General features: G+C 44.3%; 1 long non-coding RNA gene across 3 annotated transcripts; it reads right to left on the bottom strand.

The window, feature by feature from the left end:
• Window positions 1–21,296: 21,296 nt before the first annotated feature.
• On the bottom strand, window positions 21,297–55,874 carry LOC132209303 (uncharacterized). 3 transcript variants are annotated; one of them, XR_009445407.1, is made up of 5 exons: window positions 55,516–55,874; window positions 40,463–40,614; window positions 30,721–30,806; window positions 28,574–28,873; window positions 21,297–21,393 (listed from the first exon to the last, which is right to left on the bottom strand). It is a non-coding gene; the product is annotated as an uncharacterized LOC132209303 (long non-coding RNA). The 3 variants fall into 3 exon arrangements; XR_009445405.1 differs by having other exon boundaries at window positions 40,463–40,521; window positions 55,516–55,869; XR_009445406.1 differs by lacking the exons at window positions 40,463–40,614; window positions 55,516–55,874 and adding an exon at window positions 34,628–34,874.
• Window positions 55,875–72,089: the final 16,215 nt, after the last annotated feature.

Genomic DNA, 72,089 nt, shown 5'->3' with positions numbered 1-72,089 from the left:
ATTGAAAGTTGGGTGTTTTGGTGAAGTTTAGATTTTGGTCTTCTGAAGTGCTTATCTCACTGAAATAAGCATTTGGGTAAATCCAGTATCGAAAGTTGGCTGATTTTGTGAAGTTGAGATTTTGGCCTTCTGAATTGCTTATCTGACTGAAAGAAGCATTTCAGTGAAACCAGTATCAAAAGTTGAGTCGTTTGGTGAGGTTGGGATTTTGGCATTCTGAAGTGCTTATCTCACTGAAATAAGCACTGCAGTGAGCCCAGCATCGAAAGTTGAGTGGTTTTGTGAAGTTGAGTTTTTGCTCTTCTGAAGTGCTTATCTCACTGAAATAAGCACTTCAGTGAACCCAGCATTGAAAGTTGGGTGGTTTGGTGAAGTTTAGATTTTTGTCTTCTGAAGTGCTTATCTCACTGAAATTAGCCTTTGGGTATATCCTGGATCGAAAGTTGGGTGGTTTGGTGAAGTTGAGATTTTGGCCTACTGATGTGAATATCTGACTGAAAGAAGCATTTCAGTGAAATCAGCATCAAAAGTTGAGTCGTTTAGTGAAGTTTAGATTTTGGCCTTCTGAAGTGCTTATCTCACTGAAATAAGCAATTCAGTGGAACCAGCATCAAAAGTTGGGTCGCTTGGTGAGTTTGGGATTTTGGCGTATTGAAGTACTTATCTCACTGAAATAAGCACTTCAGTGAACCCAGCATCGAAATTTGAGTGGTTTTGTGATGTTGAGATTTTGGTCTTCTGAAGTGCTTATCTGACTGAAATAAGCACTTCAGTGAACCCAGCATCGAAAGTTGAGTGGTTTTGAGATGTTGAGATTTTGTTCTTCTGAAGTGCTTATCTCACTGAAATAAGCACTTCAGTGATCCCAGCATCGAAAGTTGAGTGGTTTGGTGAAGTTAAGATTTTAGTCTTCTGAAGTGCTTATCTCACTGAAATAAGCATTTGTGTAAATCCTGGTTCGAAAGTTGGGTGGTTTGGTGAAGTTGAGATTTTGGCCTTCTGATGTGCTTATCTGACTCGAAGAAGCATTTCAGTGAAATCAGCATCAAAAGTTGAGTCGATGAGTGATGTTTAGATTTTGGCCTCCTGAAGTGCTTATCTCACTGAAATAAGCACTTCAGTGGAACCAGCATCAAAAGTTGAGTCGCTTGGTGAGGTTGGGATTTTGGCGTATTGAAGTACTTATCTCACTGAAATAAGCACTTCAGTGAACCCAGCATTGAAAGTTGGGTGGTTTGGTGAAGTTGAGATTTTGGTCTTCTGAAGTGCTTATCTCACTGAAATAAGCACTTCAGTGAACCCAGCTTCGAAATTTGAGTGGTTTGGTGATGTTGAGATTTTGGTCTTCTGAAGTGCTTATCTCACTGAAATAAGCACTTCAGTGAACCCAGCATCGAAAGTTGAGTGGTTTTGAGATGTTGAGATTTTGTTCTTCTGAAGTGCTTATCTGACTGAAAGAAGCATTTCAGTGAACCCAGCATTGAAAGTTGGGTGGTTTGGTGAAGTTTAGATTTTGGTCTTCTGAAGTGCTTATCTCACTGAAATAAGCACTTCAGTGATCCCAGCATCGAAAGTTGGGTGGTTTGGTGAAGTTGAGATTTTGGCCTTCTGATGTGCTTATCTGACTGAAAGAAGCATTTCAGTGAAATCAGTATCAAAAGTTGAGTCGTTTAGTGATGTTTAGATTTTGGCCTTCTGAAGTGCTTATCTCACTGAAATAAGCAATTCAGTGGAACCAGCATCAAAAGTTGAGTCGTTTGGTGAGGTTGGGATTTTGGCGAAGTGAATTGCTTATCTGACTGAAAGAAGCATTTCAGTGAAACCAGTATCGAAATTTGAGTGGTTTTGTGATGTTGAGATTTTGGTCTTCTGAAGTGCTTATCTCACTGAAATAAGCACTTCAGTGAACACAGCATCGAAAGTTGAATGGTTTTGAGATGTTTAGATTTTGATCTTCTGAAGTGCTTATCTCACTGAAATAAGCACTTCAGTGAACCCAGCATTGAAAGTTGGGTGTTTTGGTGAAGTTTAGATTTTGGTCTTCTGAAGTGCTTATCTCACTGAAATAAGCATTTGGGTAAATCCAGTATCGAAAGTTGGCTGGTTTTGTGAAGTTGAGATTTTGGCCTTCTGAATTGCTTATCTGACTGAAATAAGCAATTCAGTGCAACCAGCATCAAAAGTTGAGTCGTTTGGTGAGGTTGGGATTTTGGCCTCCTGAAGTGCTTATCTCAATGAAATAAGCACTTCAGTGAACCCAGCATCGAAATTTGAGTGGTTTTGAGATGTTTAGATTTTGATCTTCTGAAGTGCTTATCTCACTGAAATTAGCACTTCAGTGAACCCAGCATTGAAAGTTGGGTGTTTTGGTGAAGTTTAGATTTTGGTCTTCTGAAGTGCTTATCTCACTGCAATAAGCACTTCAGTGAACCCAGCATTGAAAGTTGGGTGGTTTGGTGAAGTTTAGATTTTGGTCTTCTGAAGTGCTTATCTCACTGAAATAAGCATTTGGGTAAATCCAGTATCGAAAGTAGGCTGGTTTTGTGAAGTTGAGATTTTGGCCTTCTGAAGTGCTTATCTGACTGAAAGAAGCATTTCAGTGAAACCAGTATCAAAAGTTCAGTCGTTTGGTGAGGTTGGGATTTTGGCCTTCTGAAGTGCTTATCTCACTGAAATAAGCAATTCAGTGGAACCAACATCAAAAGTTGAGTCGCTTGGTGAGGTAGGGATTTTGGCGTAGTGAAGTGCTTATCTGACTGAAATAAGCACTTCAGTGAACCCAGCATTGAAAGTTGGGTGGTTTGCTGAAGTTTAGATTTTGGCCTTCTGAAGTGCTTATCTCACTGAAATAAGCAATTCAGTGGAACCAGCATCAAAAGTTGAGTCGCTTGGTGATGTTGGGATTTTGGCGTAGTGAAGTGCTTATCTCACTGAAATAAGCACTTCAGTGAACCCAGCATCGAAATTTGAGTGGTTTTGTGATGTTGAGATTTTGGTCTTCTGAAGTGCTTATCTCACTGAAATAAGCACTTCAGTGAACACAGCATCGAAAGTTGAATGGTTTTGAGATGTTTAGATTTTGATCTTCTGAAGTGCTTATCTCACTGAAATAAGCACTTCAGTGAACCCAGCATTGAAAGTTGGGTGTTTTGGTGAAGTTTAGATTTTGGTCTTCTGAAGTGCTTATCTCACTGAAATAAGCATTTGGGTAAATCCAGTATCGAAAGTTGGCTGGTTTTGTGAAGTTGAGATTTTGGCCTTCTGAATTGCTTATCTGACTGAAAGAAGCATTTCAGTGAAACCAGTATCAAAAGTTGAGTCGTTTGGTGATGTTGGGATTTTGGCAGTCTGAAGTGCTTATCTCACTGAAATAAGCACTGCAGTGAGCCCAGCATCGAAAGTTGAGTGGTTTTGTGAAGTTGAGTTTTTGCTCTTCTGAAGTGCTTATCTCACTGAAATAAGCACTTCAGTGATCCCAGCATCGAAAGTTGAGTGGTTTGGTGAAGTTTAGATTTTTGTCTTCTGAAGTGCTTATCTCACTGAAATTAGCCTTTGGGTATATCCTGGATCGAAAGTTGGGTGGTTTGGTGAAGTTGAGATTTTGGCCTTCTGATGTGCTTATTTGACTGAAAGAAGCATTTCAGTGAAATCAATATCAAAAGTTGAGTCGTTTAGTGATGTTTAGATTTTGGCCTTCTGAAGTGCTTATCTCACTGAAATAAGCAATTCAGTGGAACCAGCATCAAAAGTTGAGTCGTTTGGTGAGGTTGGGATTTTGGCGAAGTGAAGTGCTTATCTCAATGAAATAAGCACTTCAGTGAACCCAGCATCGAAATTTGAGTGGTTTTGTGATGTTGAGATTTTGGTCTTCTGAAGTGCTTAACTCACTGAAATAAGCACTTCAGTGAACCCAGCATTGAAAGTTGGGTGGTTTGGTGAAGTTTAGATTTTTGTCTTCTGAAGTGCTTATCTCACTGAAATTAGCCTTTGGGTATATCCTGGATCGAAAGTTGGGTGGTTTGGTGAAGTTGAGATTTTGGCCTTCTGATGTGAATATCTGACTGAAAGAAGCATTTCAGTGAAATCAGCATCAAAAGTTGAGTCGTTTAGTGAAGTTTAGATTTTGGCCTTCTGAAGTGCTTATCTCACTGAAATAAGCAATTCAGTGGAACCAGCATCAAAAGTTGAGTCGCTTGGTGAGTTTGGGATTTTGGCGTATTGAAGTACTTATCTCACTGAAATAAGCACTTCAGTGAACCCAGCATTGAAAGTTGGGTGGTTTGGTGAAGTTGAGATTTTGGTCTTCTGAAGTGCTTATCTCACTGAAATAAGCACTTCAGTGAACCCAGCATCGAAATTTGAGTGGTTTGGTGATGTTGAGATTTTGGTCTTCTGAAGTGCTTATCTCACTGAAAGAAGCACTTCAGTGAACCCAGCATCGAAAGTTGAGTGGTTTTGAGATGTTGAGATTTTGTTCTTCTGAAGTGCTTATCTGACTGAAAGAAGCATTTCAGTGAACCCAGCATTGAAAGTTGGGTGGTTTGGTGAAGTTTAGATTTTGGTCTTCTGAAGTGCTTATCTCACTGAAATAAGCATTTGTGTAAATCCTGGATCGAAAGTTGGGTGGTTTGGTGAAGTTGAGATTTTGGCCTTCTGATGTGCTTATCTGACTGAAAGAAGCATTTCAGTGAAATCAGTATCAAAAGTTGAGTCGTTTAGTGATGTTTAGATTTTGGCCTTCTGAAGTGCTTATCTCACTGAAATAAGCAATTCAGTGGAACCAGCATCAAAAGTTGAGTCGTTTGGTGAGGTTGGGATTTTGGCGAAGTGAAGTGCTTATCTCAATGAAATAAGCACTTCAGTGAACCCAGCATCGAAATTTGAGTGGTTTTGTGATGTTGAGATTTTGGTCTTCTGAAGTGCTTATCTCACTGAAATAAGCACTTCAGTGAACACAGCATCGAAAGTTGAATGGTTTTGAGATGTTTAGATTTTGATCTTCTGAAGTGCTTATCTCACTGAAATAAGCACTTCAGTGAACCCAGCATTGAAAGTTGGGTGTTTTGGTGAAGTTTAGATTTTGGTCTTCTGAAGTGCTTATCTCACTGAAATAAGCATTTGGGTAAATCCAGTATCGAAAGTTGGCTGGTTTTGTGAAGTTGAGATTTTGGCCTTCTGAATTGCTTATCTGACTGAAAGAAGCATTTCAGTGAAACCAGTATCAAAAGTTGAGTCGTTTGGTGAGGTTGGGATTTTGGCATTCTGAAGTGCTTATCTCACTGAAATAAGCACTGCAGTGAGCCCAGCATCGAAAGTTGAGTGGTTTTGTGAAGTTGAGTTTTTGCTCTTCTGAAGTGCTTATCTCACTGAAATAAGCACTTCAGTGAACCCAGCATTGAAAGTTGGGTGGTTTGGTGAAGTTTAGATTTTTGTCTTCTGAAGTGCTTATCTCACTGAAATTAGCCTTTGGGTATATCCTGGATCGAAAGTTGGGTGGTTTGGTGAAGTTGAGATTTTGGCCTACTGATGTGAATATCTGACTCGAAGAAGCATTTCAGTGAAATCAGCATCAAAAGTTGAGTCGATGAGTGATGTTTAGATTTTGGCCTCCTGAAGTGCTTATCTCACTGAAATAAGCAATTCAGTGGAACCAGCATCAAAAGTTGAGTCGCTTGGTGAGGTTGGGATTTTGGCGTATTGAAGTACTTATCTCACTGAAATAAGCACTTCAGTGAACCCAGCATCGAAATTTGAGTGGTTTGGTGATGTTGAGATTTTGGTCTTCTGAAGTGCTTATCTCACTGAAATAAGCACTTCAGTGAACCCAGCATCGAAAGTTGAGTGGTTTTGAGATGTTGAGATTTTGTTCTTCTGAAGTGCTTATCTGACTGAAAGAAGCATTTCAGTGAACCCAGCATTGAAAGTTGGGTGGTTTGGTGAAGTTTAGATTTTGGTCTTCTGAAGTGCTTATCTCACTGAAATAAGCACTTCAGTGATCCCAGCATCGAAAGTTGGGTGGTTTGGTGAAGTTGAGATTTTGGCCTTCTGATGTGCTTATCTGACTGAAAGAAGCATTTCAGTGAAATCAGTATCAAAAGTTGAGTCGTTTAGTGATGTTTAGATTTTGGCCTTCTGAAGTGCTTATCTCACTGAAATAAGCAATTCAGTGGAACCAGCATCAAAAGTTGAGTCGTTTGGTGAGGTTGGGATTTTGGCGAAGTGAAGTGCTTATCTCAATGAAATAAGCACTTCAGTGAACCCAGCATCGAAATTTGAGTGGTTTTGTGATGTTGAGATTTTGGTCTTCTGAAGTGCTTATCTCACTGAAATAAGCACTTCAGTGAACACAGCATCGAAAGTTGAATGGTTTTGAGATGTTTAGATTTTGATCTTCTGAAGTGCTTATCTCACTGAAATAAGCACTTCAGTGAACCCAGCATTGAAAGTTGGGTGTTTTGGTGAAGTTTAGATTTTGGTCTTCTGAAGTGCTTATCTCACTGAAATAAGCATTTGGGTAAATCCAGTATCGAAAGTTGGCTGGTTTTGTGAAGTTGAGATTTTGGCCTTCTGAATTGCTTATCTGACTGAAATAAGCAATTCAGTGGAACCAGCATCAAAAGTTGAGTCGTTTGGTGAGGTTGGGATTTTGGCCTCCTGAAGTGCTTATCTCAATGAAATAAGCACTTCAGTGAACCCAGCATCGAAATTTGAGTGGTTTTGAGATGTTTAGATTTTGATCTTCTGAAGTGCTTATCTCACTGAAATTAGCACTTCAGTGAACCCAGCATTGAAAGTTGGGTGTTTTGGTGAAGTTTAGATTTTGGTCTTCTGAAGTGCTTATCTCACTGCAATAAGCACTTCAGTGAACCCAGCATTGAAAGTTGGGTGGTTTGGTGAAGTTTAGATTTTGGTCTTCTGAAGTGCTTATCTCACTGAAATAAGCATTTGGGTAAATCCAGTATCGAAAGTAGGCTGGTTTTGTGAAGTTGAGATTTTGGCCTTCTGAAGTGCTTATCTGACTGAAAGAAGCATTTCAGTGAAACCAGTATCAAAAGTTCAGTCGTTTGGTGAGGTTGGGATTTTGGCCTTCTGAAGTGCTTATCTCACTGAAATAAGCAATTCAGTGGAACCAACATCAAAAGTTGAGTCGCTTGGTGAGGTAGGGATTTTGGCGTAGTGAAGTGCTTATCTGACTGAAATAAGCACTTCAGTGAACCCAGCATTGAAAGTTGGGTGGTTTGCTGAAGTTTAGATTTTGGCCTTCTGAAGTGCTTATCTCACTGAAATAAGCAATTCAGTGGAACCAGCATCAAAAGTTGAGTCGCTTGGTGATGTTGGGATTTTGGCGTAGTGAAGTGCTTATCTCACTGAAATAAGCACTTCAGTGAACCCAGCATCGAAAGTTTAGTGGTTTGGTGAAGTTTAGATTTTGGTCTTCAGAAGTTCTTATCTCACTGAAATAAGCATTTGGGTATATCCAGGATCGAAAGTTGGGTGGTTTGGTGAAGTTGAGAGTTTGGCCTTCTGATGTGCCTATCTGACTGATAGAAGCATTTCAGTGAAATCAGCATCAAAAGTTGAGTCGTTTAGTGAAGTTTAGATTTTGGCCTCCTGAAGTGCTTATCTCACTGAAGTAAGCAATTCAGTGAGATCAGCACTTCAGAAGGCCAAAATCTAAACTTCACTAAACGACTCAACTTTTGATGCTGATTTCACTGTAACTGCAGTTGCATCTGTCCATGTCAGTATCAGTAAGAGTGACCATCGCACAGTCCTTGTGGAACAACGTCCCGCCATCACATTGAGAACAACCTCCATCATGTGTGTGGCACTATCACTGCAGTAAATGGGACAGACTTCACATAGATCTAGCAACACAAGGCTGGGCATCCATGAGGTGCTGTGGGCCATCAACAGCAGCAGAATTGAACTCTAGCACAATCTACAACCTTCGTGGCTCAGTATGTCCCTCACTCAACCGTTACCATCAATCCTGGTTTAATGGAGAGTGCAGGAGGGCATGCCAGGAGCAGCACCAGGCTTACCTGAAGATGAGGAATCAACTTGGTGAAGCCACCAAACAGGACTACTTGCATGCCAAATAGCGAAAGCAGCAAGTGATAGGCAGAGCTAATCAATCTCACCATGGATCTGATCTAAGTTCTGCAGCCCTGCCACATCCAGTCATGAATGGCAATGGACAATTAAACAACTCACTGGAGGAGGAGGAGGAGGCACCACAAATGTCCCCATCCTCAACGATGGAAGAACCAAGCACATCAGTGCAAAACATAAGGCTGAAGCATTTGCAGAAATCTTTAGCCACAAGTGCTGAATGGGTGATCAAACTCGGCCTCCTCCAGTGATCCCCACTATTGCAGATACCAGTCTTCTGTCAATTCAATTCACTCCATGTGATATCAAGAAATGGTTAGGGACACTGGATACTGCAAAGGCTATGGGCCCTGGCAACATTTCAGCAACAGTACTGAAGATTTGTGCTCCAGAACTTGCTGCTGCCCGAGCCAAGCTGTTCTAGTTTGTTTCAACACTGGTATCTACCCGACAATGTAGAAAATTGCCCAAGTATGTCCTGTACAGAAAAAGCAGGACAAAACCAGGCCAGCCAATTACTGCTCCATTAGTCTACTCTCAATCATCAGTAAAGTGATGGAAGGTGTCATCAACAGTGCTATCAGGCAGCACCTGCTCAGAAATAACCTACTCAGTTACGCCCAGTTTGGGTTCTGCCGTGGCCACTCAGCTCCTGACCCCATCACAGCCTTGGTTCAAACGTGGACAAAAGAGCTGAATTCCAGAGCTGAAGTGAGAGCGACAACCCTTCACATCTAGGCTGCATCTGACCGAGTGTGGCATCAAGGTGCCCTAGCAAAATGGGAATCAATGGGTTTCACAGGCAAACTCACCGGTGGTTGGAGTTATACCTGACACATGGGAAGGTGGTTGTGGTTGCTGGCAGTCAATCATTTCAGCTCCAGAAGATCTCTGCAGGAGTTCCTCAGGGTAGTGTCCTCGGCCCAACCATCTTCGGCTACTTCATCAATGACCTTCCCGCCATCATAAGGTCAGAAGTGGGGATGTTTGCTGATGTTTGCACAATGTTCAGCACCATTTGACTTCTCAGACACTGAAGCAGTCCAAGTTCACGTGCAACAAGATCTGGACAATATCCAGGCTTGGGTTGACAAGTACCAAGTGACATTTGCGCCACACAAATGCCAGGCTCTGACCATCTCTTGACATTCAATAGTGTTACCATCAATGAATCCCTCACTCTCAGCTGGGCGTTACCATTGACCAGAAACTCAACTGGTCATCACATTAAGATAGTGGCCACATGAGGAGGCCAGATGCTGGGAATATCACATCAAATAACTCACCCCCTGACTCCTCAAAGCCTGTCCGCCATCTAAAAGGCACAAGTCAGGAATGCGATGGAACACTCCCCCACTTGCCTGGATGAGTGCAGCTCCAACAACACTCAAGAAGCTTGACACCATCCAGGACAAAGCAGCCAGTACAACATCTACAAGTATCCACTCCCTCCATCTGCAATGCTCAGTAGCAGCGGTGGGTACTAACTACAAGATGCACTGCAGAAATTCACCAACGCTCCTCAGACAGCACCTTCTAAACCCAAGACCACTTCCATCCAGAAGGACAAGGGCAGCAGACATATGGGAACACCACCGCCTCCAAGTCCCTCACCATCTTGACTTGGAAATACATTGCCATTCCTTCCCCTCAAAATCCCGGAATTCCCTACCTAATAGCGCTGCGGGTCAACCCACAGCAGGAAGAATGCAGTGGTTCAAGAAGGCAGCTCACCATCACCTTCTCAAGAGGCAACTCAGGATGGGCAAGAAATACTGGCCAGGCAGTGACACACATGTCCCACAAATGAATACAGTCACAGTAAAAGACACTGACAGTGTTCCAAAATTCCTGCATAATCAAAGGGCAAATGATAGGACAGGATATAAAACAACAACTATCCCTAAAGAAAAGATATGAGGGAAACTAACTGGGTTAAAGACCATTAGGTCCCCTGGGCCCGAAGTGCTGCATCCTAGGATATTAAAAGTAATAGCTATAGTGATAGTTGATGCACTGATCACAATCTCTCCAGTATCCTTGGCTTTTCAAAAAGTCCCAGTGCCCCACAGGGCAGTATGGTGGCTCAGTGGGTCGCATGCTGTTTCACAGTGGCAGGGACCTGGATTCAATCCCATCCACAGGTGATTTTCTGTGAGGAATCTGCACCTTATCCCCGTGTCTGTGTGGGTTTCTTCCAGCTGCTCTGGTCTCTTCCCACAATCCAAACATGCACAGATTAGGTGGATTAGCCATGGGAAATGCAAGGTTGCAGGGGCTGGGCAGCTGGTTGAATCTGGGTGCCATGCTCTTCCGAGAGTCAGTTTGGACACAATGGGCCAAGTGGCCTGCTCTCATGCTGCAGGGATTCTATGACTAGTACCTTTATTTTAGAAAGGAAAGGAGACAAAAAAGATAACTACTGGCCAGTTAGCTTAATGTCTGTTATTGGAAAATGCAACAGCCTATCAGAAAAGATGTAATTGCAGAGCACTTAAAATACATAATACAATCACAGTCACTACGGCTTGATAAACAGGAAATTGTGCATGACAGATTTATAAGAATTCCATGAGGAGATTACAAGTAGTACAAATAAAAGGGTGTAACATTCAAAAAGGTATTTGTAAAAATAATCACACTTCAAGCAGATAAGACTTTTAATAAGACCACATAGTTTTGGGGAAATATATTAACATGGATAGGGGATTGACCAAATAATAGAGAACAGACATTTGGTACAGGGGGAGTCATTTCCAGGTCGGCAAGCTGTAAACAGTGAACTGCCATACGGATCAATGCCACGGCCATTCTTGTTGCGAATAAATATTAATGACATAGTGATGAAAGTGAATGTACTATTACCGAGCTTACAGAAAACACAAAAATAGGTATGGAAGACAAGTGATGAGACTGCCAGACTGCCTGCAGAGGGATGTACAAAAGTTAAGACGCTCAGACTGGAGTATTTTTAACAGTATGAGAATCAAACGCTATAGGGAAACGGCAGGAAAGTGGTATCGAGGAATATCAGTATTTTATGATCTCATTGAGTGGCAGACTCAATGGACTGAATAGCCTTCTGCTCATTGATCATATTTCAAGAGTAAAACCTAGAGTCAATGAAATTCTAATTGAATTAAATATGGAAAATCAGCAAGGACATGTTACATTGCTTAACCCAAAGTCAAAGCACAAAAGCAGATTCCACAAAAGCACAGATAGCACATTCTTTGAGATGCCTCTTACTTCCAGACCAAAACGTTGCAACAAAAACTCACTAATGTAGAACCAAGAATACAAATATTCATGCAGCTACTTTCATGATGTGAAATGTCAATGTGATCTGTCACCCGCCAGTGACACAATAAGCAATGCTGCAGTAAGGTCAAGACAGACAATTAGGATGATTATTATTGATCAGTTTGGGTATTCAGAGACAGTGAGGGGGTTCTCAGACAATGTTGAAGCTCAAAGCACTTACAATCTGGGATTATGGTTTCCCTCCAGCACTACATTACAAAAGAAGAAGAAATGCTGAGAAATCAAAGGTCGAAAAACATGGCATACGTTTTAGGTAACACAGGAAGAAACCAGAGTGTGTCCAAATTCTGTGACAGAATATAATTTTCATACAACGCTTTCCTTAACATTTGGAAATGAGAAAGTATCTTTCATCAATGTTGTGTATATGGCTGCATTATTTTCTCTCAAACTGTGTTCTGTCACTGCTGTGAACAAAACAAAAACAGTGTTCTGGAGAGATAGCAGGAACTGCACATGCTGGAGAATCGGAGTTAACGAGGTGTACAACTGGATGAACACAGCAGGCCAAGCAGCATCAGAGGAGTAGGAAAGCTGACGTTTCGGGCCTAGACCCTTCTTCAGAAACATCAGCTTTCCTACTCCTCTGATGCTGCTTGTCCTGCTGTGTCCATCCAGCTCTCCACCTTCTTGTCTCAGAAACAGTGTTACAGTGATTAGTATGGGTCCTAGCTCTGACCAACTTTTTGTGCGAAAGGTTGAATATTCATCATTCTAGTTCTTGTACTCATTTTGCAGGACCTAAATGCCACAGCACAGTGGCTGAGTGGTTAGCACCACTGCCTTACAGTGACAGGGACCCAGGATCGATTCCAGTTGTGGACAACTGTCTGTGTGGAGTTTGCACATTCTCCCCATGACTGTTTGAATTTCCTCCAGTTACTCCCATTTCTTCCCACACTCTAAAAGATATTGCTGCTACGGGATTGTACGACATAATAAATGTGTTAGTGAGAATGGGGGGAAAAGAGTCCCTTAAGACACAAGGGTAGCCTTGGAGAAAGTCTCAAGGGCAACAAGGTGGTGCAGTGGTTGGCACTACTGCCTCACAGTACCAGGGACCTGGGCTCAATTCCACCCTTGGGTGACTCTTCGTTTACACATTCTCCCCATGTCTGTGAGGGTTTTCGCTAGGTGCTCCAGTTTCCTACCACAGTCCAAAGATGTGCAAATTAGGTGGATTGACCACACTAAATTGTCCATAGCTACCAGGTTTGTTAGCCTTGCAGGGGTAGGTGTGGTCCTGTTGGGCTGAATGTTTCTACACTGTAGGGATTCAGTGAACCCTCTTTCTACCGATGTTGTTGGCAGCAATGTGCACAATGAGCTATGTAGGAATCCTGCTCATTGACTGCAGCTCCACCTTCAACACTATTATCCCCTCCAGACTGATCTCAAAACTCTATGAGAGATAATGGGGACTGCAGATACTGGAGATTCCAAGATAATAAAATGTGAGGCTGGATGAACACAGCAGGCCAAGCAGCATCTCAGGAGCACAAAAGCTGACGTTTCGGGCCTAGACCCTTCATCAGAGAGGGGGATGGGGGAGGGAACTGGAATAAATAGGGAGAGAGGGGGAGGCGGACCGAAGATGGAGAGTAAAGAAGATAGGTGGAGAGAGTGTAGGTGGGGAGGTAGGGAGGGGATAGGTCAGTCCAGGGAAGACGGACAGGTCAAGGAGGTGGGATGAGGTTAGTAGGTAGCGGGGGGTGCGGCTTGGGGTGGGAGGAAGGGATGGGTGAGAGGAAGAACCGGTTAGGGAGGCAGAGACAGGTTGGACTGGTTTTGGGATGCAGTGGGTGGGGGGGAAGAGCTGGGCTGGTTGTGTGGTGCAGTGGGGGGAGGGGACGAGCTGGGCTGGTTGAGGGATGCAGTAGGGGAAGGGGAGATTTTGAAACTGGTGAAGTCCACATTGATACCATATGGCTGCAGGGTTCCCAGGCGGAATATGAGTTGCTGTTCCTGCAACCTTCGGGTGGCATCATTGTGGCAGTGCAAGAGGCCCATGATGGACATGTCATCAAGAGAATGGGAGGGGGAGTGGAAATGGTTTGCGACTGGGAGGTGCAGTTGTTTTTTGCGAACTGAGCGGAGGTGTTCTGCAAAGCGGTCCACAAGCCTCCGCTTGGTTTCCCCAATGTCCTCCACATTGGGGAAACCAAGCGGAGGCTTGGGGACCGCTTTGCAGAACACCTCCGCTCAGTTCGCAAAAAACAACTGCACCTCCCAGTCGCAAACCATTTCCACTCCCCCTCCCATTCTCTTGATGACATGTCCATCATGGGCCTCCTGCACTGCCACAATGATGCCACCCGAAGGTTGCAGGAACAGCAACTCATATTCCGGCTGGGAACCCTGCAGCCATATGGTATCAATGTGGACTTCACCAGTTTCAAAATCTCCCCTTCCCCTACTGCATCCCTCAACCAGCCCAGCTCGTCCCCTCCCCCCACTGCACCACACAACCAGCCCAGCTCTTCCCCCCCACCCACTGCATCCCAAAACCAGTCCAACCTGTCTCTGCCTCCTTAACCGGTTCTTCCTCTCACCCATCCCTTCCTCCCACCCCAAGCCGCACCCCCCGCTACCTACTAACCTCATCCCACCTCCTTGACCTGTCCGTCTTCCCTGGACTGACCTATCCCCTCCCTACCTCCCCACCTACACTCTCTCCACCTATCTTCTTTACTCTCCATCTTCGGTCCGCCTCCCCCTCTCTCCCTATTTATTCCAGTTCCCTCCCCCCATCCCCCTCTCTGATGAAGGGTCTAGGCCCGAAACGTCAGCTTTTGTGCTCCTGAGATGCTGCTTGGCCTGCTGTGTTCATCCAGCCTCACATTTTATTATCTCAAAACTCTATGACCTAGGTCTCTGCTCTGCCCTCTGCTACTGGATCCTCAACTTTCTGACCCAAAACCACAGTGAAGATAGGTAACTGCCCCTCCTCCACAATAACACTAGTGCCCTCTAAGGATGTTTCCTCAGCCCCCTACTGCACTCCTTGTGCACCCATGACTGTGTTGCCAAATTCCAAATTAACGCCATCTGCAAGTTAACTGACGACACCACTGCAGTGGGATGGATATCTAACAATGAATCAAAATACAGAAGGGAGGCAAAGGGTTTGGTGACGTGGTGCAGAGAACAACCTCTCTCTCGATGTCGGCAAAACTAAAGAACTGATCACTGATTTCAAAAGACAGGAGGAGAACACGCCCTGATGTATATCAATGGAACTGAGGTTGAGAGGGTGGAGCGTGTCAAGTTCCCTGGTATGACGATAATCAACAACCCGTCCTGGACTTGCCACGAAAATACGTTGGTCAAGGCGGCACAACAATGCCTCTCCTTCCCTCAGGCGGCTCAGAAAATTTGGCCTGGCCAATTTCTACAGATGCACCATTAAAAGCACATTGTCCAAGTGTATAATGGCCTGGTATGGCAACTATTCTGCCCAGGACTGTGAGAAACTACAGAAGCGGGTGTGCACAGCCCAGTTCATCACGGAAGCCAACCTCTCATCCAAGGACTCCATTTACATGGCTCACTGATGCGGAAAGGTAGCCAGCATCACCAAAGACCCATCGCACCTACGTAATGATCTCCTACATCCTCTTCCATCAGGCACCAGGTACAGAAGCCTGAACACACACACACCAACAGTTTTAGGAACAGCTTCTTCCCAGTTGTTATCAGACTGATAAATAGACTCTCTAGCCTGAAATAACGCTGATCTTGCTAACATTGATCTCACTGAGCGCATACTCTGTTCAGTGTAACCTGCATGCCTCTGTCATTTTCATCTGTATATCCTTTGCTTACTATGATCTGCCTGTACCACTCATAAATAAAGATTTTCACTCTACTTTGGTACACGTGACAATAAATCAATCAATTAGTCAACAACCTTAATATAAGTTTGAGGAACAAGACTTCATCATCTGTCTTGTCACTTTCTAGCCTTCTGGTCCAATATTAAGTTCAACCAATTTAGATCAGAACCTACGCTTCCATCTTGCTCCTGTATCCCTTTTTGCATTCAGATGCCTATGTAGCTATTCACACCTCTTCTGGACACAACCTTTGATTTTTTAAAAAAAAATTACCATTGTGTTACCAAGCTTTTGCAAAAAATAATGTTTCGTAACATAATTTCTTCTACCCTCCACCTCATCACAAGCATTCCCTTGAGAATTTTTGGGAGTTTTCCGACCTCCTGTCTACCAGCCGGAAATACCTTACATTTGTGTCTTTCATTTCAGAGAGACTTTTATTACCAAAGCATTTTTGTCTTACACCCAATGGAACAAATGCAAGAACATGATATTTCAAACAATTGGAATAATTTATACGAGAAGAAAAACATGTCGTGTGGTTGACAAGTCCACTCTGAATGGTCGAGCTGTCAATAGAATCCCTGGCGGTGTGGAAACAGGCCATTTGGCCCTAGACGTCCACATCGACCCTCCAAAGAGCACGTCACCCAGACTCACCCCCTTGCTTTAGCCCTGTAACCCTACATTTCTCATGGCTAATCCACCGAATACACACATCTTTAGGCTGTGGGACGGAATCAGAGACCTGTTGTAAACTCACGCAGAACCTCGTGGAAACCCACACAGGCACAGAGAGAATGTGCAACCTCCAGACAGACAGTTCCCCGAGAATGGAATTGAACCTGGGTCCCTGACAGGCAGCAGTGCTAACCATTGAGCCTCTGTGCCAATAAGGAGAAAGGAACAGGGAATACAGGCTGTACAATCTTCTGGCTAATTCAAAGAAGGTGGAAGTTTTAAAACATTTCTGTTTACAGAGAACAGGTCATTGAGTGTCAATGTATGTCACTTCTAGCAGGTGCAAATGAGCCCCGTTAAAAGTTCAACTGTTTATCTTAAACTGGTCATGACTGAACAGCCCCTGCTAATAGCAGGTGTTTCACTTTGGACTTCTGCAAGTGAAGGCTTGTTTGTTTGTCAGGACAGATGTGATAGAGGCCAAGAATCAGGGAAGATGGAAGGGAGACCTTACAAGAAACAATATGTGTGGAAGTGTGGTTGAGGTAGCTTTGGGAATTTGGAGAATGTAGTGAATATTCATGAAATTGCATGAAATTCTTCAGGGGAAGGATGAACAGCCAAGGTCCAAGTGGGAGCAAAATAGAAAATGAAAACAGCAAGGAACAGGAACTCAGGTCATGCTTGTGGACTGAATGAGGGTGTACCGCAGGATAATCACCTAATCAATGTATCATTTCCCCTTTGCAGAGAAAACACTGGAAAAATTGAATATACCTGTATGTTTGAACAGATGAAGTACGGGTAAATCGCTGTTTCACTTTACAAGTGTATTTGGGACCTTGCTTGGTGACTGAGGAGTGGACTACAGAGGGAATGGTCACTTTGGAATGCTGAAAGGGGATACTGGTGAAGATGCTGGAAGATAATCTGCTGAACGCAGAGGTTGATGGAGGGACAAGCTGAGAATAAGGAGAATTTATGATTCTGGGATAGGTGGAATGGATGAGGGCCGAATTTTGTGAAATGGATCAAAGTGAAAGTTCTGCGAACCATGTTGGGGTCCTTGGTTGTGGAAAAGAGAAAGCATCTCACACATGCCGGTGCGGTGTGCTCTGCTCATTACAAACAAGCAGTTTTCAGTCGGCCAATCATGATCACATATGACCTATATGTCTGGCATAAGACTGGCTGCAAATTTCATAGACAATGTTGGTCAATGCAATGAGAATTATTTTTGGACTGACAACAGCATACTGCTAGGGGAAAATACCATTCACACAACCACTATACAGCAGCAGCATGATTTACTTGCTTAACCTCAAACTTTTGAGAAGCTTTGGTTTTCCATGGCAATTTGAGGTAGACCAGGCACTTTTCAGTTCTAAAATTTGAACCATTTGACAATGCACACTATACACATCAGTCATCTACTTGTGATATCCATTATAGAACATAGAATATAGAACAATACAGCACAGAACAGGCCCTTCGGCCCTCGACGTTGCGCCGACCTGTGAACTAATCTAAGCCCCTCCCCTGACACGATCCCATCATTATCCATATGCTTATCCAAGGACTGTTGAAATGCCCCTAATGTGGCTGAGTTAACTACTTTGGCATGCGGGGCATTCCACGCCCATAGCACTCTCTGAGTAAAGAACCTGCCTCTGACATCTGTCTTAAATCTATCACCCCTCAATTTGTAGCTATGCCCCCTTGTACAAGCTGAAATCATCATCCTCTGAAAAAGACTCTCACTGTCCACAATATCTAATTTTCTGATCATCTTATATGTCTCTATTAAATCCCCCCTTTTCTCCAATGAGAACAAACCCAAGTCTCTCAGCCTTTCTTCATAGGGCCTGTGCTCCAGACCAGGCGGCATCCTGGTAAATCTCCTCTGCACCTTTTCCAATGCTTCAACATCTTTCCTGTCATGGGGCGACCAGAACTGCACGCAATATTCCAAATGAGGCCGCACTAGCATTTTGTACAGTTGGAGCATGACATCATGGCTCCGGAAGTCAATCCCTATAAATCCCGTGACTGTACAAAACGCTAGTCGAGTAGCCTGTATCTCAGTATTCTCCTCGACAACATTGTCGTTTTCCAGAGTGAATACTGTCAAAAAATATTCAATTAGTGCTTCCCCTATCTCCTCTGACTCCACACACAACTTCCCACTACTGTCCTTGATTGGCCCTCATCTTACTCTCGTCATTCTTTTATCTTTTATCTTATTTATCTTCATGATGTACTTTATGAACAATACCACACATCCCCACATCACTTTAAACCTTTGGAACCTTAACAAGTTGTAGATATCTCCAATTAGCTCACTTCTTCGCTTGAAGCAGAGCAAGGACTAAGTCCTACACGGTGAAAATGTTAGAAACAACAATGAGCACTGTCCTGCTGAGCCTTACCTAACTTCGTTACTGACCAAACTACCAGCACCCAGTTCAAAGTTGCACAATTGCTCAAGATTTGCATTTCAGAGAGTGACTATTGTAAACATGGAAGCTAGGAGCAGGGAGGAGGCCAAATGGCTCTTTCAGCCTGCTCCACCATTCTTCATGATCATGACTGATCATCCAACTCAACAGCCTAATCCTGCTTTCTCTCCATAACTCTTGATCCCATTCACCCCAAGTGTTATATCTGGCCATATCTTGAATACGTTCAATGTTTTGACATGAACTGCTTGCTTTGGTAATGATTTCCACGGACTCACCATTCTTTGGGTGAAGAAATACCTCCGAAATCGTCTATCCTGAATCCTCATACTGTGACCCCTGGTTCTGGACACACCCACCACTGGGAACTGCATCTATCCTGTCCAGTCCTGTTCGAATTTTATAAGTCACCTCATTCATTTGAATTCCAGCGAAAACAATCTTAACCGAGTCAATCTCTGATCATACATCAGACCTGCCATTCCCGGAAACAGGCTGATAAACATGCGCTGCACTGATAAACTATGAGAGCAACAGCATCCTTCCGCAGAAAAGGAGCACAAAACTGCACACACTATTTTAGGTGCGGCTTCACCAAGGTGCTGCGTAACTGCAACACCACATTCCGGCTTCTGTACTCGAAACCTCTCAGAACGAAGGCCAACAGACCATTTCAGAGATGGGAGGAACTGCCAATGCTCGAGAATCTGAGATAACAAGGTGTGAAGCCGGATGAACACAGCTGGCCAAGCGGTATCAGAGGAGCAGGAAAGATGACGTTTCGGGTTTGGGCCCTTTTTCAGAAGTGGGGGAGGGGAAGGGGATTCTGAAATAAATAAAGAGAGAAGGGGAGGTGGATAGAAGATGGATAGAGGAGAAGATAGGTGGAGACAGATCAAAGAGGCGGCGCTGGAGCCAGTAAAGGTGAGTGTTGTTGGGGAGTTATGATGGAGGTTCGTCAGTCAAGGAAAGACAGACAGGTCAAGGAGGAGGGGATGATGCTGGTAGGTAGGAGGTGGGGTGGAGATTAGGGTGAGAGTTCGGGTTAGGGTTACACCCTAACCCCACCCCACCTCCTACCTACCAGCGTCAGCCCTGCCTCCTTGACCTGTCTGTCTTCCCTTGACTGGTCAACCCCCTTCCTAACATTTGTCTTTACCAGTCTCTTTCTCTTCACGTATCTATAGAAACGCTGTGTCAGTCTTTATGTTCCCTGTATGCTTACTTTACTGCATTTACCCCTTCTTAATCAATCCCTTGGTCCTTCTTTGCTAAATTCTACTATGCTGCCAATCCTCAAATGTTGTTTCCATGGATCAGATACTATCGCTAATTGCCTTTGTTAGGTCATGGATTGGTCCTCTTACCCATTTTGCTTTCATGCCAGACAGGAATAAACAGTTGTTGCAGTCCGCCCACGTGCTCCTTAAATGTTTGCCATTGCGTATCCACTGTCATCCCTTTAAGCAACTCTTTGTGATCTATCAAGGCTAATTTCATGCCTCATATCTTCAGCTTTCATTATTAAGATGCAGCACCCTGGTCTCCAAATCAACTCTCACACTCTCCATCTTGATTGAAAAAATTCTATCATGTTGCGGCCACTCATCTCGAAGAAATCTTGCACAGCTAGATTGGCAATGATTCCCTTCTCATTACACAGCACCCAGTCTTAGATGCACTGCTTTCCAGTTGGTTCCTCAACATATTGCTCAAGAAAACCATCCCGTATCCATTCCAGGTCTGTTCTAGTTCTGTCATAAACTAGTAGAGCTCTCAACAATAAATTAGAAGGCTATGGCTTCAAGCTGTAATTTATATTTAAGCATAATTTTTAGGGTAATACTTCAATGAAGTACTGAGGAATTTGGATTGTCGGAGATGCCAGCATTCAGAAGAGGCATTAACTAGAGGCTCCATCTGCTGATAAGAGCTCAGATCAACTGAAGTCGTGACACACTTTGCCTGGGTCATAAATTCTAGTGACAAACCAGTCCATATCAATAGTGCAAGATAACAAAGTGTGGAGCTGGATGAACACAGCAGGCCAAGCAGCATCTCAGGAGCACAAAAGCTGACATTTCGGGCCTAGACCCTTCATCAGAGAGGGGCATGGGGAGAGGGAACTGGAATAAATAAGGAGAGAGGGGGAGGCGGACCGAAGATGGATAAAAAAGAAGATAGGTAGACAGGAGTGTACAGGTGGGGAGGTAGGGAGGGGATAGGTCAGTCCAGGGAAGACAGACTGGTCAAGGAGGTGGGATGAGGTTAGTAGGTAGGAAAAGGAGGTGCAGCTTGAGATGGGAGGACGGGATGGGTGGGAGGAAGAACAAGTTAGGGAAGCAGAAACAGGCTGGGCTGGTTTTGAGATGCAGTGGGGGGAGGGGAAGAACTGGGCTGGTTTTGGGATGCAGTGGGGGAAGGGGAGATTTTGAAGCTTGTGAAGTCCACACTGATACCATTGGGCTGCAGGGTTTCCAAGCGGAATATGAGTTGCTGTTCCAGCAACCTTCGGGTGGCATCATTGTGGCACTGCAGGAGGCCCATGATGGACATGTCGTCTGAGGAATGAGAGGGGGAGTGGAAATGGTTCGCGACTGGGAGGTGCAGTTGTTTGTTGCGAACCAAGCGGAGGTGTTCTGCAAAGTGGCTCCCAAGCCTCTGCTTGGTTTCCCCAATGGAGCGGAGGCCACACCGGGTGCAATGGATACGATATACCACATTGGCAGATGTGCAGGTGAACAAAACGAAAATGAGCTCAAAATTCATACTGGCAAGTAGACCCGCTTGACATTATGAATTGGTGCAGAGCACACTTAGATGTTGGAAGCAACTGCGGACACTTGGTTCAATGGTGCTGCCTCCAAATGAAGCTACCTCACCCAGCTGCCGAGGGATCTGGACTGCATCGTGAAGCAAAAGGCTCAGGCTTCGTTGGTCACATAAATCTGTGGGTTCAGCTACTTGTTTGAAGATATCTGCAAAAGTTATCCAGAAGAAAAATACTGACATTCCTAAACTTAAGGGAGGTAGTTCAGAGTTCAATACATTCAATACATCTTCCTCAATTGCCTTGCTTTGTAAATTATCTTAAAACATTATTTTATGATCTTGATTGGCTATTTGCAAACAACTGTGGAAACAAAAACTTCTGTTTGTTTACAACAATGGACAATGGATGTTGTATGATTCTCCAAGGAAGTCATTTTGTCAATTTCTTTCTTGATTGTAAATCTCAAACCTCTCTAATATCTCCTCGTTCATTTCACAAAGGTAATCTTTGTGTGGACCTGAAAAACATCGGCACCGTCCTCAATGAATATTTTGTGTCAATCTTTACAATGGAAAAGGACACTGCAAGTAAGATATCAGGGCAAAGGACCTCGGAGCATCAGAGGTTAAGAGACAGGGAGATGCAGCTGGTTGAGCAACTTTAAAAGTGGATACATCTACAGGGCGAACTGAAATGTATACCAGCTAGCGGGGGAAGTGAGGGAGGAGATATCTGGGCCACTGGCAGCAATTTTCAAAGCCTTGTCAATCACACGTGAAGTAATGAAACACTATTAACATTGTCCCACTATTAACAAACGGAGAGAGGAACAGACCAGGAAATTAAAGGCCAGTCAGAATAATCTCAGCACTGGTGAAGCTAGAAAGAGGCATTCTTAGGGGTAGAATGTACTTGCAAGAAATAATCAGGGATAAACACTATGGATTTGTTAAGATGAGGTCACATTATGCATTTGATGTGGGCTTAGTAAAGTCCCCCTTGGCAGATTGAGCAAGAAAACAACAGCCATGGGATCAAAGGCAAAGAGGCACACTGGAGCCAAAACTGGCTGAGGCAGAGAGCACAGGTGATTGATGGTAGAGGGATATCTATTTGGCAGGATGTTTGCTTTGAGTGGGGTTGTGCAGGGCTTTCCACAAGGACCCTTGAAATTTGTCAAGTTAATTCATCATTTGGGCTTAAACACAGGATGTATGACTGTATCGCTAGCGAATGGCTAATTTAGTGAGGAGGATATCGATGGAATGGCCATGTAAATAACAGCCATGGGATCAAAGGCAAAGTGGCACACTGGATCCAAAATTGGTTGACAGACAGGAAGAATAAACTTCAGGAGGAGATCAACAGACTGGTCAGCTGAGCACAGCAATTGAACTCAACCAGGAAAAGTGTGAGCTAATGAACTTGGGAGGGCGAACAACGCAAGGGATCACACTACGAAGGGTGTAATCCTGGAGATGACTGAAAAAAACAGCTGCCTGGGCTGGGGGTTGTCATGGAATCATATCGTACAGAAGAGCTCCTATGGCCCACTAAGGCTGTACCTCTAAAAATACACTGCAACATATACTAGTCCCATTTTTACACACTAGACCATTCTCTTAAATATTACGACATGTCAACTGCTCATCCAAGTACTTTTCAAAGGTTGTGAGGTTTCCTGTTTCAACTTCCCGCCCAGGCAATGCGCTCCAGACCTTCACCACACTCTGGATGAAAACGATTTTCCTCAAACCTCTAAAATATTCCCGTCTTTCTCTTGAAAATTATGCCCTATTGTTATTGATGCTTTAACTAAGGGGAACAATGCTTTCTATTCAACCCATCTTTACCTCTCATAATCTTATATGCCTCTGTCAGGACCTCCATTCACCCACCAAACCTTCTCTGCTTCACAGAAAATAATGTGATTTTTTCCAGTCTTTCTTCACAGCTAAAATGCTCCAACACATGCAACATCCTTTTCATTCCCTCCAGTGCAATTACATCCTTCCTAATGGGTGGTGACCAAAATGCCACACACGACTCCAGCTGTGGCCTAACCAAACTTTTAAACAACTCCAAAGTGACCTTCCCACTCTTACAATTTATGCCACAACTGATAAAGGGAGGTGTCCCATATGTCTTTGTAACAACCCTTACTAGCCTGACCTGACCCCTTCAGGAATTCATGAACAAGCACTCCAGGATCCCTTTTCTCCTCTAAGCTTCCCAGTGTCCTGCTATGCATTAGATTGAGATTTTATTATCACATGCATTCAATACAGGGTACAAGAGTACAAAGAAAAGAGTACAAAGTTGCCTTAGACGGTGCCATCTCAGGTACAAAGTACTTTGGTACGCAATTTTAGTTGCAGAAGTACAAAATTTATCCATCCTTCTTTACTCAGAGTCGTAGGGGAGTGGAATGCAATGCCGGAGAGGGTAGTGGAGTCAGCCTCAATAGGGGCATTTCATCGGCTATTAGACAAGCACATGGATGATAGTATAAGGTAGGGGCGGAGGTTAGATTGACCACAGGATTAGGGTAAAAGTTCGGCACAACATCGTGGGCTGAAGGGCCTGTACTGTGTTGTACCATTCCATGCTCCATGTGATAAAAATAAATGAATAAGTTAAAATGTTCAGCACTACAGTCTTCTTAGTATAACAGTAGAAGAATAAAAACAAAAGTTTAAAAAGTCAAACATTACTCTCCACTGGAGTCGTACCTGAGGACTGGAGAGAGGCAAATGTAATTCCTCTCTTCAAGAAAGGAAATAGGGAAATACCCGGCAATTACAGACCAGTAAGTCTCACGTCTGTCGTCTGCAAGGTGTTAGAAAGGATTCTGAAGGATAGGATTTACGACCATCTGGAAGAGCATGGCTTGATCAAATACAGTCAACACGGCTTTGTGAGGGGTAGGTCATGCCTCACAAACCTTATCAAGTTTTTTGAGGATGTGACTAGAAAAGTTGATGAGGGTCGAGCTGTCGATGTGATGTATATGGACTTCAGCAAGGCATTGGATAAGGTTCCCCATGGTAGGCTCATTCACAAGGTCAGGAGGAATGGGATACAGGGGAACTTAGCTGCTTGGATACAGAATTGGCTGGCCAACAGAAGACAGCGAGTGGTAGTAGAAGGAAAATATTCTGCCTGGAAGTCAGTGGTGAGTGGGGTTCCACAGGGCTCTGTCCTTGGGCCTCTACTGTTTGTAATTTTTATTCATGACTTGGATGAGGGGATTGAAGGATGGGTCAGCAAGTTTGCAGACGATACAAAGGTCGGAGGTGTCGTTGACAGTGTAGAGGGCTGTTGTAGGCTGCAGCGGGACATTGACAGGATGCAGAGATAGAACATAGAACATAGAACAGTACAGCACAGAACAGGCCCTTCAGCCCACAATGTTGTGCCGACCATTGATCCTCATGTATGCACCCTCAAATTTCTGTGACCATATACATGTCCAGCAGTCTCTTAAATGACCCCAATGACCTTGCTTCCACAACTGCTGCTGGCAACGCATTCCATGCTCCCACAACTCTCTGCGTAAAGAACCTGCCTCTGACATCCCCTCTATACTTTCCTCCAAACAGCTTAAAACTATGACCCCTCGTGCTAGCCATTTCTGCCCTGGGAAATAGTCTCTGGCTATCAACTCTATCTATGCCTCTCATTATCTTGTATACCTCAATTAGGACCCCTCTCCTCCTCCTTTTCTCCAATGAAAAGAGACCGAGCTCAGTCAACCTCTCTTCATAAGATAAGCCCTCCAGTCCAGGCAGCATCCTGGTAAACCTCCTCTGAACCCTCTCCAAAGCATCCACATCTTTCCTATAATAGGGCGACCAGAACTGGATGCAGTATTCCAAGTGCGGTCTAACCAAAGTTTTACAGAGCTGCAACAAGATCTCACGACTCTTAAACTCAATCCCCCTGTTAATGAAAGCCAAAACACCATATGCTTTCTTAACAACCCTGTCCACTTGGGTGGCCATTTTAAGGGATCTATGTATCTGCACACCAAGATCCCTCTGTTCCTCCACGCTGCCAAGAATCCTATCCTTAATCCTGTACTCAGCTTTCAAATTCGACCTTCCAAAATGCATCACCTCGCATTTATCCAGGTTGAACTCCATCTGCCACCTCTCAGCCCATCTCTGCATCCTGTCAATGTCCCGCTGCAGCCTACAACAGCCCTCTACACTGTCAACGACACCTCCGACCTTTGTGTCGTCTGCAAACTTGCTGACCCATCCTTCAATCCCCTCGTCCAAGTCATTAATAAAAATTACAAACAGTAGAGGCCCAAGGACAGAGCCCTGTGGAACTCCACTCACCACTGACTTCCAGGCAGAATATTTTCCTTCTACTACCACTCGCTGTCTTCTGTTGGCCAGCCAATTCTGTATCCAAGCAGCTAAGTTCCCCTGTATCCCATTCCTCCTGACCTTCTGAATGAGCCTACCATGGGGAACCTTATCAAATGCCTTACTGAAGTCCATATACACCACATCCACAGCTCGACCCTCATCAACTTTTCTAGTCACATCCTCAAAAAACTCAATAAGGTTTGTAAGGCATGACGTACCCCTCACAAAGCCGTGTTGACTGTATTTGATCAAGCCATGCTCTTCCAGATGGTCATAAATCTTATCCCTCAGAATCCTTTCTAACACCTTGCAGACGACAGACGTGAGACTTACCGGTCTATAATTGCCGGGGATTTCCCTATTTCCTTTCTTGAAGAGAGGAATTACATTTGCCTCTCTCCAGTCCTCAGGTACGACTCCAGTGGAGAGCGAGGATGCAAAGATCTTCGCAAGTGGCGAAGCAATTGCATTTCTCGCTTCCCAAAGCAGCCGAGGACAAATCTGATCCGGGCCTGGTGACTTGTCAATCTTAATGTTTGACAAAATTTTCAGCACATCAGCTTCGTCTATCTCTATCCATTCCAGCATGCACACCTGCTCTTCAAAGGTTTCATTCACTACAAAGTTGGTTTCTTTCGTAAAGACAGAAGCAAAAAACTCATTTAGGGCTTCCCCTACCTCCTCAGGCTCCACACACAAGTTCCCTATGCTATCCCTGATCGGCCCTACTCTTTCTTTGACCATTCTCTTATTCCTCACCTAAGTGTAAAATGCCTTTGTGTTTTCCCGGATTCCTTCTGCCAAGCCTTTCTCGTGCCCCCTCCTGGCTCTCCTCAGACCATTTTTGAGCTCCTTCCTTGCCTGCATGTAATCCTCTCTAGCTGAACTTGGCCCTAGCTTCCTCCACCTTATGTAAGCTACCTTCTTCCTTTTCACTAGAAGCTCCACCGCTCTCGTCATCCAAGGTTCCCTAATCTTACCCCTTCTTGCCTGTCTCAGAGGGACATATTTACTCATCACTCCCAACAACTGTTCCTTAAACTGTCTCCACATGTCGATAGTTCCCTTACCATGGAACAACTGCTCCCAGTCCATGCTTCCTAGCTCATGTCTAATCGCATCATAGTTTCCTCTTCCCCAATTAAATATCCTCCCATTCTGCCTAATCCTCTCCTTCTCCATAGCTATGTAGAATGTGAGGCAGTTATGGTCACTATCACCAAAATGCTCTCCCACCACAAGATCTGATACCTGCCCCGGCTCGTTTCCGAGCACCAAGTCTAGAATGGCCTCTCCCCTCGTCGGCCTGTCAACGTACTGCGTTAGGAAACCCTCCTGAACACACCTTACAAAAACAGCTCCATTCAAATCTTCTGCTCTAAGGAGGTTCCTATCAATATTAGGAAAGTTAAAGTCACCCATTACAACAACCCTACTGCGTGCACACTTTTCCAAAATCTGTCGACCTATGCTTTCTTCAATCTCCCTGCTGCTATTGGGGGGCCTGTAGTAAACCCCTAACGAGGTGACTACTCCCTTGCTGTTCCTAATTTCCACCCATACTGACTCAGTAGGCAGATCTTCCTCGACAAAGGAAGCTTCTGTAGCTGTGATACCCTCTCTGATTAGTAGTGCTACACCCCCTCCTCTTTTTCCCCCCTCCCTATTCTTTTTAAATGTTCTAAACCCTGGAACATCCAGCAACCATTCCTGCCCATGAGAAACCCATGTCTCTGTTATGGCCACAACATCATAGCACCAGGTACTGATCCATGCTCTAAGTTCATCACTTTTATTCCTGATACTCCTTGCATTAAAGCAAACACACTTTAACCGATCCCTTGGTTCCTTCCCAGGAAAATCCTTCCCACTAGCTGGTCTACCTCTTGCTACTGCCTCACCTGCATCAACGCTCACCTCTGGTATACAGCTCAGGTTCCCACCCCCCTGCCATACTAGTTTAAACCCTCTCGAAATACTCGAGCAAACCTTCCACCCAGGACATTGGTCCCCTTCCAGTTCAGATGCAACCCGTCCTTCTTGTACAGGTCCCACCTTCCCCAGAAGGCATCCCAATTATCAACATATCTGAAGCCCTCCCTCCTACACCAGCTGCGTAGCCACGTGTTCAGCTGTGCCCGCTCCCTGTTCCTCACCTCACTATCTCGTGGCACCGGTAGTAAACCAGAGAACACTACTCTGTTCGTCCTGCTCTGCAGCTTCCATCCTAACTCCCTGAAATCACTTTTTATATCCTCAAACCTATTTCTGGCTATATCATTTGTGCCAATATGTAACACGATTTCTGGCTGTTCGCCCTCCCCTTTTAGAACTTTATACACCCGATCGGAGACGTCCCGGACCCTGGCACCAGGGAGGCAACATCCCTTCCGGGAATCCCGATCTTGCCCACAAAATCTCCTGTCGATTCCCCTAACTATCGAGTCCCCGACCACGAGTACTTTTCTATTTTGCCCCCTTCCCTTCTTTGCCACAGTGTCAGGCTCAGTGCCAGAGAACTGACTACTATGGCTTTCCTCTGGTAGGTCATCCCCCCCCAGCAGTATCCAAAACGGTATACTTATTGCTGAGGGGAATGCCCACAGGGGATCTCTGCACTGTCTGTCTGTCCCCTTTCCTCCCCCTAACTGTAACCCATCTATCCTCGACCTGAGCCTTAGGAGTGACCAACTCCCGATAACTCCTCTCAATTACCCCCTCTGCCTCCCGAATGATCCGTAGTTCATCCAGCTCCAGCTCCATTTCCCTAACACGGTTTTCAAGGAGCTGTAGCTGGGTGCACTTCCCGCAGATGTAGCCAGCGGACACGTGTGCCACATCTCCCAACTGCCACATTCTGCAGGAGGAGCAAGCAACTGCCCTAGCATCCATACCCCACTTATCTGAACGCCAACTCAATACTAAAGTAGAAAGCTTATGTCAAATAACAATAACAAATTAATAACAAACTTATATTCAATAGAGAAAGTTTAGAATGAACCTTACCTTATTAACTAGGTTAGAGGAGGAGGGCGGGTGGGAGACACTACAGTTGTAGAGCCTCGGGTTTAGCCGCCTTGCTGATATATATGGTCACTGCTTTCCTTCCCGGCTGCCCCTCTGGTCCTCGTCACTTCCTCTGCTGCTCCCACTCCTTGTCTGAGAGGAAAAAAAAACACCGCTGCCCGCTACCGGTAAGTAATTTTAAAAATAAACTGCTTTACCTTAGCTGCAGTCTTCCGGGTCCGTCTTGCCTCCGCTGCTGCTCGCTGCAGATGGGCTGAGAGGTGGCAGATGGAGTTCAACCTGGATAAATGCGAGGTGATGCATTTTGGAAGATCGAATTTGAAAGATGAGTAGAGGATTAAGGATAGGATTCTTGGCAGTGTGGAGGAACAGAGGGATCTTGATGTGCAGATACAGAGATCCCTTAAAATGGCCACCCAAGTGGACAGGGTTGTTAAGAAAGCATATGGTGTTTTGGCTTTCATTAACAGGGGGATTGAGTTTAAGAGTCATGAGATCTTGTTGCAGCTCTATAAAACTTTGGTTAGACCGCACTTGGAATACTGCGTCCAGTTCTGGTCGCCCTATTATAGGAAAGATGTGGATGCTTTGGAGAGGGTTCAGAAGAGATTTACCAGGATGCTGCCTGGACTGGAGGGCTTATCTTATGAAGAGAGGTTGACTGAGCTCGGTCTCTTTTCATTGGAGAAAAGGAGGAGGAGAGGGGACCTAATTGAGGTATACAAGATAATGAGAGGCATAGATAGAGTTGATAGCCAGAGACTATTTCCCAGGGCAGAAATGGCTAGCATGAGGGGTCATAGTTTTAAGCTGGTTGGTGGAAAGTATAGAGGGGATGTCAGAGGCGGGTTCTTTACACAGAGAGTTGTGAGAGCATGGAATGCGTTGCCAGCAGCAGTTGTGGAAGCAAGGTCATTGGGGTCATTTAAGAGACTGCTGGACATGCATATGGTCACAGAAATTTGAGGGTGCATACATGAGGATCAATGGTCGGCACAACATTGTGGGCTGAAGGGCCTGTTCTGTGCTGTACTGTTCTGTTCTATGTTCTATGTTCTATTACAGTCCTCTCCTAAGCCACGAGTTTGCAGACACTCTGAACGAGGCTTCCCCCGTGATGGTTTGTATTCCCTGCGCTGGGCTAAAACCCGCCCATCCTTGCCAGTGGACTTCACTGCTGACTGCCGTTGCTGACCTCCATCGGGCACGACAGGCTTTGCCACATTAAGTACTCTCTTATCTTATTCCTTCTTCAGGCTATATCAATCTGCCACTGACCTGCCCATCTGACCGATGACAAGCTTGGAGCAGACAAAGGGACCTGGTAAAAGGTGTTTAAGATTTTGAAGGGCATAGAAAGGATAACTGGAAGCTGCTTTTTCCATTAGTTGACATGAACTCACTGACGGAAAGTGTGGCTGATTCAGAAAGTGTCCGAATATTTAAGCAGTATTTAGATATTCACTTCTGTTGCCGTAGGCTCCAGGGCTATGGGTCAAACAATCAAAAAGGAAATCAATGTACTGAGAGTTCAATGCAGACAGATCTTTGTTGAGTAGTGCACTAACGACAGACCACACGGCCTCCTCCTGTGCAATAAACATCCATGACTCTATAATTACACAGCTTTTCTTTGAGGCATTTCTCCACTTGACTGATTCTTTGTGCAGATTCTGCAAAGACCACGCTATAACTTAACATTAATAGTGGCAGTGACTAAATAGAGAAATATACTAAGACAGCAAACCTTTTGTTAAACAGTACCCGTGGTACCAGGAATGGGCTGAATAATCAAAAATTCCAGTTGATCAATAGGTCCACACACACAAAAAACACACACTCAATAACAGGAACATAATGCATGGGATATACACATTACAGTTCTCCTTCATTTACAGCATAAATAACTTCAGTAATGATGCAACTTCGCCTTAACTCAAACTTAATGGCAGAGAGCCTTCTCACTTGCACCCTCACCAGACATCACAGAGATGATGAGAATACAGTAAACATCTGGTGTGTAATTTTTGTCACTTTATCGAGTGGGCTAGTTTGTTAAACAAAGTTTACGTACAGTTAAATCTACAGTTTACATGTGTATCAGCAATGATAGATTTAGTACTTACACTTGTATTTTTTCCTCCAGATGACCCTTGGACAGACACATCAAGCCAATTTTCAAAGAAACACTCTGATTCTTCCACTCCTACCCCTGGAAAAGGAAGTTCCAGAATGTCACTGACTGACTTTACTTATTTGAATACAGCATAAGATACATAGAACATCGAACAGTACAGGCCCTTCAGCCCATGATGTTGTGCTGAACTTTTACCCTAAACCTCAGGTCTATCTAACCTCCACCCCTATCTTGTATTAACACCCATATGCCTGTCAAATAGTCACTTAAATGCCCCTAATGAGGTCGACTCCACAACCCACTCCAGCTGAAACAAAGATCTCTTTGAATTGTCATTTGTCAGACATGTATTGAATCAAAAAACAAATTTCTCACTTCCACAGTTTTCTACAGCATGTTAATATGATTTGTGAAAGTTAATACTTCACCCTTTTATTTTACAAATACAACTTCAAACAAAATGCTACTGTATAGAACTTCTATGCTGGCATTTGTGCATATGCCATTTCAGTTTTGTGATCTGTTTCTATGCAACGAGTGATAAATACTTTGATTAAAACGGTTGAGAGCAGAGTATGTGAGATTTAATACCATGCTTTATCTGCAGATAGTTCATCTGCAGGTAGTTATTCATGAGGCTCAACTAACATCATGTCTCAGAGGAGCTTGTGTCCTCTGGGTTAGGTACTGTTTGACCGTTGCCTACTGGTCACTAGTTGAGACGAAAGAGAACTACTAGCTGCTATCCATTTTCAACAAGTGATCACGATAATCTACCTGCATTTCAACGTCCCATCAACATTCAAGAATAATAAAATGTGAGGCTGGATGAACACAGCAGGCCCAGCAGCACCTCAGGAGCACAAAAGCTGAGGTTTCGGGCCTAGACCCTTCATCAGACGGGGTGAGGGTTCTGGAATAAATAGGGAGAGAGGGGGAGGCGGACCGAAGATGGAGAGTAAAGAAGATAGTTTGTGGAGAGGAGAGTATAGGTGGGGAGGTAGGGAGGGGATAGGTCAGTCCAAGGAAGACGGACAGGTCAAGGAGGTGGCATGAGGTTAGTAGGTAGGAGATGGAGGTGCGGCTTGGGGTGGGAGGAAGGGATGGGTGAGAGGAAGAACAGGTTAGGGAGGCAGAGACAGGTTGGACTAATTTTGGGATGCAGTGGGTGGAGGGGAAGAGCTGGGCTGGTTGTGTGGTGCAGTGGGGGGAGGGGACGAACTGGGCTGGTTTTAGGATGCGGTGGGGGAAGGGGAGATTTTGAAGCTGGTGAAGTCCACATTGATACCATTGGGCTGCAGGGTTCCCAGGCTGAATATGAGTTGCTGTTCCTGCAACCTTCGGGTGGCATCATTGTGGCATTCAAGAATTGTTGCTCGAAGAGGCTTCTGTGTAACAAGTAGGAGTAGAATCAAGATCAACCATGTTGTTTTCCCAATGTGAACCAGCTGCCAACACCATATATATGGGACCATCTTAATCATTCTTCTACAATTAACTTTTACAACAGACAACAGGTGCAGGAGTAGGCCATTCGGCCCTTCAAGCCAGCACCACCATTCATTATAATCATGACTGATCATCCACAATCCGTATCCTGTCCCTGCCTTATCCCCATAACCCTTGATTCCACTATCTTGAAGAGATCGATCCATCTCTTTCTCGAAACTATCCAGAGACTTGGCCTCCACAGCCTTCTGGGGCAGAGCATTCCATATATCCACCACTCTCTGAGTGAAGAAGGTTTTCCTCAACTCTGTTCTAAATGGCCTACCCCTTATTTTTGAACAGAACCTCTGGTTCTGGACTCACCCATCAGCAGAAACATGCTTCCTGCCTCCAGAGTGTCCAATCCTTTAATAATCTTCTGCATCTCAATCAGACCCCCTCTCATCCTTCTAAGCTAGGTCCCTGTACAGCTGCAGAAGGACGTCTTTGCTCCTATACTCAATTCCTCTTGTTATGAAGGCCAGCATGCCAATGGCTTTCTTCACTGTCTGCTGTACCTGCATGCTTGCTTTCATTGACTAATGTACAAGAACACCAAGATCACATTGTACTTCCCCTTTACCAACTTGACTCCATTGAGATAGTAATCTGCCTTCCTGTTCTTGCTACCAAAAAAGTGGATAACCACACATTTATTAACATTAAACTGCATCTGTCAGCCATCTGTCCACTCACCGAGCCATTCCAAGTCATCCTGTATTCTCATAACATCCTCCTCACATTTCACACTGCCACCCAGCTTTGTGTCATTGGAAAATTTGCTAAGATTACTTTTAATGCCTTCATCTCTATCATTAATGGATATTGTAAACAGCTGTGGTCCCAGCACCGAACCTTGTGGTACCCCACTGGCCACTGCCTGCCATTCCGAAAGGGACCCGTTCATCATGACTCTTTGTTTCCTGTCAGCCAGACAATTTATAATCCAAGTCAGTATTTTGCCCCCAATAACATGTGCCCTGACTTTGCTCACTAGTCTCCTATGTGGGACTTTATCAAAGGCTTTCTTAAAGTCCAGGTTCACTACATCCACTGGTTCTCCCTTGTCTATCTTCATAGTTACATACTCAAAAAATTCCAGAAGATTCGTCAAGCACAATTTCCCCTTTGTAAATCCATGCTGACTCTGACTTATCCTGTTACGGCTATCCAAATGAGTTGTAATTTCATCTTTTATAATTCACTCCAGCATCGTTCCCACCACTGACATCAGGCTAACCGGTCTACAATTTCCTGTTTTCTCTCTCCCTCTTGGACTCACCCATCAGCAGAAAAATGCTTCCTGCCTCCACAGTGTCCAATCCATTAATAATCCTATCCGTCTAAATCAGATCCCCTCTCATCCTTCTGAACTCGAGAGGACACAAGCCCGGTCGCTCCAATCTTTCAACATATGATAGTCCCGCCATTCCGGGAATTGACCTTGTGAACCTACGCTGCACTCCCTCAATAGCAAGAATGTCATTCCTCAAATTGGGAGACCAAAACTGCACACAGTATTCCAGGTGTGGTCTCACCAGGGCCCTGTACAGCTGCAGAAGGACCACTTTGCTCTTATACTCAATTCCTCTGATCTGATTGAGGCATAGAAAATTATGACAGGCACAGGCAGAATACATTGTGAGAATTCTTTCCCCATGGCACATGTGTCGAAGACCAGATGGCACAAGTTTAAGGTGAGGATGAAACCAGATGGCACAAGTTTAAGGTGAGGAAGTCTGAGGAAAAGCTTTTTCATGTCAAAACTGGTAGACGTATGGAGCACGCTGCCTGAGAGGGCAAGTAGAGGCAGGTATTCTCAACATTTAAAAAGCATCTGGGATGAGCATTTAAAATGCTAGGTCAAAGTAGGCTCTGGACCAAGTGTAGATAAATGAGATTAGTGCAGTTTGGTGTTTGTTGGTAGGCATAGATATGGTGTTTCTATGCTGTATGACTCTACGAGATTGACGGTCACAAAATTTTATTCAACATCTGGCCGTTTATTCCTTGACATTAACTGGATGATGTTCATATTGTGCGCATTATACACGTCATTCTCCAGCACTAACATTTGTAACCGTGAAGAGCATTGCAATCAGAGTGTCGAGATGTCTACATGATCCTGTACAGATCTGACCAAAAGGAATCAAAAGTATATCAGTTTCAATTTTATGATTTAAAACAAAAGTCGCTAAAACTTTTAACTACATTATTTCTTTCACTGAAATGAAATTAGAACACACTGAAACTTTCTGTCAACAATGCCAGGGTTGATTTTAATCAGTCGACAATCTTCACATTTACTTAACTGATCATGCATATATCAAAATCCAATATGCAGGAAGCAGTTTAATGCACCTTCGGACAATCTAAACATACTACATTCAAGTGTAAATCAAACATACGTATCAAAGACGTTCAGCAGCCAGTTCAGATACATGTCGACACAGAGTGGCACATTGACCTAGTTTTTGTGATTTTGTTCCAAACCATCATAAATGGTCGTTGAACAGTTGATTACTTCAGTCACATTTAGAAGTTGCTCGTTTTGTGTCAATTTGTGTTGATCGAAGACACATTGTGCTGTGTGCAACTCCAACAGATCCACTACAAAGGAGGAAGAAAACTAACTTCGATTACAGTTTTAACTTATTGGATCTATTAAATAAAATTAATTCCTTTATTTGGCCTAGAAATAAATACAATGATTCACAAAAATACTCTTGAATGATGGAAACAGGCCATTTCCTTCTCAAATGTAAAATGTCAAATCTAACTAGGGAACCGTCAGTGATGCTGGTCATATTCTGTTGTTTGCTTCAGTAATTTCTGTGGAACAATGGTGGAGGAACAGTAGCTTTATATGTTATGAAGCCCGCCTTGATATTTATGAAGCAGCACTCACAACAATTTAACCTAAAACATCCATCTCTTTCAACCGGCGTGCATTCTCATTACATCCAAATCCAAAGTACAATCTAATTGGCTCTTCACTTGTTTCAAACAGTGGATCTTACAACCCCTATTTCACTTCGGGTTATCAGCATTCTTTTAAATCACACTATGTCGCAGCTATTAAGTGTGTTAATGACACGTTCTTGTTAATTTTAAAAAGGTGCTCTGTTACCTCGGTTTTGAACTAGATTTCTCTTGTAATTTTGCTATTTTGCCATACATATGGTATGTTCTACAGTGTCTACCAAAAACAATTAGTAGTTAAGCAAGTATCAATTCAATGTTAGTTCACAAGATGCCAACAAAATCTGGCAAACATTGTCAAAACATCGAATGCCAGGCAGAAACAATCACTGCTTTAAAAAAAAATTCCTCTTTACATCCCCCGACATCTTTTCCCCAAAACATGAATGCATTCCCTTCTCCTTGTAACATCATCCATTAGCCATGGGAACACCGCTTTTCCACGTTTATCTTATCCCAACCTATCGTAATCCCTCATGTCTCGATTCACTACTTATTAATCCCCTGTACTCCAATGAAAACAGCATTAGCTAAATTTGATGATAAAATGTCACATTCTTAAAACAAGTTGGGTAAATTTCATGATTATTATTCAAGACTACCAAAATTATTAGTCTTGAAGTTTAGTCACCAGATTTGGCTGCATCATTCCAGTCCTATTTCAAGGCTCAGGATAACTTCTTATGAGCTCGATTATACAGCCCCATCCCACAGATACGAAGGTGGGAAGAACACACAAAATCTGGAGGGCACTGTGCGTACATGTGTGAAAGTTCTGGGGAACTGTCAAGCAGCCTGCCTATCCTTTGACCTCCTGAGACTAATTGATGGCAATTTAAGGGATCCCCTCTATTGTGTCAGGAGATAGATGTCAATCAGAAAGACAGTCAGCTTTACATGCACAATCCAGTCTAGAAAAAGTGAGTTGGTAGGGGAACATCGTTCACAGGCCCCTTGGCCTGATCCTAGGCACTTCATGCCCTTAAACTCTCATCCAACCTTTTAAAAACCCCTAACAACCCTCGACCACTCCGCACCTCTAGTCGGGGACCCGCCGTCCAGCCATCAGCAACTTCAGACTCTTCTGGGCTCTAAGTGGCCACGAGTTCTACAAGATAGAACTTCCATCCAAGAGGGTGCCCGCTGTCCTGCCTCCAGCCATTTAATGCTGCAGGGCAGCTGTGAAGAGCATGGGCAGGCTCACATTTGGCATTTCAACTGGGAGAGACCTGAGCAGGAGCGGAGGCAACAGCACCATGTCGAATACTATTTATCAGACCAAAAATTTCATATCCTAAGCATTCTCTCCAATGTTCTGCCAATTCAGCAGTCAGTGCCCAAGGTTAGTAGAAAACCAGAAATAAGGAAAGATTTCAAAGCCGAGAAATAGAAAAGAAACAGACAATAAGAGCTTATTTAAACAAATGAAGGAAGAGGTCAAAGTGAAAGCAGATCCCTTAAAGAATGGAGGCGGCAAAAATAATAATGGGGAATCAGGAAATAGCAAATGAGACAAATAAATACTTTATACCAGTCTGCACAGCAAAAGACACAAATAGCATCTCAAAATTACTTAATTAACAAGGGGCAAAAAGAAGACAGGAAATATCACCAGAGAAGAGGTGCTAGGGAAACTAATGGGGCTAAAGGTCAATAGGTATCCTGCACGCGATGTACTCTGTGCTAGTAAATTAAAAGATGTAGCTAGTGCAGCCTTACTTGGAATACTGCGTGCATTTCTGGTCACCCCATTACAGGAAGGATGTAGAAGCATTGGAAAAGGTTCAGAGGAGATTTACCAGGATGTTGCCTGCTCTGCAGTGAAGGTCTGAGGAAGAAAGGCTGAGGGTCTTGGGTCTGTTCTCATTGGAGAGAAGAAGGTTCAGAGGGGATTTAATAGAGACATACAAGATGATCAGTGGACTAGATAGTGTGGACAGTGAGAGTCTTTTTCTGAGGATGGTGGCATCAGCTTGTCTGAGGGGGCAGAGCTACGCATTGAGCGATAATAGATTTGAGATAGATGTCAAAGGCAGGTTCTTTAGTCGGAGAGCGGTAAGGATCGCCCTGCCTGCTGATGTAGTTCACTCAGCCACATTGGGGGCATTTAAACAGTCCTTGGATAAGCATATGGATGATAATGGGATAGTGTTGGGGGATGGGTTAAGATTAGTTCACAGGTCGGCGCAACATCGAGGGCCAAAGGAACACTGGCTTTGTGTCCCAGAAATAGGTCCAGCATTGCACTGTGCCTTACAAGCTCATCTCCATGTTCATGTAAAATAATCTATCAAATGTATTTAAAGAATTATTTCCCAAGTCAAACTTTTGTCTAATCTCAATTAATGTTGTGCAGTTGAAATCCCAGAATATAATTATTATTTTATTAGCTTCTCACCCCTCAGTGAATTCCCTGCTCTTCAACTGCCCACTGCTTGCAAGGCCGATAGCTTAAATTCCTCACAACATTAGCAAACCCTTGTGCAAGGATTTTGGTTCCTTTCTGCTTCAGCTGCAGACCAGCCCACTTGTAGAGGACATACCATCCTCACAAATTCTCCTTCAGATCCAGGAGTCTAAATCCCTCCCCAAACACAAACACTTGAGCCAAGCATTCATCTGTTTTCTTCCCCTTTTTCTTGCCTTCTCAGCATGTGGCACCAGGAATAATCCAGAGATTACAACTTTACAGGTCCTGCTATTTAATCCACTGCCTAGCTCTCGGAACGCCTGGTGCAAGCGTTACCCCAAACCAAATCACTCATCTTACCAATGTGTACATCGAGCTGTGTCTTAGGGTCCTCCTCCTTCAGGATCCCCTTAATGACATTGTTGACCTGGTTAATATGTCACAATGGAGTCACAGGTACGACTGTGCAAAATCTGGTCCACCCAGATCGTCGCAATGGGCAAAAAAGCACACCATTTGTCTCTACTTGCCAGGGGGCTAAGGCAGTTTGGTGTGTCCACAAAGACAACTTTCATTGATGTACCAGAGAAAGCATCCTGTCTGGATGCATATCACAGCATGGTTCCTCTAGCTGAACAATCCCTATTTATTATGGCTCTTGCCTTTCTTCTTCCAGGCAGAATTGGAGAGAGCGAGCGCGCGACAGACAGAGCGAGAGAGATGGGCGATGAGGGAGAGAGAGACAGACAGACAGACAGAATGGGCGACAGAATGTGAGTGTGAGCGCGCCAGCATCAGACAGTGAGAGAGATGTTGCTGAGGTGGAGATAGTTCAGAGTGTTGATCACCAACGATCTCTCCTGGTCCACCCAGATCGTCACAATGGGCAAAAAAGCACACCAATGTCTCCATTTCCCCAAGAGGCTAAGGCAATTCAGTGTGTCCACAAGGACAACAATTATTGATGTACCATGGAAAGCAACCTATCACAGCATGGTTTGGCAACAGCTCTTCCTCAGGTCATAAGAAACTACAGAGTCGTGAACACAGCATAGTCCATTATGCAAACCAGCCTTCCATTCATTGATTCCACCTGTACTTCCCACTGCCTCGGGAAACCCACTGACAAAATCAAAGGCCCTTCTCACCCAACAATTACACTCTCTTCTACCTTTGACTGAAGGGAAGATGTAAAAAAGTTGGTATACATGTGTGAAAAGATTCAAGAACTGCATCTTCACCGCTGTTATTGGGGATCTGAATAGAACACTTAAAATTTTAAATCTAGAACATAGAACATAGAACAGTACAGCATAGAACAGTACAGCACAGAACAGGCCCTTTGGATCTCGCTCTCAGTGACAGCTACAGAGAAGATGTACAATGTTCCATTTCACAAATGCACTTTGTATGGTATGATCTGTCTGTACTGCATGCATAAGAAAACTTCTCAGTGTACCAAGGCACAAGTGACAATGATGACTCAAATCAAATTGACTGTGTGCGAGAGAGAGGTGAGCATATGATTGTGTTCAAGAGTGCAAAGATGGTGCATGAAAGTGTGAGTGTGCGCACGACAGAATGTGTGCGCCAGTGTCTGTGCTTGAGAGTGTGTGAAAAGAATTAGCACAAGGAGGGAGTGTTACAAGCATGCATGAGGCTGTGAGAGTGTCTGTGAGAGCGAGTGACTTTGAGAGCAAGCAAATTTTCAAGCATAAGTGTGTGAGGGAGAGATTTGTCGGGGGGGGCGGTGGTGTGTGTCTGTGCGTACTTGAGAGTATGAGCATTGGCAAAAGATCCTGCAACAGTGCATGCAAGTATGCCACAGCATGTGTGCAAGACCGTGCTTGACTGTGTGACAGTACGGAGTATGAATGAGTGAGAATGTGACAGAATGTGTGAGTGAGAGACTGTGTTCCTGGTTCTGTGTGTGTATGGATAGTATGTTTGAGCATGAGGGATAGGATATGCATGTGCAACACAGTGTGACTGTGAACTTCTGTTTGTGCCTGTGAGTCAAGTGATGGGGGATAACAGCGAGAGGAGAGATAATGACAGAGAGAGAGAGAGAGAGAGAGAGAGAGAGAGAGAGAGAGAGAGAGAGAGAGAGAGAGAGAGAGAGAGAGAGAGAGAGAGAGTGCGTGAGAGAGAGATGAGATGAGGAATAAGAAATGATGAGTGGTCAATACCTGGAGGAAAAAAAGAACCGTGTGTGAGCATTAAGAGAAGCCGCTGGCTGTAATATGGAGGCTATTGTTTTACTGATTGTACGAAACGAAAAGCAAGTGTCACCTCTTGGTGTTCGGGGACAGGAGATGCCCATTAGAGAAGGAGATATAGTCAGCCTTGTTAGAGACAGCAGACACTTTGCAAATGCATAGAAACTAAAATTAAAGCTTTCTTGTCAATGTGTAAAGAGGTGAGACAAATATGACCGGCTAATATTGTACCTTTGCGCTCAGTAAAATGATAGAATCATGATTCAGGGAATCCTTACAATGTGGAAACAGGTCCGTCAGCCCAACACGTCCACACTGCCCCTCAAAGCATCCCACCCAGACCCATCCACCTATAACTCACCTAACCTACACATCACTGAACACCTTGGGAAATTTAGCATGGCCAATCCACCTAACTTGCACATCTTTTCACCGTGGGAGGAAACTCGAGCACCCGGAGAAAACCCATGCAGACACATGGACAATGTGCAAACTCCACACAGACAGTGACCTAAGGGCGGAATTGAACCCAAGTTGTTAGTGCCATGAGGCAGCAGTGTTAACCAGAGCCCCTGTGCTCTTTATTATGCTCATTAAGCTGCAAGCATTTTTTTTTAAGAAAGTAAACTTACCATCGTCACAGGATGCGAGTGCTTTCAATTTCTGTCAGCTTGGAGAACTTTATCCGCATCTGCAAGGGCAAGGTGATGGCAATGGTGTGAGACTGGTCAATATTCTGCAGCTCGCCGTGCAAAAAATTAACAGCATTTCCAATGCTTTTTACCTCGGGGCATAACAGAAAGACAAGAACATGAAAAAATCCTGAAATCTTCCTCCAATTTCCATCTCAGATGGACCATCCCTTCATCAAAAGCCACAACCAAACTGAACAGTAACTTGGTTCACTCCAAATCAACTATAACGCTAATTTCCAAAACTCAATGTCCTGTTTTTCGAAGATATCTGCATGTTCCATGTAAAATCATGTATTTTCCACTGCCTACCAGGCCAATCATTTGTTCACTATGATCTCTGTCTCTCTCTCTCTCTCTCTCTGTATCTTGCCCTCTTTGATTTCTGTAATTCACGCCCTCCCTACCCTCAACTACCTGTGCTCATATGCTCGAGGCTTCTCCAATTTTCTGATGTTCGTGCGAATGCTTTAAGATCCCCGCACTGAATGTCAGCAATTTTTTTCAAAAGCCTCAATGACGACTGCCCAGTGGCTCTGACATCCATATTTATCACTATGAAGTGCTTTGAGAGGTTGATCATGGGTCACATCAACTCCAGCCTCCCACATTACCTTGATCCACTGCAATTCACCTACTGATGCAGCAGATCCATGGCAGATGCCCTCTCCTTGGCTTTACACACATCTCTGGAACGTCCAGATAACAAGGGCATCTACGTCAAGCTCCTACTTATTGACCACATCTCCACCTTCAACACCATAATTCCATCTGCCCATCCTGGGCCTCCTGCAGTGCCACAACAATGCCACTCAAAGGTTGCAGGAACAGTACCACTTATTTTGCTTGGGAACCCTGCAGCCTAATTGTACCAGTGTGGACTTCACAAGCTTCAAAATTTCCCCTCCCCACCTACATCCCAAAACCAGCGCAGCTCATCCCCACCTCCCTAACCTGTCATTCCTCCCACCTATCCACTCTCCCACCTCAAGCCCTACCCCCATCTCCTACCTACCAGCCTCAGCTCCACCCCCTTGGCCTGGTCGTCCTCCCTGGACTGACCGATCCCCTCCCTAACTGCCCACATACACTCATCTTTACTGGCTCTATCCGCCGCCTCTTTAACCTGTCTGTCTCCTCTTCACCTACCTTCTCCTTTATTCAGAGACAAAGGGAACTGCAGATGCTGGAGAATCCAAGATAACAAAGTGTGAAGCTGGATGAACACAGCAGGCCAAGCAGCATCCCAGGAGCACAAAAGCTGACGTTTCGGGCCGAGACCCTTCATCAGAGAGGGAGATGGGGACAGGGTTCCGAAATAAATAGGGAGAGAGAGGGGGAGGCGGACCGAAGATGGAGAGAAAAGAAGATAGGTGGAGAGGAGAGTATAGGTGGGAAGGTCGGGAGAGGATAGGTCAGTCCAGGGAGGACAGACAGGTCAAGGAGATGGGATGAGGTCAGTTGGTACGAAATGGAGGTGCAGCGTGAGGTGGGAGGAGAGGATAGGTGAGAGGAAGAACAGGTTAGGGAGGCGGGACAAGCTGGGCTCGTTTTGGGATGCAGTGGCGGGAGGGGAGATTTTGAAGCTTGTGAAGTTCACATCGATACCATTGGGCTGCAGCGTTCCCAAGTGGAATATGAGTTGCTGTTCCTCTGCACCCTTCGGGTGGCATCATTGTGGCACTGCAGGAGGCCCATGATGGGCATGTCGTCTAAGGAATGGGAGGGGGAGCTAAAACCGTTCGCGACTGTGAGGTGCTGCTGTTTACTGCGAACCGAGCGGAGGTGTTCTGCAAAGCACACATGAGGTTTTTTTCTTCTAGCTTGCACTCACTGGAGCACTGCAGCAAGCCTGAGACAGAGATTTTGGACAGGGATCATGATGGGGCGCTCAAGTGACAGGCAATTGGAAACCTGGGGCCATTCTTACGGCCAGAATATAGGTGTTCTGCCAAGCGGTTGGTCAGTCTGTGTTTCGTCTCCCCGATGCAGAAGGAGACCATATTGTGAGCAGTGAATACAGTAGAATAGATTGAGTGAAGTGTGGGTAAATCGCTGCTTCCCCTGGAAGCCTTGGATAGTGAAGCAGGAGGAAGTAAATGGGCAGATGTTATGCCTTCTGTGGTGGCATGGAAAGTGCTGTTGGGTTATGGGGAGCTGTTGAGAATGGATAAGGAGTGGATCGAGGTGTCCCAACGGAATGGTCCCTGCGGAAGGCTGACAAGAGAGGGGAGGGGAATATATGCTTGGTGGTGGGTTCTTGTTAGAAATCGTGGCTGATGTTCTTCTCGATGTGGATATTGATGGGTTGGTCATTGAGGACCAGGGTACCTCATCAGGGGTGAGGCCAAAGTGTAGGACATGGGTTGGACATGGCTGAGATCTCTGTCAACCACAAACGCAAGGATGCTCAGTTGAGGAAGAATGTAGACATTTCGGAATCCCTCCAGCAAAAGATGATATCATGAGAACAAGTGGATCTGTCTGGACAGTCCTGTCTGAAGATTTTGTGATGTAAGACTCTGTTGTTTGTCATAAAGGATATGGTTGAGTGATCATATTCAAATAGAAGAGTCCAAGAATGTGAGGCTGGAGAATGGGTTGAGAACCATGCCTCTAGGATTCCTCTGCATGTCTATGCTTGGCTTGGGCTACTATGGTTACCTTGTCCCAGTTTTGTATGACAGGCGTGATTCTCCACCCATAATGCAACCAACAAGCAGATACAATTGGGCCCCCACATACAAACCCATACAGATCAAAACCGGAAATGACAGTACTCATGGTAACAGACCGGACAGTATAAATTCCAGACAGAGTAGAGTAACATTGTTTTGTTGGAGGCTCTAGTGATGATGTCATTGATCATGGTGACGAAACGTCTCAATGAAAACAAGCCAACTCGGCGAGCAAGTCAACAACCGCAATTTGAACTACCTTGTTCAAGTGTTTCATTTTTGATCTTGAATGTTAAATCTCGCTCCAACACAGGGATGGAAGATGACAGTCAACAGCTGCATTCTAACTAATTCATATCGAATCATTGTTTTGACCAGTTCGGAAACATGTAGGTTAGGTGGATTGGGAATGCTGAATTACCCACATTGCCCACGGATGTGTAGGTTAGGTATATTCGCCATTGGAAATGCAGGCGGACAGGGATAGAGTAGGGAATGGGGATGGGTCTGGGTGGGATGCTCTTTGTAGGGTTGCTGTGGACTTGTGGAACTGAATGGCCTGTTTCCACACTGGGGATCCTATAAAACTAGGTTTTACTCAATTCAAGAGAGAGAGAGTTTATCAATTGCTAAACGCAAGAAGTCATAAGGCACCACAAATATGCACAAGTTAGACACAAGAAATTAGCTCAAAAAACATAAAAGTTAAGAGGGATACGGATAGTTCAGAATTTGGATTGTTTGTGAAGAATAGAAAGTGGGATGTTGTGGCCACTAAGTTGGGCGATCCCTGTAATGCTGATATGAATTCAGCAGTTAATTTTGAGATTCTTGTTGAAACTCTTTTGACCTTGTTTCTTTTTGACATCGCCCTGGTTTGCAGAGCTCAGAGCAAGAGATTGTCTTTTCTTCTTAGCTGCAGCAGAGGCCTATGAAATGGCTGTCCTAGAACTGCGACCTCCACAACTCCGTAGACCACACGAGCATATTCGCCCAGGAATACACACACACTGACATTAAAGAACTATTGGGATAACAATACTCAGCATGGGACTGGAAAGGACAGCATGCAGAAACAGAAAACAGCTGTAAATAGTGTCAAGAGGTCAAATAAAGTTATAAAGCTAAATTAATGACTCTTTGCTTGCGTGCTCATTGTATTCAGAACAAAATCAACAAATTAAGAGCACACATACAGGTTGACGGGCATGATTTGAGAGCTATTACAAAGACATGGCTATAAGGAGATCAACACTGGAGGTAAATGTGCAGGGCTACGTGACATTCCAAAAAGACAGGCAGGAGGGAAACTGACTGTAAGCGATGAAATTACTGAGAGAACAAGAAACAATCTTCAATCAGAAGATGTAGAATCCAATTTTATTTATTTGTTAATGGGAGGAGGACATCACTAGCTACGCAGTGTTTATTGTCCATCCCTCGTTGCCCAGGGGACAGTTCAGAGTCAATCATATGGCTGTGGGTCTGCAGTCACAAGTAGGCCAGACCACGTAAGGATGGCAGTTTGCTTTTCTAAAGGACATCAGTGAAGCAGTTGGGTTTTTCTGACATTTGGCAATGGATTCATGGTCATCATTAGATTCTTCATTCATGATTTTCTTTTATGTTCAATTCAAATTCCACCATCTGCTGTGCTGTGATTTGAACACAGGTCCCCAGAATGTTATCTAACTCTCTGAATTAACAGTCCAGCAATACCACCACTGGGCCATTTCCTCCCCAATCTTGGAACAAGAAAACCTGTAGCTGACTCCCACATGGGGAAAAACACTGAACCAGGAGCTTCTTCAAACGGGGTGATCGCCTCTCCTTACATTTTAAGATAGCTATGAACAATTAGGAACTTGTGGGAAGCTACTAAATTGGGGGAAGGAGTATTAGGTAGGAGCTGAGTAGTATTCATTGGGAGGAGCTTTTATTGAACAAGTCGACATTTGATACGCGGGAGTTATTTAAAGACCTACTGATCAGCGTTTAGAACTGGCCTATTCCAGGGAAGGAGGAATGACAAGGATGGCAATCTAAGGACATACGGACATAAGAAATAAAGCAGGAGTAGGTCATCTGTCTCTTTCAGCTCACTCCGCCATTCAATAAGGTCATGGCTGATCTTTGTGCGGACTCAGCTCCACTTACCCCGCCATTCACCATAACCCTCAATTCCTTTCCTGTTCAAAGATCTATCTGTCTTGGCCTTTAAAACATTCAATCAGGGAACCTCAACTGTTTCACTGAGCAGAGAATTCCACAGATTCACAACCCTTTGGATGAAGCAGCTCATCCTCAATTCAGTCTTAAATCTGTTCACCCTTATTTTGAGGCTGTGCCCCCCAGTTGTAATTTCACCCATCAGTGGAAACAACTTCCGTGTATCTTTCCTATCTATTTCTTTCATCATTTTAAAAGTTGCTATTAGAACACCCCTCATTCTTCGAAGTTTCAGTGAGTGCAATCCTAGTCTCCTCAATCTCTCCCCATACAGCAACATTTTCAATTCTGGAATCATTCTTGTGAAGCTCCTTTGCACCCCCTCCAGTGCCAGCACATCCTTTCTAAAGTGAGGAGACTAAAACTGTACAAACTACTCTACATCAAGCTTTACCAGCACCCTATACAACTGGAGCATCCCCTCCCGATTTTTAAACTGCATCACTCGAGCTATAAGGGACACTATTCCATTTGTTGCCTCAATTACCAGCTGCATCTGCAAACGTTCTGTGATTCATACACAAGGTTGCCCAGCTCCCTCTGCATAGCAGCATGCTACAATTTTTCACCATTTAAGTAATACTCCATTTTGCCCTAATTGCTACCAAAATGGATAGCCTCACATTTACCATCATTGCACTCCATCTGCGAGACCCTTGTCCATTCACTTAAACTTTGTGTCCATCTGCAGATTTTCATTATCCTCTTTACTCTACCACTCATTTTAGTGTTAAATGTGATTTGTGAACTGTAATAGTACATGGAACAACACAGCGCAGAACAGGCCCTTTGGCCCTCCATGTTGCGCTGACCTGTGAACTAATCTAAGCCCATTCCCCTACACTATCCCATCAGCATCCATTTGCTTATCCAAGGGCTGTTTAAATGCCCCTCATGTGGCTGAGTTAACTACATTGGCAGGCAGAGCATTCCACCCCCGTACCACTCTCTGAGAAAAGAACTTGCCTCTGACATCTGTCTTAAATCCATCACCCCTCAATGTGTAGCTGTGCCCCCTTGTACCAGCTGAAGTCATCATCCTCGGAAAAAGACTCTCACTGTCCACCCTATCTAATCCACTGATCATCTTGTATGTCTCTACTAAATCCCCTCTCAGCCTCCTTCTCTCCAATGAGAACACACCCAAGTTCCTCAGCCTTTCTTCATAAGACCTTCGCTCCAGACCAGGCAACATTCTGGTAAATCTCCTCTGCACCTGTTGCAACGATTCCACATCCTTCCTGTAATGGAGCGACCATGCAATATTCAAAGCGAGGCCGCACTAGCGTTTTGTAGAGTTGCAGAATGACATCACATCTCCGCAACTCAATCCCTCTACCAATGCAACCTAAAACACCATCAGACTTCTGAACAGCACTATCAACCTGGGGGGCAGTTTTCAGGAACCTATGTACATGGACACCAAGATCCCTCTGTTCATCTCCACTACCAAGAATCTTTCTGTTGACCCGGTGTCCTGCCTTCCTATTATTCCTCCCAAAGTGAATCACCTCACATTTATCCGTATCAATCTCCATTTGCCACCTTTCGGCCCAATTTTGCAGTTTATCCAAGTCTCCCTGCAACCTGCAACATTCTTCCACAATGTCCACCACTCCATTGTCTTTAGTGTCATCTGCAAACTTACTAACCCATCCACCAATGCCTGCATCCAAGTCATTTATAAAAATGACAACAGCAGTGGTCTCAAAACAGATCCTTGAGACACACCACTAGTAATCAGACTCCAGGCTGAATATTTTCCATCAACCACCACTCATTGCCTTCTTACTGAAAGCTAGTTTCTAATCCAAATGGCGAAATCTCCCTCAATCCCGTGCCTCTGTATTTTCTCCAATAGCCTACCATGGGGAAACTTATCAAAGGCTTTACTCAAGTCCATGTACACCACGCCAACTGCCCGACCCTCATCCACATGATTGGTCACCTTCTCAAAACACTCAATGAAGTTTGTGAGACACGACCTGCCCTTGACAAATCCATGTTGACTATCTCCAATCTCATTGTTGCTTTCTAGATGATTATAAATCCTATCTCTTATAATCCTTTCCAAAATTTTTCCTACAACAGACGTAAGGCTCACAGGTCTTTAATTGCCTGGGTCATTCTTACTGCCCCTCTTGAACAAGGGTACAACATTTGCACTTCTCCAGTCCTCTGGTACAAAACCTGTAGACAATGAGGACTCCAAGATCAAGGCCAAAGGCTCCACCACCTCCTCCCTAGCTTCCCAGACAATCCTCGGAAAAATCCCATCAGGCCCAGGGGTTTTATCTACCTTCACACGTTGTCGAATTGATAACACTTCATCCTTACTAACCGTAACCTTTTCAATTCTAGTAGCCCGTAACTCAGTCACCTCCTCTGCAATATTCTCCTGTCGCTCAGTGAAAACAGATGAGAAATATTCATTTAGCACCTCTCCAATCTCCACAGCGTCCACACACAACTTCCCACTTCTGTCTTTGACTGGCCCTTTGCCTAGCCCAGTCATCCTCTTATTCCTCACATACCTATAGAAAGCTTTAGGGCTCTCCTTTATTTACCAGCCAATGTCTGCTCATGTACCCTCCTTGCTCTTCTTAACTCTCTCTTTAAATCCTCCCTAGCTAATCTGTAGCTCTCCATCACCTCATCTGAACCATCTGGTCTCATCGTCACATCAGCCTCCCTCTTCTGCTGAACAAGAGATACAATTTTTTTAGTAAACCACGGTTCCCTTAGCTTATTGCTTCCTCCTTGCCTGACAGGGACGTACCTCTCAAGGACATGCAATATCTGTTCCTTAAACCAGCTCCACAATTCAATTGTCCCCATCCCCTGCATTTTGCTAACCCATTCTATGCCTCCTAAGTCTTGCCTAATCGCACTACAAGGGAGGAATGGAGAAGCAGATAGTGAAGGGGACTATCAGAGATTACAGAACAGAACAGAGATAGACTGGAGAGTTGGGCAGATAAATGGCAGATGGAGTTCAATCCAGGCAAATGCGAGGTGATGCATTTTGGAAGATCAAATTCAAGGGCAAACGAAACAGTAAATGGAAAAGTTTTGGGGGAAATTGATGAACAGAGAGATCTGGGTGTTCAGGTCCATTGTTCCCTGAAAGTGACAATGCAGGTCAATAGGGTGGTCAAGGCGGCATATGGCATGCTTTCCTTCATTGGACAGGGTATTGAGTACAAGAGTTGGCAGGTCATGTTGCAGTTGTATAGGACTGTGGTTCGGCCACATTTAGAGTACTGTGTCCATTACCAAAAGGACGTGGACGAGAGGAGGAAAATTTAGGGGAGATATGCATGGCAAGTTCTTTACACAGAGGTTGGTGGGCACCTGGAACGCATTGCCAGCAGAGGTGGGCAACGCAGACACATGAGCATCTTTTAAGATATATTTGGACAGGTACACGGACGGGCAGGGAGCAAATGGATACAGACCGTGAGAAAATAGGTGACTGGTCAGACAGAGGATCTTGGTCGGCGCAGGCTTGGAGGGCTGAAGGGCCTGTTCCTGTGCTGTAATTTTCTTTGTTGTTTTGACTGACTGGAGTGAGGGAGGGAGGGTGCGACGGCTGGAGTGAGGGAGGAATGGATGGCTGGAGGGAGCGAGCGAGGGAGGAATGGATGGCTGGAGGGAGGGAGCGAGGACTGACAGGAGGAAGGAATGGATGAATGGAGGGAGGGAGCAGGAGGAGGGGGCGGGGGGTAGGACGAGGGGGTTGGGGGGAAGGAGGAGGGGCGGGTGGGGAAGGGAGGAGGGGGCGGGGAGAGAGGAGGGGAGGAGAGGGGGTGGGTTCGGTGCCAGGCAGCTGTTCAGGCAGGTACCAGAGATAGTGGGAACTGCAGATGCTGGAGAATCCAAGATCTTGGCCTGCTGTGTTCATCCAGTCTCACATTTTATTGTTCAGGCAGGTAGCTGTGCCCAGGAGCCGGGCGAAGAGGCCTTCTCCCACCTCGGATCCCCGCTCCCGGCCAAGGCGGTGCAGGGCCGAGCCACTGAGCAGCGAGCGCTCCAGCAGCCTGGATGCCTGCTCCTCGCCCAGTGGTCATGCTGGAGGCTGTAGGGGTCCGGGATAGTGGTACGCTGATCCCGATGCAGAACAGCTGGGTCCTCAGTCCCCTCCCGCGAAAAGGGTTCCAGACAGTGGACTCGTCACCGAGGCAGAGTGGGGGGAAAAGGCATGAGTAGGAACAGGAGAGGAAGGGGATTGACTGAGAGGGAGAAAGAGACAGACTGTGTGTGTGAGAGAGAGAATTAGAAATGCAGTCTGATTGCGGATGGGTTGGGTTTAAACAGATTTTTAAACTTTTTAAAAAAAAACTCAATGCTCCCTGCTGAGCGGGTGGAGATGCACGGATAGATAAACACACGGCGAGAGGAAGAGAGACACAGAGAAAGACAGAGCGCCGGGGGTGGGGGCAGGGGAGAGGGAGAAGTTCACAGGGAGAGACGGAGAGACGGAGAGACAGGGGAGAGACAACGGCAGAGACACACACAGAGGGAGGCAGAGACAAGACGAGAGACAGAGAGGAGCGCGCGTGCGCACACACACACACACACACACACACACACACACAAGAGACAGAGTGAAAGAGAAAGAAAGAGAGACAGAAGTGCACAGCGAGGTGGCAGAGACAAGACAACAGAGAGAGAGAGAGAGACATAGACACAGAGTGAGGCACACACAGAAAGATGGAGAGACAGAGATTGTGTGTGTGGCGAGGGGTGGGTTTGGAGAAAATGGGAGGGGGGAGCTAAGGCGAGAGAGAGAGACACAAAGAGACGAAGACAGAGTCGTAGAGTTGTGCAGCAGGGAAACAGACCCTTCAGTCCAACTCCTCCATGCCGACCAGATGTCGTAAATGACTAGTTCCATTTGCCAGCATGTTGCCCATATCCCTACAGACCCTTCCTATTCATGTGTCCATGCAGGTGACTTTTAAATACTGTGATTATAATAGCCTCTGGCACTCCTCTGGCAGTTCATTCCATACACAAACTACACTAGGGAGAACACATTGGCTCCAAATCCATCTACCATCCTCAGAGAAAAAGAACAGGAAATAACATGACCAACCCAAGGAAACCTAAACACTTGAATAGAAAGCGGGACCGAACACCAGCGCTTCACTGGAGGCTCACTGATGATTTTGCCTGGAATGGTGACGAATCATCTGAAAACTAACCTTCCAGCTCAGTGAGCAATCTTACATCCAAAACCTCAATCCTGAGCTAAAAATCTTCTCAAAACTCGATAATACTTTGCCACTTGATTGACAGATGCATCCTATTTTTTTAAAAAAATAAACTTTTTTTGTTCGATGTATGACTGACTGACCAGTGTTTATTGTCCTTCCTTAACTGAGACTTGGGAACTCTGCAGCCCAATGGTATCAATGTGGACTTCACAAGCTTCAAAATCTCCCCTCCCACCACTGCATCCCAAAACCAGCCCAGCTCGTCCCCACGTTCCTAATCTGCTCTTCCTCTCCCCGATCCCCTCCTCCCAGCTCAAGCCAAACCCCCATTCCTGACCTACTAACCGCTTCCCGCCCCCTTGACCTGTCTGTCCTCCCCAGACTGACCTCTCCCCACCTACACTCACCTCTATTGGCTTCATGTCCGACCCTTTAACTTAAGACCATAAGATATGAGTCTAAGTAGGGCCATTCGACCCATCAAGTCCACTCCGCCATTTAAATCATGGCTCATGGGCATTTCAACTCCACTTCCCTGCACGCTCCCCGTCGCCCTTGATTCCTGTGAGATCAAGAATTTGTTGATCTCTGCCTTGAAGGCATCCAACGTCCCGGCCCCCACTGCACTCCGTGGCAATGAATTTCACAAGCCCGCCACTCTCTGTCTTAAGAAAAGTCGTCTCATTTCCGTTTTAAATTTACCCCCTCTAATTTTAAGGCTGTGCCCACGGGTCCTAGTCTCCTGGCCTAAAAGAAACAACTTCCTAGCGTCCACCCCTTCTAAGCCACACATTATCTCGTAAGTTTCTATTAGATCTCCCCTCAACCTTCTCAGCTCTAATGAGTACAATCCCAGGATCCTTAGCCGTTCGTCGTATGTCAAGCCTACCATTCCAGGGATCATCCGTGTGAATCTCCGCTGGACACGCTCCAGGGCTAGTATGTCCTTTCTGAGGTGTGGGGCCCAACATTGGACACGGTATTCTCAATGGGGCCTAACTAGGCCTTTATAAAGCCTCAGAAGCACATCACTGCTTCTATATTCCAACCCTCTTGAGATAAACAACATTACATTCGCTTTCTTAATCATGGACTCTACCTGCAAGTTAACTTTTAGAGAATCCTGGACCAAGAATTCCAGATCCCTTTGTACTTCTGCTTTACGAATTTTCTCACCATTTAGAAAATATTCCATGTCTCTATTCTTTTTACCAAAGTGAAAAACCTCACATTTACTCACATTCAATTTCATCAGCCATTTCCTGGACCACGCTCCTAAACTGTCTCAATCTTACTGCCGCCTCTCCACCTCCTCAGTACTACCTGCCTGTCTACCTATCTTCGTATCATCGGAAAACTTCGCCAGAATGCCCCCAGTCCCTTCATCCAGATCATTAACATATAAGGTGAACAGCAGCGGCCCCACCACTGAACCCTGCGGGACACCATCGTCACTGGTTGCCATTCTGAAAAAGAGCCCTTAATCCCAACTCTCTGCCTTCTGTCAGACAGCCAAACCTCAATCCAGGCCAGTATCTCACCTCGAACACCATGGGCCCTCACGTTGCTCAGCAGCCTCCTGTGAGACACCTTATCAAAGGCCTGTTGGAAGTCTTGATAGATAACATCCGCTGGGTTTCCCTGGTCTAACATACCTGTTACCTCTTCAAAGAATTCTAACAGGTTTTTCAGGCACGACCTCCCCTGACTAAATCCATGCTGACTTGTTCTAATTTGACCCTGCACTTCCAGGAATTTCGAAATCTCATCCTTGACAATGATTCAAGAATTTTAATCAACTACCGAGGTCAGGCTAATCGGCCTGTAATTTTCCATCTTTTGCCTTGATCCTTTCTTAAACAACGGAGTTACAACAGCAATTTTCCAATCATCTGGGACTTTCCCTGACTACAGTGACTTTTGAAAGATCATAGCCAAAGCCTCTGCTATTTCCTCAGCCACCTTCCTCAGAACTCTAGGATATAGCCCATCGGGGCCAGGAGATTTATCAATTTTTAGACCTTTTAGCTCTTCTAGCACTTGCTCTTTTGTAATTCCTACCATCCTCAGCTCTGCCCCCTGGCTCTCCCTAATTGTTGGCATATTACTCATGTCTTCCACTGTGAAGACTGACGCAAAGTACTTATTAAGTTCTTCAGCTACTTCCTTATCTCCCACCACTTGCCTTCCAGCATCAATTTGGAGTGGCCCAGTGTCTACTTTTGCCTCACGTTTGTTTCTTATGTATTGAAAGAAGCTGTTACTATGATTTCTGATATGACTAGCTAGCCTACCTTCATATTTGATCCTCCCCTTCCTTATTGCTTGTCTGTCTCCTCTGCACCTATCTTCCCCTCTATCCATCTTCAATCTGCCTTCCCCTCTCCCTATTTCTTTCAGAGCCCTCTCCTCCTCCCTCTTTTCTGATGAAGGGTCCAGGCCCGAAACGTCAGCTTTTGTGCTCCTGAGATGCTGCTTGGCCTGCTGTGTTCATCCAGCTCCACACTTTGTAATCTTGGATTCTCCAGCATCTGCACTTCCCATTATCTCTGATGCCAATTGTTTTTATTTTGTGGACAGCTGCTATCAATAGCAAACCAAACAAAAGCTTCATTTGTCATTGTCAAAATTGGTAATAGCCCACGAGCTGCAGAGTGAACAAAAAAAAGTTACCCATTTGCTTGTGACTCTCAGATGGATTTCTTTCCGATTTATTTATTCTTTAATGAGACATAGCTGTTGCTAATTGTCCAGCACAAATTGACTTCTTGAACAGCTTCATGTTGCTGTACACAGACCCACAATGCTGTTCCAAAAGAGATTACTAATATTGACTCAGGAACAATCATTCATTTCCAAATCAGTTTGAGAGTAGCTTGGAGGTGATTTTTACTGGGATTAGTGCTACCATGTCTGATGTCCTTGACCTTGAAGATGAGTTTTCTAAGTCTGGAAAGGCGGGTGTAAGAATAGTTGGAAAAAAATGTGGCAGTGCATCTTGTATATGGACACATTATTGTGTCTTGGAGTTGGTTGTGGAGAGAATGGATACGGTGCCAATCAAGGGGCTGCTTTGGTCTAGACTCAAGATCGTTTCCAGTGTTGTTGGATCTGCACCATCATTGACACACTTCTGACTTGAGAATTGGAGGGCGGCTGCAGGCTTCAGAGTCAGGAGTTTCTACATCAAATCGCAGAGTCGTTTTGCTTTGTTCCTTTGTCTGTTAGTCTGTGGTCCCAAGTGATATCTAAAACCAGGTCATCTTTCTTGTGAGCTTGTTATCCCAAACTTAAAATTTATGTTGAATATCAGATGGAATTTGTTTTATTGACTCCATTCTGCAATCATGTCGATCTGAAAATGTTAACTGCATTAATTAATACTAAGCAGAAACAGACTTTGTAGTAAATGGTTTGACGATTTTCTGTGTCTGGAACATCCCTCTTCCTTCTTGAACGAAGATCGTACCAACCTATGGTACCAAACTGCGAGTCAAACGGACAGGGCTCATAATCTTTAAATTCCTAATCAAAATTAGTGTAATCGTATGGTTCTGTGCAATAAAAGAGAAAGAATAAACAGGTTCCCACAATTTTGCTGATGTTTATGAACAGAATGCACAAATTCAAAAGTTTGCGCTGGCATGTCTGCTTCCTCCAGCCTGTTTAAACTGCTCCATTCAATGTGAAATTTGTGATAAGTTTTAGCACACAGGTCTGTTTCATCTGTGCCACCGCCTTCAGAGTGTATTCAATTCTTATAGACATACATGCTTTCCCCCTTTTCCAGTAATACATTCCTTGAAGAGTTCAATGATATTTGGATGTTAAATCTTATCCTCATATTCTTTAGATTCTCAATCATCACTGAATCTGATGTCACCGCCATTCCATACAGTGTCAAACAGGAGTCAACTGGCATATCCAAATTTTAATTTGAGTTTAGTGCTACACAAATATATTACTTTTTAAAAAATTATATTCAAGTCAACATTAACATTTCATTCCCTGACAGCGGATGAACTTACTTTTAAACTCCAATTTTCCTTCAGTATTAAGAGAGGTGAGCCTTTTTGCAAGCGCCGAAAGTCTCCAACAGTTTATGCTAAAGCTTGAGGAACTGTAAGTTTCACAAATATGTTCCTATTAAACACTAATTCCTATCGAAGCAGTATTCAGCTACACTTGTTCAACTAGACAGCAGAAATGGTCAAGATTTTAAAAGCGACTAAGTACTTTGAAGAGGAGTCACTCTTTGAATTAAATTCCATGATGGTGTGTGTGAGTCCATAGGTTCCTCACTCTCAATGAACCATTCAAACTGACATGCAACTACTGAAACACACAGACAAAAAAAACATGAATGTTAACAGTCACTAGGATTTTGAGAGTGATTTGGAACTTGTATTCAATACCTTCTGGGGTAAATCTGTTCCAATCTGGATAGTACTCATTTATCACCATCCCACCTACCTTCCCCAGCACCTCCTCCCTCTCCACACTATTTGTTTCTGAGCTCCCATCCACCCTCCATTTTGGAGGAAGGGTCCTGACCCAAAACATCAACTTTCTTGAGCCTCTGATGCTGCCTGCTTTCCCCCAGCTCCACAATGTGTTATCTCAGACACCAACTTTGGCAGTTCTTACTGTCTGGATAACTCATTCTCACCTTGTAACAAGTGATTTATCGTCATTTTCTTTTCAGATTACACATGTACATGTATATACATAAATATGCATGTGACACCTTTATGCCTGAACCACGAACCGAGAGGATTTTTAAAATAGTCTCTTCATATCTGCATGCAAGAGAAATCAAGGTCATAATTTTCATTTTAGGAATCACTTAAACACTCAAAGTACTCACAGTCAGTGTCCCATTTCCTTGACCAGTCAATTTGATGAGAATATTTCGTCCAAGAGGAAACCGTAACAGTAATTATATTTTATCATCAAACTCTTCATTGCATCACCAATATTTCCTTGTCTGTTTGAAATGTAAGACAATGAAATAATCATGGACAGATTGGCCAACAATGTAATTTAATGTGTGTTATGGCAACTGAAAATCACAACCATTGAAGAGTGTTCTTTAAAATGCTGTTATCATACAACAGAGTACTTTTTGAGATGCAGTGATGAATATAATTCCTGAGATGCAAAAATATATGCTGAATTAATTCCAAAGAATAACTTGACAATTAAAAAGAAGCTAAGAATCTCTTTACATCGTGATGCTTGTCAGATTGCCACTAGTCAATGGAAATCGTTCAGAACGATAATTTATTGCCAGATGAAAAGGAAGCGTACACATTTCATTTTTACATCTCATCCAAGAGACAAAAAAAAACACCTTTACGAATTCATTGTCAAACAACAAGACTCACTCAAAAAGTCATTTGGCCCATTGAATTTCCTCCACCATTCAGTGAGATCATGGTTGATCTCATTACATTTATTATTGTACAACATTGCCACCAAGCCCTCCTGAAAGCTAATACATTCCAATCCAAGTAACATCCTGGTAAATCTCTGTTTCTGTGCCATGCCTTGTCTTTGCAAATATTTTTGAGTCATCTACAAATTTAGCCACAGCACATTCACATTTTCCTCAAAGTCATTAATAAACAAGCTCAAGACCTGTGGTTCCTTCAGCGTTGCCCCATTTCTTACTCACAAGCCAACCCTGGCATCTCTGTCCATTTGTCTGTTCTTTCGATAGGACATGTATCATTGGATATTTAGTTCCCAACACTTATCCCCTTACAACCACATGTCTATGATACCCAGAACAATACATCTGTCAATTTCAATCTGCACCACAAACTCATTCACTTGGTTTAATACACTCCCTACAATTAAATAAAAGACCTTCAGTCTGGCATTTATGGCCACCCTTCTTATCTGCTGCACCTGAAATGAGACTCCTGACTATTTCCATACTTTTTGTCCTATTACTTGCTCTGGAAACTTTGCTGAGCACTTACTAGCTTCTAACTTTTTCCATAATTTTCCATGCAACTGGACTCACCCGCTCCACACTTTTCACTTTGATGCCCTACCCCCAGACCTAGCTATGTCTTTTGCCAGGATACTTGTCCCAATATGATTCTCATCAAGCCTATGCCACCGGAACAACTCCCTCCTTCCCCATACCAATGCCAATGTCCCATGAATTCAAACACATTTCTGCCATGCCATCATTTGAACAATGCATTTACATCTTCAGTTTTGTTCACACCGTGCCAAATTGCTCAGATAAGAATCCCGAGATTATTACCTTTTGGTTCTGCCTTCTCACTCAGCACCTCAGTGCTCATAATCCCTCAGCAGAACCTCTTTCCTCTTTCTTCCATATCAATGGTACCTGTGTCCACCACGATAGCTGGATTTCTACACCTCCCACTTCAAATTCCTTGGTAGCCAAGACGGAATATCCTAAACCTGGGCGCCAGGCAGGCAACACTACTTTCGAGACTCTCGATCCTAGTCACAACCAACAATGTTCATTCCGCTAACTATACTACCTCTGATTATAACTACATTTCACTTTTTATCCCCTCTTGAATGTCCCCCTGTACCACCGTGCTATAGTCAGTTTACTCATCTTCCATATACCCTGACCTCTCATCCACACAGGAAGAAAGAATCTCAAACCTGTTCGATAAGATCAAAGGCCAAGGTTCCTTCTGCACGACATCCTGGATCCTTCCACCTGCCCTGTCCTTAGTCACAGTCTCACGTCCCTGGCCACTGACCGAGCTTCAGGTAGTTAATCTAAGGTGTGTGACTGCCTCCGGAAACAGAGCATTCCCTGGTAACTCTCCCCCGCATGATTTGTTGATTGGTCGAAACTGAAATTCCAGTTCATCAACCCTGAGCTGGAGTATGGTGTCTGACCATTCCCCCGTCATGGAGGTTTAAATCATCATTGGCCCGGCATCTCCATTTCAATTACTTAAATCTTAATTTGATTTAAAAACATTAGTTTGTAGCCTGTATATATTTCTCCGATTTACTTTCAATCTGAAAATTACCGATAATAGATTCTTAAACCAGTAGCTATCACCAACCAATGAACCGGGTTCACCTTCTGGGTCCCCGCTTCTGGCTTCAATTTGTCCTGTCTCAAAAAAAAAAGCTGACCAACTATCAGGCAAAAAAAGCAAGCAAATAGCACCTCTTACCCTCTGCACTGACTTACCACATTGCCACCAAATTCCCCAAAATATCTATTCACTTGGTGCATTTCACTGTAGATGTGATCTCTCCTTCCTGGCCATGCAAAGCCTACTGATCCATAGCAATATACTACCTTCAAAACCTCAGCTCTTAGCTTATTACTTTTGAGTACATTCTCAAATGTTTGCTCAAAGTCCAAATACAACACATTTACTGGTTTTCCTCTACTAATTCTGGTTGGGACTTCCTCGAAAAACCCAAACAAATTAGCCAGACATAATTTCTCTTTCGTCAGGCTATGGTGATTCTGTTTGATTAGATTCTGATTTTCCAAATGTCCTGCTATTATTTTCTTCACAGTTGATTGCCACATATTTCCAACAATTTGCCTCTCTCCTTTTTAAATAGGGATGTCACATCGGCAGTTTTCCAGCCCTCAGATGCTTCTCGAGAATCGAAACCTTTTTCAGAAATTACAATCAATGCATACACCAACTCTGAAGCTCCTTTGTTTGGAATCATAGAAAGTAAACCATCAGGGCAAAGAGTCTGATCTGCTTTTACTCCATTAGATTGTCTACTACTACTTCTGTAATGGTAGTGATGGTGTGGTAGTGATGTATTTAATTCATTACTAAAGAATACAGGGATAAGGGGATCCTTGAAGTATCTTCCACTGTGAAGACTACCCTTTCCTCATTATTGTTGTTTCTTGATTTGAAAATTAAACGGGCCATCTCAGCCTAGCATATAATTGATGGCATTACCTCGAAAACCTTCTCTGCTAAAGTGTTGAATAGATTGCTACCACCTGAAAGAAGTAATTCTTCCCCTGAATTAACAGGCAACTAATATGAAAATGTGGCCTCTGGTCATAAAATATTTCACAAATGGGAGCATTCTCTACGGATATACACTATCAAGCCTCTTAAGAATCTTAAATGCTGAAAAAATAAGATTTCTCTCAATCTTATAAATCCCATCCGCCCAACATTCCTAAGCATGGCAATCCCCTCCTCCATTTCCGAAATCAACCCAGGCAACATTAGGTGTACGGCCTCCGCAGCAGGGGCCCTGTGGCCGGACACCAGTTATAAGTTACCATCCTGCTGCCCCTTCTCTACTTCTGTTTGCGATGCAGTCCTCTGTCCATCCTAATATACTACCCTTGAACCCATGGGCTGCTTTCTTTTGAGTCACCTTATGAGTTGTAATTTATCAAATGCTTTTTTGAAATCTAAACGTACTACATCAACTGGTGGACCTTCATCAGTCATGTTTGTTTCCATCTCAAAGCACTGTAGCAGGACCGCGGGGGCACATCGCCGCGAGCGGCTCAGGACCAGTGAATTCAAATATGAAATTACACGAAAGACAGCATTGAATTTAAAGCATCAAGAGAAAAGGGATTTGGAATCGAGCATTAGTTTGTGGGGATGGAGCAGCGCTTAGAATATTGAGTTCAATTCTGGTTGCTTCATTATAGGAAGGATGTGGAAGCTTTAGAGAGGGTGCAGAGGAGATTTAGCAGGATGCTGCATGGAATGGACGGCACGTCTTATGATGAAACATTGAGGGGGGGCGAGGACTTTTTCCATTGGAGCAAAGAAGAATGAGAGGTGACTTGATAGAGGTATGCAAGATGATGAGAGGCATAGCTGGAGTGGATAGTAAGATTTTTTTTCCCAGGGCAGAAATGACTATTACGAGGGGGAGAAATTTTAAGGTGACTGGAGGAAGGAATAGGGGAGATGTCAGAGGTAGGTTCTTTACACAGAGAGTGGCGGGTGTGTGGAATGCGCTGCTAGCAGTGGTAGTGCAGTCAGATACATTTCAAGACTTTTAAACGACTCTTGGATCGGCACATGAAGGATAGTAAAATGAAGGGTATGCAGGGTAGTTTGATATGAGTGGGATAATAGGTCGGCATAACATCGTGGGCCGAAGGGCCTGTACTGTTCTTTGTTCTCTGTTCAGCCAAAGGTTCTTTCCTTTTGAGGAGAGGGTAATTGATTGTAGTTTTTAAAAGACAGAACTGGAGGACAGAGAAAGATATCAAGGAAGGTTGCACGTTAGTGACAGTATCAACAAGTCCACAGCAGATGCACTCTGAGTAACTACACTGTTTTGAAGGCGAGAGGACCGATGCTATCAGTTAAGCCCCTCTTGTTCTTGTATTGTGTACTTCTGATATCGGCGCAAATGGACAACCTCACTCTCCTGCTAAGCTGCAGAACGAATAATGCTGCAATATTTGTCAACCCCCAAATGGGCATTGATACATTCGTAAATCTCACATCAATAAACTTACATCTCAAGGTTCTCACCTTCTAGGACTGTTTGTAGTGGTAAATAACCCAAGCGAGGATGTTTGGCAAAGTATTTCTTTGATCTGAAGTTATTTTTCAGCACCTTGGTGAAATCACGCACATCTTCACCTGATGTTGTCTAAAAATGTAAAATAAATCAAATTTAGTTAAGAATTAATAATGAACTAATCTACTCAACTCACTCTATAATCCATGCTATTCCTGCTAAATGTCTTTGAGGATGTAAAATTGAAGAGTCTGCAACTCTGAGGGATAAAGTCGGCTATCTTTCTGTAAGATTATGATCAAGGTTAGATATGTCTGAATGTGAGTTTCGGACAATTAAGCTTGAGTTTCATAGAGTCATACAGCATGAAAACAGATCCTTTGGTCCAACCAGCCTATGCTGATCACAATCCCAAACTGAACTAGTTCCACCTGCCTGTGCTTGGCCCATATCTCTCCAAACATTTCTATCATCTTTCTATCTTCTGGGTACATCACCTCAGCAGATTTCTCCATCCTGTGGCCAAATACTGAAACTATCCAATTAAATAATTTCAAATGATACACAGATCCAGGATTCACATTAGTGGCCTTTCTGGTTGAATTCCGAATTATTTTAACAATAGTGCATTTCGTTGTCCAATTATGCCATGTAATCCAGTGATCCAAAATTCATCTCATTGGGTTTAATTTGTTTGTTTTTTTGTCTTGTGTCAAAGATGAGATCAATACATTGGTGAGAAATTATCTTGGTTTGGAGATTCAAAGTCACTATAGTCCCAGTTGGGACCACAGGTCTGCTCTCACAGTCGAGAGAGATAACTGGAGGTGGTTGAAATTGAAGGTTACCACACCTCAGATGAGGAGAGAGGTTGAGAAGAAGATTCCTTCATTGTAACTTCAGACAGTGTCGGATCCCAGGCTGTTGGTATCACTCTGAATTACAAACCAGCCAACTGGCTCCCAGGCAAAATAGACAATCAGTTTGGGTAGAGATAAGGAACAGCAAAGGAAAGAAGTCACAGCTGTGACAGTTTCAGATTCATAGATCCCCTGACAGAAGGTACAGTCCAGGATAGCATACAGTCGATAGACCAAGAAGTAATGGGATCTTGTAAGAAAGATGTTATCATAAACTGTGAACCCAATTGGCACAGATAGCCTGGAAGATTCTTTTTTATTCACGGGATGTGGATGTTGCTGGCTAAGCCCAATTACCCTGGAGAAGGTGGTGGTGAGCTGCCTTCTTGAATAACTGCAGTCCTTAGAGTAGTGCTGTTCAGAAAGAAGCTCCAGAATCTTCACTCAATGACTATTAATGAACAGCGATATAGTTCCGAGTCAGGATAGTGTGTGTGGCTTGGAGGGAAACTTGCATGGGGCACTAATTATACATTACTGATGATAGAACAGATGTTGAAGGTGGTGGGTGGGGTACCAATCCAACAGGCTGCTTTGTCCATATGATTCAAGCTTCCTGAGTGTTGATGGAGCTGCACCAGTCCTGACCAGTGGAGATTACATTCCTGACTTGGGCTTTATAGATGGTGGACAGGCTTTGTGTAGGTAGGGGGCTCATTATTCACTGCAGAATTCTTAACCTCTGACCTGCTCTTGTCGTCACAATAATTACAAGTTTGGTCCAATTCAGTTTCTGGAAACCTGATAAGCCTCAGCATATTGGCAGTAAAGGAGTGTAAGTCATGGGGCAATGGTTAGATTCTCCTTAATGGTGACGTTCATTGCCCGTAAGTTGCACAGCACAACTACCACTTGCTTCTCATCACTTATGTTCTGTGGACATGGACTACTTCAGCATCTGAGGAGCTATGAGTGGTGCTGAACATGGCACAATCAACTGAGAACATCCCCACGTATGGCATTCTGACGGAGGGATGGCATTTGGCATTTGATGAAACAGTTGAAGATGGTTGAGCTCAGGGCACAAATTTACGTAACCCCCGCAGTGATGCTTTGGAGTTGGGGCAACTGACTTCCAACAACCACAACCACTTCCTTTATGGTAAGGTTCCAGCCGGCAGAGGGTTTTTCACCTGATTCTTACTGACTGCAGCTTTGCGACGGCTCCTTGATGTCATATTTTGTTGAACGGCACCTTGATGTTAAGAGCAGTTATCTACCCCTCAGGATATATTCATAGAGTGCATTTGGAGTCTTAAAACTGTACCACTGGAACCAAGCAGGGATTAAGATATTTTAGACCTGGTAGTATGTTTTGAGATACAACTCATCAACCATAACATAGTACAGGATTCTCTGGATAAGAATGATCAGGATGTGGTAGAATTTTACATCAAGGACGAGGATGAGAATTTGGTCTGAAACTGTTTAATATCTTTAACTTTCATTGAAGATAACTCAGGAGTATAAAGGCAGAGTTGAACTGGGAAAATAGTTTAAAAGACCATAGAGAAGCAATGGCAGATGTTTCAGGGGATATTTCATAACTCTGAACAAAAATATTGTCAATTTAGAATGAAAGGATGTACAGCTAGAATGCACCATGGTGCCATCTGTTGCTATCTAAGAAAGTTAAAGATAGTATAAATTGAAAGAAAGATTGGAAAATTGTGGAACTGAAACTATTTCAGATGTGAACAAAAGATGACCAAAATAATAATGAGGGAGACATTAATACAAATACAGTAAAAGCTTCCACAAATCTATAAAAAGGAAAAGAGTAAATACAGTGAATAATGGCTCATGAGAGGGTGAGACTGGGGAAATGAAGGTAATGGCACAAGCTTTGAACCAATATTTTCTATCTGATTTCACAGTAGAAAACATACAAAAAAAAAACCAATGGGCGAAAAGTAGGGAGCGAAAGGGAGAAGGAAATCCTCAAGAAAACATTGAGGAAAACTGAGAAGACTAAGTTAATAGGTTCCCTGGACCTGAAGAATTGGATTCCAGGTATGCAAAGAGTCCAACCCAACATCGTACCATCAGAGCTTTATTTCTTTTAAAAATACTCCATAAACGTCAACCCCTAATTACTAGCTCCCATATTCATACAGCCAACTCACAATCAATTCATCCTCAATTAATACAGACATAAAACCTGTTCCCTCACTTCATTAGTTGTCAGGCATCCCTTCAGACTAAATTAGATGATAACATGGAGGATTATAAGAGTTGACTGCAGACATTAGATTAGATTCGGTTCCCTGCAGTGTGGAAACAGGTCCGTCGGACCAACAAGTCCACTTCGCCCCTTGCAGCATCCCATCCCACCCCTATAACCCACACACACCCCTGAACACTACCGGCGATTTAGCATGTCCGATCCACCTCGCCTGCACATCTTTGGACTGTGGGAGGAAATTGGAGCACATGGAGGAAACCCATGCAGACACAGGGAGAATGTGCAAACTCCGCACAGACAGTTACCCGAGGCTGGAGTCGAACCCGGGCCCCTGGCGCCGTGAGGCTGCAGAGCTAACCACTGAGTCACCGTGCTGCCCAAATGGATGTATTGGCTGTAATCTTTTCTAGATTCTTAAAAGATCCCAGCAGAACGCAGCAAGAGGCATGTACATGAAGCACAAAAATTTAGCTTCTATGCACAGCATGTATTTTAGAAGGCACGTGAGGTGCAAATCTTTATTTCAAGGAGGGGAGGAGTGAAAATCTTTCCACACAAGACTGGTGACGCCACTCAAGGTGCACAGCGTACAGTTTTGGTCTATTAAGCTAGGATATGCTTACAACAGCGTTCTCAGAAATCCCCTCCCTAATCGTATTGTATCTACCGAAAGCAAATGTACTTGTAGCAGTTCAAGAAGGCAGGTCACCACTACCTTCCTAAGGGCAACTAGGGACAGATAATAAATGCTGGCCGAGCCAGTGATGCCCACATCCACAACAGAGTTTTCAAAAAAAAACGTCCATATAAGTGACAGATAATGACCATCTCCGACAAGTGAGCATCTAACCGTCCCCCCTCAACATTACCTTTGCTGAAATCCCAGCCTCAATATTTGAGCAGTTGCAACTGACTCTCTGCTCCACCATCCAATCTCCCGCTTTCTCCCCCTAACTCTTGATCCCCTTACTAACCAAGAGCCTATCCAACTCATATCTTCAACAGACTCAATGACTTGGCCTTCACAGCCTTCCGCAACAATGAATTCCACAGATTCACCATCCACTGGCTGAAGAAATTCCTCATCTCAGTTCTAAAGGGTTATCCATTCGACTCTGAGGGTGTGCCCAAAGATTTAAGTCTCTCCTACTCATGGAAACATCTTCCCCACATCCATGTCTCTCCAGGCCTCTCCACATTCTCCCCTCATCCTTCTAAACTCCACCGAGTACAGACCCAGAGTCCTGAACCACTCCTCGTAAGACAAGCTCGTCATACTCAGAATGATTCTTGCCAACTTCCTCTGGACTCCCTCCAATGTCAGCAGATGGAGGGACAAATAGTAGTGAGGAAGTGGGGAAGCTGCAGAAGGACTTGGACAGGCTAGGTGAGTGGGCAAAGAACTGGCAGACTCCTTGTTTCGATATGGAGCCAAACATTGGTCACAATGTTCCAAATAGGGTCTGACCAGAGCCATATACAGCCTCAGCAGTACATTCCTGCACTTGTATTCCAGCCCTCTTGAAATGAATGCTAACATTGCATTTACATTCCTAACTGTCAACTGAACCTGCATGTTAACCTGAAGAGGACTTTGAACAAGCTTACAGTTTTGGTCTATTAAGCCTATTAAGATATGCTTACAACAGCGGTTTTCAGAACGTTCACAATGTTAATTCCAGGGGTAAAAAAAGGGTTGTTTTGTGCAGATTGACCTGGACAATGTTCAGGCTCAGCTGATAACACGCTGGGTCAAAATCCAAAATTCCCTCCCTAGTGGCATTGTATCTATCTCGAGCAAATGTACTTGTAGCAGTTCAAGAAGGAAACTCACTACTACCTTCTCAAAGGCAACGAGGGACAGTTGTGCTTCAGACTTCAAATGCCCTTTCTCATTTAGAAAATAATCTATGCCTCCATTTTTACTACCAAAGCACATAACCTCACAGTGTCCCACACAGTATTCTGTCTGCCACTTCTTTGCCCACTCTCAGAGTCTATGCAAGTCCTTCTGCAACTTCCTCACTGCTATCTCTCCCTCCATCTGTCACTGTGCCAACTGTAAACTCAGCAAAAATGTCTCAGTTGCTTCATCCATATCATCAATGTATTACATGAACTGTTGTGGTACCAACATTGATCCCTGTGGGACTCTACTCGTCACCAGCTGCCATCCTGTAAAAGACCCCTTTATCTACACTCTCTGCCTTCTGCCAGTCAGCCAATGCTCAATGTCAATGGCAGTAACTTGCCCAAACACTATGGGCTCTCATCTTATTTGATAGCTTCTCAACAGCATTCTGGAAATCCAAACAAATCCCATTCACTGGCTCCCTTTTGTCTAACTTGCCCACTTTCTACTCAAAGAATTCTAACAGATTTGTCAGGTATAACTTCCCCTCGATGAAGCTATGCTGAATCAGCCCGATTTTGTCATTTACTTCCAAGGTCTCTGCAATCTCAACCTTAAGAACGGACTCTAAAATCTTACCAATGATTGAGGTCAGGCTAACTGACCTATAATTTCCCTTCTTCTGTCTCTCTCTTTTCTTAAACAGGGGTGTTGCTTTAGCCATTTTCCAAGCCCCCAAGATCCTCCCTATCACCAGTGATTCCTGAAAGATCACCACTAATGCCTCAACAATTTCTTCAGCTATCTCCTTCAGAAGTCTACAGTACAGTCCATCTGGTCCAGGGGTGATTGGTCCACCTTCAGACTTTTCTGCTTCCCCAGCACCTTTTCCTTAGTTACGGCTATTATATTCACCACTGCCCCTAACTCTCAAAGTTCTAGTATGCGATTGGTGTTTTCCACCATGAAGACTGATACAAAGTACCTGTTCAGTTCCTCTTCCATTTCTTCATTCCTCATACTGATTCTTCAGCCTCCTTTTCCAGTGATCTACTGTCTACTATTTAATGTTAGTTGCAATACTGGTCGAAGACCATATCACAGCTGTACTGAAGGAGGGCCCCATGGAGGGCTCAAGCATTGAGGCAATATGGGTAGAACTCAGAAATAGGAAGGATGCAGTAACAATGTTGGGGCTGTACTACAGGTCTCCCTACAGCGAGCGTGAGATAGAGGTACAAATATGTAAACAGATAATGGAAAGGTGTTGGAGAAACAGGGTGGTGGTGATGGGAGATTTTAATTATCCCAACATTGACTGGGATTCACTCAGAACTAGGGGGCAAGATGGAGCAGAATTTGTAAGGTGTGTCCAGGAGGGTTTTCTAGAGCAGTGTGTGTGTAGTCCAACTCGGCAAGGGGCCATACTGGACCTGGTGTTGGGGAATGAACCTGCCTGGTGGTTGAAATTACAGCAGGGGACGACTTTGGAAATAGCGACCACAATTCCCTAAGTTTTACAATACTCATGGACAAGGATGGGAGTGGTCCTAAAGGAAGAGTTCTAAACTGGGGGAAGGCCAACTATACCAAGGTTCAGTAGCATCTGTGGAATTTAGATCAGGAGAAAATGTTTGAAGGTAAATCCACATTTGATATATGGGAGGCTTTTAAAGAGCGGTTGATTAGTATGCAGGAGAGACATGTTCCTGGGAAAATCAGCAACAGAAAAGGCAAGATTCGGGAACCATGGATGACAGGTGAAATTGTGAGACTAGCCAAGTGCAAAAAGGAAGCATAGATTCGAGGCGACTTAAGAGAGATGAAGCTTTGGAAGAACACGGGGAATTTCGAGCGCATCTGAAACAAGGGATTAAGAGGGCGAAGAGAAGACATGAGATATTGCTGGCAAGCATGGTTAAGGAAAATCCCAAAGCCTTTTATTCATATATAAAGAGCAAGAGGGTAACTAGAGAAAGGATTGGCCCACTTAAGGACAAAGAAGGAAAGTTATGCACTGAGTCAGAGAAAATGGGTGACATTCTTAACGAATACTTTGCATCGGTATTGATGAAGGGGAGGGACATGACAGATGGTGATGTGAGGGATAGACATTTGCTTACTCTAGGTCAAGTTGACACAAGGAAGGAGGAAGTGTTGGGTCTCCTAAAAGGCATTAAGGTGGGGATCTATCCCAGGTTATTGAGGGAAGCGAGACAGGAAGTAGCCGGGGCCTTAACAGATATCTTTGCAGCATCCTTAGACACGGGTGAGGTCCCGGAGGACTGGAGACTTGCTAATGTTGTCGCCTTGTTCAAGAAGGGTAGCAAGGATAATCCAGGTAATTATCGACCGGTGAGACTGACGTCAGTGGTTGGGAAGCTACTGGAGAAGGTACTGAGGGATAGGATCTATTCCCATTTGGAAGCACATCAGCTTATCAGTGATAGGCAACATGGTTTTGTGCAGGGAAGGTCATGTCTTACCAACTTTATAGAATTCTTTGACGACATGACAAAGTTGATTGAAAGGGAAAGGCTGTAGACGTCATTTACATGGACTTCAGTAAGGCGTTTGATAAGGTTCCCCATGGCAGGCTGATGGGGAAAGTCAAGTCGCATGGGGTCAAGGGTGCGCTCGCTCGACGGACACAAAAAAAAATGGGCTAGGCAACAGGAGACAGAGAGCAGTGGTAGAAAGGATTTTCTCAAATTGGACACCTGTGACCAGTGGTGTTCCACAAGGTTCTGTGCTGGGACCACTGTTGTTTTGTGATATGCGTAAATGATTTGGAGGAAGGTGTAGGTCATCTGATCAGCAAGTTTGCAGATGACACTAAGATTGGTGGAGCAGCAGAAAGTGAGGGGGACTGTCAGAGATTACAGCAGAATATAAATAGACTCGAGAGTGTGGCAGATAAATGTCAGATGGAGTTCAATCCGGGCAAATGCGAGGTGATGCATTTTGGAAGATTTAATTCAAGGGTGAACTATGCAGTAAATGGTAAAGTCCTAGGGAAAAGTGATGAACAGAGAGATCTGGGTGTTCAGGTCCATTGTTCCCTGAAGGTGGCAAGCCAGGTCAATAGGGTGGTCAAGAAGGCATACGGCATGCTTTCCTTCATCGGACGGGGTATTGAGGACAAGAGTTGGCAGGTCATGTACAGTTGTATGAGACTTTGGTTCAGCCACATTTAGAGTACTGTGTACATTACCAAAAGGACGTGGACGCTTTGGACAGGGTGCAGTGGAGGTTCACCAGGATGTTGCCTGGTATGGAGGATGCTAGCTATGAAGAGAGGTTGAGTAGAATAGGATTATTTTCATGAGAAAGATGGTGATTAGGGGGGACCTGATTGAGGTCTACAAAATCATGAGGGGATAGACAGGGTGGATAGCAAGAAGCTTTTTCCCCCCCAGAGTGGGGGACTCAATTACTAGGGGTCATGAGTTCAGAGTGAGAGGACGAACGTTTATGGGAGATATGTGTGGAAAGTTCTCTACACAGAGGGTGGTGGGTGCCTGGAACGCGGTGCCAGCGGAGGTGGTAGACGCAGACACGTCAGTATCTTTTCAGATCTGTCCGGACAGACAACTGCAACAGGTATGAGATTCTTGCTCCGTGTACGGTTGAGGGAATGGACTGTGGACAGGATGAGCCAGCTGACCATGGCACCGTGGGGCACAAGGTCATTCAAGGGGGGGGGGAGCAAAAAGACAGGTAGGTGTTATAGGGGATTCTATAATTAGAGGGACAGATAGTATCCTGTGCAAGCCGCATCGGGAGACCCGCATGGTGTGTTGCCTGCCAGGGTGCGGGACATCTCCAACCGGGTTGAAAGGATATTAGAGCGGGCGGGGGAGGATCCAGTTGTTGTGGTCCACGTTGGGACTAACGACATGGGCAAAGCTAGGGTAGAGGACCAGTTCAGGGATTATGAAACACGAGGAAAGAAATTGAAGTACAGGTCCTCAAGGGTCATAATCTCCGGATTACTGCCCAAGCCACGTGCCAATTGGTGTAGGGAAAAGAAAGTTAGGCAAGTCAACACATTGGTAAGGGATTGGTGTGGGAAAGAGGGATTTCATTTCATGGGGCATTGGCATCAGTTTTGGAACCGGGGGGATCTGTACCGTTGGGACGGTCTCCACCTGAACCGATCTGGAACCAGTGTTCTAGCGAAAAAGATAAATAGGGTGGTCAGTAGGGCTTTAAACTCGTGAGTCGGGGGGAAGGGGAAGTGAAAGAGACAGGGAGTATGGAGTTAAATGGAAAGATAAGCAACAGGATAGCATGAGTACAGGTGGATTTAAGCTCGAGGCAGACTAGGAATACAGCAAAAAGGAAGGATAACTTAAGACATCTTGGGATTTCCAACCTCTCTCATAATGATAAGAAAGCTAGCATTAAGACACTTCATCTAAATGCTCTTAGCATTCGCAACAAAGTAGATGAATTAACAGCACAAATCCTCTTGAATGATTATGATGTGGTAGGCATCACAGAGACATGGTTGCAGGGAGCTCAGGGCTGGCAGTTAAATATCCAAGGATTCACAACACATCAAAAAGACAGGGAGGTGGGCAGAGGGGGTGGGGTTGCCTTGTTAGTTAAGAATGGAATTAGATCTACGGCACTAAACGACACAGGGTCAGAAGATGTGGAGTCTGTGTGGGCGGAATTGAGGAAACACAAAGGCAAAAAAAACTGGAATGGGAGTTATGTACAGACCTCCTAACAGTGATCAGGACCGGGGCGCAAGATGCACCGAGAAATAAATAGGGCATGTCAGAAAGGCAAGGTCACGGTGATCATGGGGGACTTCAACATGCAGGTGGATTGGGTGAATAATGTTGCTGGTGGATCCAAAGAAAGAGAATTCATGGAATGTTTGCAGTGTGGCTTTTTGGAACAGCTTGTGATGGAGCCCACAAGGGAACAGGCTATTCTGGGCTTTGTGCTATGTAATGAACCAGACTTTATAAAAGACCTTAAAGTAAGGGAACACGTAGGAGGCAGCGATCATAATACAGTAGAGTTCGGTCTGCAGTTTGAAAGAGAGAAGGCAAAATCGGATGGAATGGTATTACAGTTAAATAAAGGTAATTACAGGGGCATGAGAGAGGAATTGATGAAAATCGACTGGAAGCAGAGCCTAGCGGGGAAGACAGTAGACCAACAATGGCAGGAGTTTATAGGTGTAATTGAGGACACAGGACAGAGGTTCATCCCAAAGAAAACAAAGATTATCTGGGGTGGGATTAGACAGCCATGGCTGACAAAGGAAGTCAGGAAATATATCAAAGAAAAAGAGACAGCCTATAAAGTGGCCAAGAGCACTGGGAAATCAGAAGATTGGGAAGGCTACAAAAACAGACAGAGGATAACAAAGAGAGCAACAAGGAAGGAGAAGATCATATATGAAGGTAGGCTAGCTCGTATTATTAGAAATGATAGTCAAAGCTTCTTTCAATACATAAGAAACAAACGAGAGGCAAGGGTAGATATTGGGCCGCTCCAAATTGATTCAGGAAGGCCTGTGACGGGAGATAAGGAAATAGCTGAAGAACTTAATAAGTACTTTGCGTCAGTCTTCTCAGTGGAAGACATGAGTAGTATGTCAACAATTAGGGAGAGCCAGAGGGCAGAGTTGAATATGGTAGGCATTACAAAAGAGAAAGTGCTAGAAAAGCTAAAGGGTCTAAAATTTGATAAATCTCCTGGCCCCGATGGGCTACATCCTAGAGTTCGGTGGGAGGTGGCTGAGGAAATAGCGGAGGCTTTGGTCGTGATCTTTCAAAAGTCACTGGAGTCAGGGAAAGTCCCAAATGATTGGAAAATTGCTGTTGTAACCCCCTTGTTTAAGAAAGGATCAAGGCAAAAGATGGAAAATTATAGGCCGATTAGCCTAACTTTGGTAGTTGGTAAAATTCTAGAATCCATTGTCAAGGATGACATTTCTAAATTCCCGGAAGTGCAGGGTCAGATTAAAACAAGTCAGCATGGATTTAGTAAGGGGAGGTCGTGCCTATTAGAATTGTTTGAAGAGGTAACAAGTATGTTAGACCAGGGAAACCCAGTAGATGTGATCTATCTAGACTTCCAAAAGGCCGTTGATACAGTGCCTCATGGGAGGCTGCTGAACGAGGTGATGGCCCATGGTGTTCGACGTGAGCTACTGGCTTGGATTGAGGATTGGCTGTCTGACAGAAGGCAGAGAGTTGGGTTAAAAGGCTCTTTTTCGGAATGGCAACCAGTGACGAGCGGTGTCCCGCAGGGTTCAGTGTTGGGGCCACAGCTGTTCACCATATACATTAATGATCTGGATGAAGGGACTGGGGGCATTCTGGCATAGTTTTCCGATGATACGAACATAGGTGGACAGACAGGCCGTGCTGAGGAGGTGGGGAAGCTGCAGAAAGATTTCGACAGTTTGGAACAGTGGTCCAGGAAATGGCTGATGAAATTGAATGTGAGTAAATGTGAGGTTTTGCACTTTGGAAAAAAGAATACAGGCATGGACTATTTTCTAAACGGTGAGAAAATTCGCAAATCCGAAGTGCAAAGGGATCTGGGAGTGTGGTCCAGGATTCTGTACAAGTTAACTTGAAGGTCGAGTCCATAATTAAGAAAGAGAATGTAATGTTGTCGTTTATCTCAAGAGAGTTGGAATATAAAAGCAGCGATGTGCTTCTGAGGCTTTATAAGGCTCTAGTTAGACCCCATTTAGAATATTGTATCCAATTTTGAGCCCCACACCTCAGGAAGGACAGACTAGCCCTGGTTCGTGTCCAGCGAAGATTCACACGGATGATCCCTGGAATGGTAGGTTTAACGTATGATGAACGGCGAAGGATCCTGGGATTGTCCTCGTTAGAGTTTAGAAGGTTGAGGGGAGATTTAGAAACTTACAAGATAATCTATGGTTTAGAAGGGGTGGACGCTAGGAATCCGTTATGCGGCGAGACTAGGACACGTGGGCACAG

Source organism: Stegostoma tigrinum, unplaced genomic scaffold (genome assembly GCF_030684315.1).
Source record: "Stegostoma tigrinum isolate sSteTig4 unplaced genomic scaffold, sSteTig4.hap1 scaffold_83, whole genome shotgun sequence".
In the NCBI taxonomy this organism is placed as follows: Eukaryota; Metazoa; Chordata; class Chondrichthyes; order Orectolobiformes; family Stegostomatidae; genus Stegostoma; species Stegostoma tigrinum.
Note: the sequence above shows the minus strand (reverse complement) of the source record. Positions and strands in the feature narration are given on the sequence as shown.